Source organism: Stegodyphus dumicola, chromosome X1, assembly GCF_044657685.1.
Source record: "Stegodyphus dumicola isolate Sdum_Otavi_A_Nest chromosome X1, ASM4465768v1".
In the NCBI taxonomy this organism is placed as follows: domain Eukaryota; kingdom Metazoa; phylum Arthropoda; class Arachnida; order Araneae; family Eresidae; genus Stegodyphus; species Stegodyphus dumicola.
Genome location: NC_140780.1, coordinates 178,628,238 through 178,700,326, shown reverse-complemented (window position 1 = coordinate 178,700,326; position 72,089 = coordinate 178,628,238). Strand labels below are relative to the sequence as shown.

Below are 72,089 nucleotides of genomic sequence, written 5' to 3'. Positions count from 1 at the left end.
TTGTAATACTAGTGCCCATCTCATAAGTCGTGGATTTAGACTCACATTATTTTTGAGCCAAACGAGGGATTATGATCGGTCGCGATGAGAAATTTAATATACCGTCTAAATATTGCAGTTTCTTTACAGCGAATATTATGGTGGCGAATTCCTTTTCTGTGGTAGAGTACCTTTTTTCAGTTTCTGTAAACTTCTTACTGAGGTATAATACTAGATGTTCATTGTCTCGTTCGTCTTACTGAGCTAAAATAATACCCATACCATAGTTTGAAGCGTCAGTTTTCAAAATAAACTCCTTGTTGAAATCAGGTGCATGTAGTATAGGCTTTTGACACAGTTTTTCCTTTAGCTCTCCAAATGCCTTTGTCCACTCTTCTGCCCAATTTATTTTTCCTTTCTTAAGGTTTCCTTTTAAAGTTTCGGTTAAAGGTGCTGCTATTGGATGAGAATATTGGAATACAATGATTATAATATCGTGCTAATCCTGGAAAAAAAATCCTTCAAATTGTGGATGGCACAGGAGGTTTAATGGTCAAACCCGCGTCCTTTATTTTTGTCAAAACGGCTTTCAGGTGAATTAGATGTTCTTCCCAGGTGTTTGAAAAGATTGCCACGTCATCTAAATATAACAGCAAAGTGTTCACAACAGTGAACGTGGTAGAATTATCGGCCGTCTGGAATGCGGGCGTACCCAACTGGAAGTATCAGACGAACTTGGAATTGCCCAGAGTGTCATCTCCAGGCTTTGGCAACGATTCCAAGATGATGGTAATGTGAGTAGACGTTACAGCACAGGTCGCCCCAGGGTTACAACGCCGAATGAGGACCGGTATTTGGCAGTTACTGTCAAAAGAAACAAGTGGAGCACAGCCTCAGACCTCTCTCGTCAGCTCTCTTCAGCCACTGGTACGACAATTTCAAGGCAGACCGTGTACAGACGCTTAGGGCAGATTGGTCTATATGCTCGTAGACCTGTCAGATGCGTTCCACTTACTGCAACTCACTGTCGCCTGCGGTTAGCCTGGAGTTGAGAGCATGCATTGTAGACACCGCAACAGTGGGCTTGTGTGATGTTTTCCGACGAGTCCAGGTTTAGCTTGCAGTCTGATTCTCGCCGGACTTTCATATGGAGAGCTCCAGGTACCCGTTACCACCAAGAAAACATCATTGAACGACACCGTTACGGTGGTGCAAGTGTGCTCGTTTGGGATGGAATTATTCTGGGTTCTAGAACTCACCTGCATGTTCAAATTGGAACCATGACAAGCCAAATCTCTCGGGATGTCATTCTGGAACAACATGTACGTTTGTTTCGGGGCCCCATGGGCGCACAATTTGTGTTTATATGGATGACAACGCCCGTCCTCACCGCGCAAACATCGTAAGCGAATGCCTTCAATCGGAGGATATCACCCGTATAGACTGGCCAGCATTCTCACCGGACTTGAATCCAGTAGAACATGTGTGGGACATGCTTGGCCGACGAGTTGCAGCCCGTCAACCTCCTCCTACATGTCTACTGGAACTTCGGAGAGCATTGCTTTTTGAGTGGTGTAATATCCCCCAAGATCAGATCTATAATTTGATACTCAGCATGCCTAGGCGTTGTACGGACTATATTGCATCGTCTGGGAGACATACAATGTATTAACAATCATACCAACCATGTAATATTGGTTTTTTGTAAATAGTTTTTTTTTTTTTTTTTTTTTTTTTTTTTTTTTTTTTTTTGCTCCAGGGAGAAAAAATCTCTAATTTTTTTAATAATATGAAACATATAGCAACTTTTTTTTGCTCTTTACCTTTTGTTTAATAAATAAGCTTTAGAAATAAGTCAAATTTGTTTAGCTTCTAACTCTTCCTTTGCCTGATTTTGCATTTTCCTTAATTTATGGACACGAGTGTATTTTCTTTAATTTCCTCAAAGTCGAACAATGTTGGTTCAAAGTCAGTTGTTGGGAAATTTTTCTCCATATCAGTTTCAGATTCATCTTCTGTAAGCATAAAGTTAACCGATTCTGCTCGCCTATGACCTATGACTACAAGGACTATAAGCACTCTCCTATGACTATAAGGACTTGATTATGGTCTTTTTTTCCTTCGAAACTCAAAACGTAATTAGTTTAGGATAATTTCTTCTCAACCTTCCCAGGACCTTTCCATTCAACTGCTACTCTATTTGGTTTACTCGTTGATACAACTAATACTAAATCTCCTTCAAAGAATTATTTATCTATTGATAGCTTTACGATCGTACCATACTTTTCTTTTGGTTTGCATTTCTAGTATTTTATCTGTAGTCAGCTCTTTGGATCTTTTTAACCGATTTATCAATTGGAAAAAGTATTCAACAACATTATTTCCTTCGTCTTCAGGATTCATCCATTGTTCATACAATAATGTTACAAGCGTTCTAAGATTTCGGCCACATACTAATTCTGCAGGTGTAAATACCGTATTCTCGTGCGTTATTGTTCTTAAAGCAAATATAGCTGCGGGAACTTGCTTCTCCCACTCAGGGACTGCTTCAATACACAAGACTTAAAATTCGTTTGATTGTTCGCTGAAATCTTTCAACAGGGTTGCTTTGCGGACGGTGTTCTGAGCTTCTAGTTACTTTTGTTCCAAATTTTTCTACAAATTCAAAGGCTAGATTACTCATGAAGTAAGTACCTTGATCAGTTTGTATTTCTTTCAGGAAACCCATTCTACTAAATATTTGTAACATGGCTTCAATTACTGACGTTATGCCAATATTAGGAACAGGTACAGCATCCGGATATTTTGAAGCTAAACAAATAGCTGTAATTAAATATCTATTGCCATTTGGTGTTATCGGTAAAAGGGCCGCATGCGTCGAAGTTAATTTTTGAAAATACTTCTGTAATAATTGGGACTAAAGTCAAAGGTGCTTTGGCTTTATCATTAGATTTTCCCCCTCTTTGACATGGATGGCAAGTTTTAACATACTCTTCTATTTCTTTATAGCAATTAGGCCAGTAAAAGTATCTTGTTAATCTATCTTTAGTTTTGACGACGCCTAAATATCCAGATGTGCTATCATGACATAATGGTTTTATTTGATCCCTATATTTTTTAGGAATAACAATTAATTTCCTTTCATTTCCATTTTTATCTATTTTCCTTTTCACCAACAACCCTTTTTTCTTTTACTTTGATATCATCTGTCTTGCTGGAATTTTCATTTTTAGCTTCGTTAAGCAATGGGGCTAGATCTCTGCTTTGATGTTGAGATTCAATTAATTCCTTTGAATTAACATTAATTAATTTCTTAATTTCCTTGTCTTCCGCATCAGCTTGCGGTAAAAATATCTTCGTCAGTCTCAGTAAACGTCAGTTCTTCTAGTTTCTCCATTTCGGCGTCTCTACTTCGATCTTCATCACAAGATCTTTTTACTTGAGATCGTGTCAAAACCGCATTTATCCTTTATAAATTTAAGAATGGTTTATCTTTGAACAATTGAGCAGTTTTGTTACCCAATATGTATCTGCCAGGATCATTTGTAAAAACAGCTGCCTTTGTCTTTATATGACCTCATCTGTAAAAACAGCTGCCTTTGTCTTTATATGACCAAGTTCACAGTTAATTTCAACTTCAGCTAACGGTAGACATGCTAAAGATATTGTACTCTGACATGTTCTCCAGTCATTTTTGCGTTATCTGTGTACTTTCGAGAAATAACATCTACTGTGGCTCCTGTCTCTCAAAGAATAGACATTTTATACCCATTAACTAAACCGTTAATTGTATACGTCTCTAACAAATCATCATTCGAAGATACGCAATTTGCCTTTTCATTTGGTTTTAAGCGAAGGCATTGAGTCTTAAAATGTTCGTGTACCCACACTCGAAACAACGTGGTCGATATGTTTTGTCATATAAATTTTCTTGGTTTTTGTTTTGGAATTGATTTTGTTGTCGATGATCTTTCTGGTATTTTGAATCACCCCACTTATCAGAATGCTTAAAATGAGGTGGATGCTCTACTTTTTCACAAAATTTTCGTAACAAGGTTTAAATGATCCTTCGTTAATTCTCTCAGTTGATTGGCAGAAAATTTCGGTTTTATTGTTTTTCTCACATCTTCAAAATTTTCAATTTTCTTAACCATCTAAGTAGGTGAAATGATGGTAGTCCATTCAATCATCCATAAAATTTTCTTTGAAATCAAGAGAAGTACGCTTTTTAATTTGATCAACCAGCATGAGATCTTTTAGCTGTTCAAAAGTTTTAATGTTTAATCCGTTAAGCCATCCTTCTAAATAATTCTTTAATTCACAGTAGGAAGCATACAAAGTACTTTCAGCAGATTTTTAGTGTTTATTAAATAGTTGTCGAAATTTTTCCGCACTCAATTTAAATCGCTGTAACAATATAGCTTTTACATATTCATACTTTTTCGCGTCCTCTTCTGGTTCCTTAGTAATAAGCTGAACAATTTCAGGAAGCAGCAACGAAATAAGTTGAGTCACTTGATTTTCAGCAGGTATATTCATGATGTTAGCTTGACGCTCAAATAACACCAGAAATAAACTTATTTCATCTTCTTTAGGGTTAAAACGGGGCATGACATCGTAAATTCTGATTTTTAAAGGCTGCTCAGGTAACTGCGTAGTTTCTACCGGCTGTGCTCTGGCAGCCATTGCTTCCAATTCAAGTTTCTGTAGCTTAAAAGCTCTAATTCGCTCTTCTCCCTTCGCGTTCTTTTCCCCTTTCTTCTCTTTCGCGTTCTTTTTCTCTTTCTTCTCTTTCGCGTTCCTTTTCCCTTTCTTCTCTAATTGCAACTAGTAATTCTCGAGTAAATTCCTCATCATAACCGGGACTTTATAATCAATTTATGCAAGTGAGCAATCTTAAATTCAGGTTTCAAGGTTAAACCCAACTCTTCTGCCAGTACTTTTAAATCCTGTTTTTTTTACTCCTAACTAAGCATGACATGTTTAACAAGTTACCTTTAATGGGCCTTTCTTTTATAATTGAATTTTACAAATCGTACTTGTATTAAAAATATATAATTTTTGTTGAGACTTAAATTGTCAAATACGAAATTAACACTAAGTAATTGAAGAGAATTATTTAAACAACTTTCCCAGGATGGCACAAAATAAAATAATACTACGCCGGGTTGACGTTTCAGCTCACTATTCACAAGCCTTATTCGCGATAACAATATAAAAACACCTTTGCCAGTTAGTCAATACAATGAACTTTACCCACGTCAGTTTGACGATTTCACTATCTATCTCCACGCCTGGTTGGCGATAACAAAAACAATTTTTTTTGACAGTTTGGCAATACAATTTCGCTGTAATAAGTCGGGATTACATTACTATCTACCACACGCCTGGATTGTGAGAACTAAGAAAAGACTTTTTCCAGTTTGGGAGAACAATTATGTAGTAACGTCAATATTTCCCCGTGCCTGCTTGGCAACAAATTCAAAAAACAGTTAGCAGTTCTTTTTATATATATATATATATATATAAATGCCGGGATGGCTTACGCATATCAATTATCAACATGAAAATTCAATACAAATAACAATAAAGACTAAATAATAATTTTTAAATACTTCTTTACCACAAATATCAATTATAATTTACGCCTAATATTTTTAACATCAGTAATTTTAAACAAAAACTTGCACTATTTAAATATAATTTTGGTGTGAAATACTAAAACTGAATAAACTTTTTTATTATTATTTTTTTATGAAAACCAAAAGTTAATATTATCTTTGGAGATCAGCAATATCCTGCTCTGACAATTCTTTGCTCGGATAAATGTTGTAGAAACACAGACGACAACCTTAGAGTAATCAGCTTCAAAAACTGGCTTTAAAACGGCAGATTTCTCATATATACGTTCTTCCTTGAAAAAAACCAACTCAGCAGTTGGTACTATCAAACTTGTTCACAAAATTTCAGCAACTTTCTGGGATTAGGAGACCAGCACCATCGCAATTGAAAATTTCACTCCTAATTTCCAGGATCTCGGTAGAACCTCTAATTTTATATGACTGTAACGTATTTTGCAGTATTTAACAAAATAGCAGATGATCTTCTTAGTAAAACATACATTTTATTTTCAGTTTACGGAGATAGATAATATGAATTCAACTCTATACTTTACAACTTTACACTCCAGCTTACTATTACAATTTCTTTCTCTAAAAATTTTTCATACATCTACTAGTGGTCAAACTTTCAAAATAAAATAATCAATCGTTTAACATTTTCTGACGTTGCTTAGCAACGATTACAAAATATAGACGATATCAAATGTGGTGTTACCACTCCAATAACAAGGATAATAAATATAATTATTTGCTAAATAATGAAATATTACAATATCTTTAGAATTTCCGATACAGAGTTTGGCGCGCTGGAGATAAAAATGTGTGGGTTTTTTTTTTTTTTTTTTTTTTTTTTCGTACAGTTTTGCCATTGCTGGCTTTGAAATCGTTAGTTTTTTAATCAAAAATTCGTTGAAGTGTTACAAAATCTGAAATATATAATAAGAAAAATTTTAAATTCAAATTAGGGCTTCCACATGCTTATATTCTGCGGAAATTATGTTATTCAAATTTGATGTATCTAGGTATCATTGTTTTATCACGATGCGAGAAACATGCATACATTTATGCAGATTCTTCATTATTTAATTTCTTTAAATATAAGACAGGGCGATAATATATAGTGGCAACGATTTGAAAAGTGATACGGCCTTTTAAAGTTTTCAACGCAAAATTCCAAAACGAAATTAATAGTCCTTTAGGGGAAACTGCCCCTTTGGACTAATAAATTAAAAAAATTAAAATTAAATAAAATATATACATGTACTAAATGATGATGTTATATTCATTAATATAAATAACTGATAATGCATCTATTAACATAGTGAATGCTGATTCCTATGGAGTCGTATTGTATTCTGGAAAGCCGCCCCTTCCGTGCCACCAATTCCGGTTCTTGTAGTGGCGCATGGCTAAATGGTTATAAAATAAAGCGCCTGGCCATTAAAAAAAACATACTGGAAATATCATTCATAAAACTTTTAAATTGATTATATTTGATATGTTTACGAAATTAACAGTATCTAAAGTTGTTCGTAGTAAGAGGCTAATTCTAAAAGCATTAGTGTTTAATTGTTTCATTAGATATGTAATACAAATAAGTGCTTTTTTCTCAGTAAGCTATCCCTGAAGGCTAATACATTCGTAATTAGAGCAGAAAAGGGTTGTTAAATAATAATTGTATATTCAGGGCGCCTTAAAATGTAAAAATAACGGTATGACTGCAATAAATTAGCAAAATATACTGAACTAAAAGTTATTGTATGTTAAAGATAATAGGAAAGATTCCTGGGTAAATACATAAAATAGTGAATATGTCCTAAAATTACAGATGAAAGTTGGTACTTCATTCTAAAAATACAGAATATATCAAGCTGGCTTAAAGACAATCGGGACCCAAAAGTAAGCACGAACATAAAAGTACTTAAAAACATGCATTGAAATATAAATGATATTAAAAATTATATGAAAATATCCGACTATACAGGAAATAGTAAAGGTTAAAAATGGGAATAAAATTAATAATGTTACCTAAAATGAAGTAAAATAGTAGAATTTGTCGTGGAAAGATTATTATAGAACAAGAAACTGTACAACATGAAATTAAAATACTAGAAGAAAATGTAGATTAAGTAAGGGCTATTCAATGAATTGTAAATGAATAATGATTATTTGCCATAAAGTTAAAATGCTTAATTAAAAACTATAGGTTCTCAGTATGTTTGAAAAATTTAACCCTACAAAACCACGTGAAAAAAGTATGTAAAATTAATTGAAATGATAAAATAAATGCGATACTCTAAACAAAAAATATAGTAAATAAGTAAAAATTAAGATTATATAGGCAACTATGAAGTAAAAAATGGTTAAAAAGTAAGAAATTTGCATCTAAAATTAAAAAAATATGTTAAATAAAGTTCATGTATATAGTATGAGAATATAGGAAATAAGTTAAAATTAAGAGTACGTTGGAAATTATGAAAGTTAACATGTGCTAAAGATTCTAAAAATTACATCTAAAATAAAGGCCATGTGTATGGTCAGAAAATACACAAATTAAGTTAAAATTAAGAGTATGTTCGGAATTACGAAGGTTAATATGTATGAAATAAATTTAAAATAAAAAAAAAGAATGTATGAAATAAATTTAAAATTAAACAAAAGTCATGTGTATGATATGAAAATGTAACAAATTAATTAAAAGTTAGAGTACAGTAAAAAGAATAAGTTAAAGTTAGAATGTACGAAAGAAGTTAAAAATCAGATCTAAAATTCAATAATATAATGAACTAAAACGCGAATCTGAATAATTGTGCTCATGAAAATAAGTCCGCGCAAAGTGAAATAAATAATAAAAATTAGTAATGCAATTAAGATTACGAAAAGTAAACATGGTATTCTAAACAGAAGATTTAAGAAATAATGTCAAATTCAGAGTATATAGAAATTACAAGGCTTAAAATATAACTCAAAATTTTAAAAAATTACATCTAAAATTAAGGCCTTCTGAAATAATCCTTAAATTCGAAAACAAGCGCAGTGAAGGTTACATAGGAAACAACCATTATATACGTAGTAAAAATAACTGGAATACGAGGAAAAATGCCAAGGTTAAAAATTGATTAACAAAGGAAATAAATAAATAAAAGATAATATCTTATCAATTTGTGACATCATCTTATCAACTAAATTAAGAAGCGGCACGTCCCGCGTGCGCGTTTCGGCTACGGGTTTGCTTCGCGTTCCGCCTGTGAGCTTACACCGCACACAGTCTATTGTTGGTGAACCGGCTGTTTCTTACCATTTACGGATCGTGCTACAAGCACTTGTGGCATGCAAATTAAATAGGAACAGTATGAAATGTGTTGTAGTGTGTTAAAGTTTTCACCAGTAGTCTAAAACTACACAATTAAATACTAAGCTACCCGCTGACTCAAATAATCTATGGCGCGTTAGTTTAAAGCATCGGCTGCTAGAACATGCAAATTCGAGATAACTGCATTTAGCTAGTGCTGGCAGAATCTAACCACGCATGCCAGAACCAAACTCTTTCTCGAGATACGGATTATGAAGTTGTTTATGGGGCCTCAGAAGAGCCCTTAGATAAGAAAATTAAACTTCCGAGGGCACATGACTTTAATAAGCTAGCAGGGTGAAACTCAAAGAAAGGTCAAGAAAGTGACGTAAAAGTGTAGGGATCATTGTCTTCTGTACTGCATGTGTGCTAATGGAACTAAAAGTGATGAGAGACAAAAGTGTGCAAGAAACAAGTAAACATCGGCTGTCAAAGCTAGGTTAAGAAGTTATTGTCCCTAAGCATGTGACAAGCAAATGGTCTGATCAAATTATCTTCTGGAGTGATACATTAACAAAAAACTTCTAAAAAATTTGCAGCATCACAGATTAGTACAGTTTGAAGAAGCGCTTATTTAGTAATGTGGTGCAATGTAGGGTTGATTTGAATGAAGTCACCATGGGTCAGTTTGTTTCTTATCACATCACGTTTAGAATTCTTCTCAAAGTCTTATTCAACCTGAATCTGATCCAGCCTGAACAATTCTACCTGAAGTTTGTAAACGTCCGCCTTTGAGACTAACCAGAAGGCTACAGATACGTATCCTACAATTAGCTTTATAATGCATAGGTATATTCTTCTCTTTTTGTTAATAGGTAGTCCAGAGTGCTTCCCTAGGAGTACAGAAAGTCGGTTGACGATGCCACAGGTTTTGTTATGACGTGCCTAATAGCGCAAGTCCACGTGAGCCTTTGGTTTACCAACTTATTATATATATACATACGGTTCACAATTTCCTCCAAAGTAGGGGTTGTTCAATGATATTTTTCGAAACTTGCTCCTCCTTACCAATAGGAGCTTAGACTTCGTTGCATTTTCACCGATTCTCCATCATTTTTTACACCAGTCTTCGAAATCTAAAGGAAAATCCTAGAGTTTGGAAATAGAAATATTGGGTTGGATAGAGCTCACGGCTACCGCCGTCTGTCTCAAGATGATTGTAATACTGATTATGAAGTTGCCTATGTTACTCCAGAAGGGGCCTAATTAAAGCTAGATAAGAAAAGTAAACCACTGAGGGCATATGAGCTAGCAGGTGAAAATTCAAGAACGGTAAAAAAAGTGAGTCTTACTACTACATGTAGGCCAGTCTAAATAAAAGCGACAAAAGTCACGCAGCGCAAGAAAAAGTTAAACGTTGGCAGTCATAGCTAGGTTACGTAGTTGTGATTTTCAAGCATGTGAGTAGCAAACGGTTTGATAAAATTATCTTCTGGAATGATTATCTGGATCTTCTAGAACTAAGAACTTCTGAAAAATGTGCAGCATCACGGCTGTCCCGTTTTGAAGGAAACGCTTAATAAGTTTAGTAATGGGGTTCACTATAGGGTCGATTTTCAGGTCGTCATTTATCAATTTGTTTCTAATCAGGTAATGTGCAATTACAATCTTCTCAGAATCTTATTTTCTACTACTTGAAGTTTGTGGAAGTCTGACGCTCAGGCTGCAGATGCATAGCATAGAAATTGGCCTTCTTTGGTAACCCCTAGATAACTTACATTATTTACACGGTTCACAATTTCCTCGAATAAGTAGAAGTTGTTCATTGCTATATTCCGAATCTTGCGCTCCCTTAGCAATAGGAGCTTAGACTTTGAGCCATTTATACTGATACTTCATTTATATAATTTCATTCTTCATTTATCAATATCAGATTCTAATTTTTATTTCGGGAGGTTATTTTTATACTTTCTTATTATATCACTTTACGTTCAATAACGGCAAAAATATTGTGAAAGTCGACTAAATATTTATCAAATTTTCTTAAACAAAATTATACCTCTCACTACCAACTGAAAACAGTAAATCTCTACTATCAAATGCAATAAAAACTCAATCTAAAATAATTTTGAAAAATACTGCTTCTTGTCTTTCTTTTCTGAATTCAAATTAGTAGAAATAGAGAAAAGAGAAAATATTTATATCAAAATGTAGGAAAATGTGAAAACTCCACATCCCTAAACAAACTAAAGAAATCAGACTTTTACGATTGTATATGGATGACTTGTTCGGCGTTTTCATTATGATACTGGAGTAACGTTTATCTGATTTTTGGTGACCTTCCACATCGGTGGCGGCAATGAAAGTCGTTTATGGAGACACATCTGTCGGACAATTGCGTATGAAGCAAGGAACTTGAAAGTGAGTTTTAAATCCTTTGGCAATGGCGCAACGTCGATTCGATTGCAAAATTCTAAACATTCTGACCAAAAAATTACAACTGTGATTCTTGCGGTTTTATTTTTGAGTTGCTGACCTAGGATTTTAGTGCAAACAAGATTTCAAAAATTAAAAATACAGAACTATCGTTTAAGCGAGAAGTTCCGCCTAGTTTTATTAATATTTTCTCATGGCATTGACTCCGCTCAAGCTCGAAGCCCCTGCAAGTCCGGGCATTGCGAATACTCTAAACCACTCCTGCGAGGATACGAGCTAGTTTCCCTTAAACTGTCCTCCACAATTGTGGAATAAAAATACATATATTTCCATACTCACATCGATGGTTCTTGATGTCATATTGTAATAAATAAAAACACTTCTTTGAACTAAATCTACTTTATGGATCAGATAACTATGTACAAGTATTATATACAGATTACATGATAGCTAGTTTTATACCACACTCAACCACTCTCTACACTCTCTCAACTCTCTCTGCCAAATCTCTTTAATTAGCTAAACATATGGGCGGCGCAACGCCCTCTATCTCTTTTTCGACATCACTCCCCACCTGTACTCTTTAATAAGAGTACACAAACTTAAAAGTGGTTTTACTCTAATTATCGAAGCACTCGAAATAAAAACCATATGTTCCAATGCATTACCAAGGCCAACTAGAGAGATCATAAATAAGTTGCGCGGAAGGATTTGATTTATCTGACAGCTGTGAAAGTGAAGTGGTAGAGGTATAGATTTTAATTGGGAATGATTATTTGAACTCATTTTAACGAGGAAAACACATCGTTTGACAGATTGTTTAGTATTGCATGAAAGCATATTCGGATGGACGTTGAGTGGTAGAGTGGGGGAGGGAATAAGAAGCTAAGTTCAGGGCCAGACTCAACTGGTTTGTTTATATAAATCGATTCGGAAGAGAAATTAAAAATATCGGAACAGATCTGTCTGCTTTGCGAAGTGGAAAGTTTGGGCATTTCTGATTGCGCGTCGTAAAGGAGTGATGGCGACAAGCGAATAATTAAACAGTTTGAAGATGATTTGAAATATGTAGAAGGGACGTATGAGGCTCGCTTGTTGTGGAATAGAAGTCCAGAGAATTTGGAAAATAATTTTAGTTTAGCGAAAAGGCAGTTCGAAAGGGTGAAGCGAGAGTTAAAAAGTAACAGCTTTGTGAGGGAACAGTTTATGGTAATAATTAAATTTCAGGCACAAAATAACATTATTCAAGAGTGGGAGGATTCGAGAGAGGACTATTTTATGCCATTCCGAGCAGTGATCCGTAAAGATAAAAAAGCACTCAAGTTCGAATGGTATTTAATCGCAGCAGTTGCGAAAGAGGAAAGCTATCGTTAAACGATTGCTTAGAAAAAGGCCCAAACCTAAATCCGAATATTTTGGATATTATTCTTGCTTTTCGAAAATTTAAAATTGGATTCCGCGGTGGCATATAGAAAAGGCGTCTTTGATGATTGAGATAGCAAAGGGAGATCGGCAATATTTATAATTTTTATGGTATCCTGATAATGACAGTGAGGACTTTAAAATTATGTAAATGAACAGAGTATTATTTGGATGTAACTGTTCACCGTTTTTATTGAATGCAACGATCAAATGTCATGTAAAGAAATACACAGAAACAAATAAAAACTTTGTCGAGATGTTAAATAGCTCATTGTATGCAGATGCTTTGTGTTGTGGAGGGGAAAGTGTAGAGTCAGCTTTCAGTCTTTCTTCAGTGGCGGTATCTATTTTGAGAGACGAGAGTTTTAATTTGAGAAAGCTAAACATTAATTCCAAAGAGTTGTATGACTTGTGGCTTCAGAAAGGGTTGTGTGAAGAAATTAGGTTTGAGAGAGATAGTAAGTTGAAAGTGTTAGGCTTGGTGTGGAACTTATAAGAGGATGGTTTGAAAGTAGACCTTACATCATTGTTGAGTAGTTTAGAATCGTTGAGAAATAGTAAAAGATCGGTGTTAAGCATAGCAGTTAAGTTGTTTGTCACAGTCGGATTTATTTCTCCATTTGTGGTGCGAATTAAGAGACTTATGCAGGAAATATGGGAGAGAGGTTTCCAAAAGAGGATTCAGAATTTCCAAAAGAGTTACGGTGCAAATGGATAAGGTGGTGCACTGAAATTTAGGAATTAAACGCTTTGAAAATAGAGAGGTACTACTTTACGAAGTTCTAAGTAAAGGTCATTTGGTTGAAATTCATATTTTCAACGATGCGTCAGTAGTGGCATATGGAGCGGTGGCATATTTTAGATATAAGAATGACAGAGAAGAGGTATGTGTACTCGTTTATAATGTCAAAGAGTAGGATAGCTCCGTTAAAAAAGTTGTTCCTCCCTAGGTTGGAATTGATGGGAGCTTGTAGTTGCAGCTAGGTTAGGGAAATATTTATTGAAAGTGTTTCAGGATTTGGTAGGTAGGTTAGTTCTGTGGACGGACTCAGAAATTTGCTTGTTTTGCTTGTGATGGGTAAAAGGGTCTGGGCGTGAGTGGAAGCAGTTCGTGTAGATTAGAGTTGCAGAAATACAAGACTGTACTTCGCCTGATAAGTTGAAATATTGTCTAGGGCCGGAAAACCCAGCTGATAAGTTAACTCGTGGTGAAACAGCAAATGCATTGTTGAAGGATAATAATTGGTGGCATGGGCCATCATGGTTGAAAAATTCTGAAGATCAATGGTCTGAGCAGAAATTTAAAGTAGAAACTGGTACTCAAAATTTGGAACGTTTAAGCACTTTTGTTCAGGTGACTGTTCCAGAAGGAGAAATTCCGTTAAACATTACCAAATTCAGTAGTCTGGAAACATTATTGAGAGTTATAGCTTGGGTAAGGCGGTTTGTCGCCAAGCTAAGAAAACATGCCTGTGAAGAAGGTCCTCTTACTGTATTGGAGATCCAAGAAGCTGAGGAGTACTAGATAAAACAAGTACAGAGAGAGAATTATTTTTCGGATATTCAACAACTAGAGAGGAATAATCTAATAACACCAGATTCGAAGCTTTACAGTTTAGCCCCATGTCTGGACAGTAGAGGTATTTTACGAGTCAGCGGTCGTTTAGGACAAGCAGAATTAACAGATGACGAAACACATCCTATTATACTGCCAAAGTCGAAGTTCACCAAACTAGTGATATTTAGTGAACGCATAAAAGTATTCCTTTCAGGAGTTATGGCAACATTGCCCAAAGTCAGGAATACATTTTGGATACCTAAAGGAAGACAAGTAGTAAAGAAAATTATCAACGCTTGTCTGGTGTGTAAAAGGTTCGCAGTGAAGCCCGCCAAGCGGATATCCACAAAAAGGTGTACATAGCCGTCACTCGTGCTGTACACATTGAGGTGGTTTCAGATATGTCAGAAAAAAGTTTAATTTTTTCATTACGACGTTTTTTTAGCAAGAAGAGGGAACTGCAAGGTGATTTATTCAGATAATGTCAAGAATTTCCGCAGCACATGTGAAATAATTAAGGGATTTAAAAGAATCAGCGTAGAGCCAAGTGTAAGAGATTTTTTAGACATCTGAAAAAATAACACAGAAATTCATACCTGAGCGTTCCCCATGGCGGGGAGAGTTCTGGGAGCGTTTGATGAGAAGCATCAAGGAACCTCTGAAGAAAATCTTAGGGAGAGCATTACTGACTTTCGAAGAGCTCTCTACAATATTAACTGAACTCTCGTGTGTGTTAAACAATAAGCCTTTAACGTATGAGAGCAACGAGCTGGGTGAACCTCGCCCGCTCACACCGTCACTGCTTTTACTGCCAAAAACTGATACATTTAACTTCCCCGAGTATTTTTTGGAAATTTTTAACAGTGTGTCAGACAAAGAGACTTTAACTAGACGGAAGCTTTACCAATCTAGGCTCTTAAAATTAACATGTATCAAGTGGAAAGAGCAATATTTACTCGATCTTAGAAATACGCCTAACTTTGCTAATCCTACAACTGAGCGGAACCTTAAGACTGAAGACTTTGTGTTGGTATAAGGACCAAAACAATCCGTACTACTTTGGGACATGGAAGTAATTGGAAACGTAATTATAGGACGAGTTGGACATGTTCGAGCGTGCCTCGTTCGCACGCCAAAATGAAAATTCAGAAGATCGATCAAGATGTTATATCCTTTCGAAATTTAATTTAGAATTTTTAATATTATTTGAGTTTTATTATTATATTATTAATTATTGTGCGAAGGTGTTGCGGAGACTCTAAACCACTCCTGCGTGATTACGAGCCAGTTTGCCTTAAAATGTACTCCACGTGTCATCTCTGTCTTAGGTGGATACTATTCTGTGCGTCGCCGTAATGAAATAAAAATAAAAAAGGCCTTAAGCTCAAGTTTAAGATGATCCCGCAGAAGCCCCTGAAGCGGGTGATAACGACACCCTCTTGATTGATTTGTAGAGACTTCTTGACCGTAGTTGGCTCAATGAAAAAGATGCGCGTAGTTACTGATTACGAGCTTAAAAATAAGTTCTTATTAGTCCACAGGGGCTTTGTGCCTGATGGACTATTGTTAATGTTTCGCGATTTTGCGTCGAATCACTCTGAATGTCCGTTTCACTTTTCAAACTGTTGCCACAAAATATTATCGCCCTGTATTATATTTGAGGAAATTAAATAATAAAGAATTTGCATAAATGTATGTATGTTTCTCGCATGGTGATAAAACAACGTTATCTAGCGCCATCAAATTTTGAATGCGTAATCCTGCTGCGAATATTGGCATCTGGAAGCCCAAATTTGAAATTTAGAATTTGTTTTGTTATCGATTTCATATTTTGTAAAACTTTAACGAATTTTTGATTAACAAACTCAACAAGCAGTTTTTGGTGAAGCTGGACGATGAAGAAATCGTTCAAAAAGATTAAGCTGGGCGGAAGCAAAAGCAGCGGATACACTAGAATTGGTACTGAGAAAGCAGAAAGAATCACTGCAACTAATACGATGCACATGAAGAAATGGGTGATTTCTCTTTAAAAAAAATAATGTACGCTAAAAAAGCAAAAGAAAAGTATTTATTTCCCTTAGAACATAATGTTTTCTTTCTTTAAATATGTATTTTCAAAGGGTACTCTGCACAGTTGCGTAACCAGAGGGAAACGGAAGGGGTGGTCCGCTCCGGGAAGCACACTTTTTACGTGAAACAGTATTTTACAAGGGTTTGTCAGGTGGATCACCGAAACAGGTGACGAATAATTAAATTCTAATTGCCATACGGATTTAAATTGAAAAGAGAAAGAGTTTTTTTATTTTAAATAAGGTATTCAAAGAAATCAAGGCCCACCAGCGGCCGAGCGGTAAAGTCGCTGAACACTGGTAGTTCTATCCGAGGTTCGAATCCCGCAAACGGGCTGGCTGCATGTGCGTTTTTGTGGTTTTCTACATATGTAACGTGTATACGAACCAGTCTTCCTTAGGAAGTCCTCCACGAAGGCATTCCTTCCCTTGGGCAGATAGCCTTCGAGTCTACTATAATTAACCAAACCACTCCAAAGAAATCACATGATTTTAGCAGCTACGTATATTTGTTACACCTTTTCTATTCCGTCGAAACTTTTGAATGCAAATTAGGAATATCAACTAAATTATGATCATGGCTAATAGTAACAAAAAAGAAGTATTTCTGAGTTTTATACCCGTTACTTATAAGGAAATCAAAATAGGAACGTGAAAGGACAGCCCTTTTAAATTTCAGCAGTTTATTCTAAAATACGATCTCCAGAACAAAGTTCCAAATATTGTGATCAGAGCTTAAATTGCCCCGACGTTCGGCTCCGGTACTTCTCAGTTTTTTAGATAAATTATAATTTCAGTCGGAGCGCACCTGCAGCAACCGCCTTCGCCGGGAATCGAACCACGGACCTCTGGAATACCGGGCCAGCGTGCAGAATCACTACACCACGAACGCTAAGAAGGCGGGAGAAATACCTTATAACTGAAACACAATTTTAGTTGAATTGAACTGTACGGTTTAAGTGCAAAGACCATGATATTTAACAAATAAAGGTAACACACAAAATGTTAAAAAAAAACGCCCCTTTGGGCGTAATGTAATAAAAGTTTTTTCTTTCCTTTCCATAATTTTGATAACAAATAAACAAGCAAAATAAGAAAATAATTTTGAAATGTTGGTGTTGGTTTGAAAGTTTTCCTCCGAAAATAAACGTAGGATTTTATTTAATTTCTCTACACGCAGTTTTGATATTTTGTGTATATCAGCAGGGGCTTAAAGTTATGCATCGCCAGTGAATCTGCAATTTTTTAGTTTAAAATTTGCAGTGAAACAGTAAACAGCTGTGTGTTAATATTTCTGTAATTTTTCTCGGTCTGTCTTGCATTTCTTCTTACAATGTAACTGAACATAAGTAAAGTGTTTCATATAAATTAGTTTAACCGGCTAAGGGTTTGGTCCCAAGATGCATGGTTAAGAAAACGCCTATTGTACATGTATTTCACTTAAATTTTTTTTTTTTTTTAAGTAAGAACTTTCCTTAACCATGCTTTTATTTAGTTCCTTAAAAGTTCGGAAAAATGTAATGACATTTTAAAATTTTAAGAAGGCTGTGTTGTTATTTGATGAATTTATTCGAGATATTTTACATGAGAAAATTACACCAATGTGCAACAAAATTGTCAAATTTTCATTGTGAAGAACAAGCGGCGCATTAGCACCTTTCAGCGCTGAACCTGTCGGTTTTAAGAATGCGCTTAAAAGCTCACGCACTTTCCTTGACGCTCACAGCGGGTTCTCTAGCCCTAGTTGCATTTTAGCGTTCTTGTAACCGCCAAAAAAAGTTAACGCCAAATATCGCCAAGAGAGTTAAAACTTTTCCTGGTGCGTGAATGTAACTTTCGTGAGCAGCAAGTGAGCAGTGACGTTGCATCTTGCTAGGACGAATTGTATACAAAGGTTTGGGAAACCAATGTCCATTTACTTATCAAAACTTTGTATATCATGTTGCGTAGCAACTTCTAACGTGTTACTGAAGTCCTCTAGTGAAGGGATGTGAAATTTAACCGAGCTTATCGAATCGCATCTTTATTAAGGATCGCATCTACAAGTTTAAATTTTCTGCATATAATGGGGAAAAGGTAAACTGCTTTATTAATAGTTGTTTTAATGTAAAACGCATTTCTAATACTTGATTCATCATTTGTAAAAGTGTATAAAAAGGTAATACTATTGTATAATACGTTTAGAATACTTTTCAACTGTTTGATTTTCAGTGTAAATGATTTTGAGACTGTCCTCTTATGAAACATTTTCTGTAAATAATTTTAAAAATTCGCCGTAATGTTTTTTTGCGTCGTAACTATACATTTAAAAGTACGTCAATACGAGCTCAAAATTCTGTTTTTGAAGGCTTAGTTGTTCTTATCATCTGTGTTGTAGTAGTTGCTTATTTGAACTATATATGTACTATATTATGTATCACTGTACAAGTTATTTATGTATTTGGAGTTTAGTTAGTTGCAGCTTCATAAGTTAGAATTTTATGTATCACTGTACAAGTTATTTATGTATTTGGAGTTTAGTTAGTTGCAGCTTCATAAGTTAGAATTTTTTCTTCGGTCGTAAAAATTATTTTGTGCCTACTTCGTAAATTGTTTGACCCAAACTAAATTTCTTTGAACCATTAAATTTTTTCCCAGAAAAGAGGGAAGTTTCTATATTTTTAAATTAACTTGCTGAGCAGTTGAAAATAAAGCAAAAATATTGTATATTCTAAATGCAAGAGTGATAAATAAAAAAAAATAAAAAATTGTGTCTCTTTGGAGGAGACGCTGATTTTTTTTAATAATTAGGAAAGAACCAAATTAGAAAACTTTATATAGCTGAGTTAAAATGTCCAAGACTTTTCTAAATACTTACCGCTAGCGGTCCTTAAATCTCGCAGTGATTGTCATTTACTTTGATTAATAATGTTAATATGATTTATACTTTTCTAGTATAAGTTTGGCTTTATTGATTCATTTATTCTTATAAACACATAAAAATATAGTTTTATTACCATTTTTTATGTGCATAATTCTGGAGGTACTAAACTAATATATAGAGAATTAGAGAATGTACTTAATTTTTTTTTTTTTTTTTTTTACTCTTGTATCATACTTGAAGCCTTGCTGGAATATGGACATTTTATTACTTGTTACATTTACTTGTTGGTATTGCATTAATTCATTAATTAAACTCAAATTGAAGAGATCTGTTTAGTGATTGCTTCTATTTAGCTGTAATATTAAATACCATAATTAAAAAATGAAATTTTTGTTTTAAATGATCTTCTAGCTTCAGAAATGAACTCCAAATTAACCTGAAAAATGAACTGTGTATTATGTTTTTCCTTATGCTTTATTATTTCCTTTATAATTTAATTATAAAGGTACATATATGAATGAATGCTATAAAATACATATGTATATATATTAAATTCTTAACCCTTTGTTGCTCAGTGTTCCACTGCATGGAACACCCAACTTGAATCGCTTCTGAAACTGTTAAATTCAACCATAAATGAATAAAAATGCCTTTATAATATACTTTGAACTTCTCTTTTTAAATAGTCGATGGCAGCACATCACAAGGAGACCCAGAATTTTCATTTATGATATGTTATTAAAATCTACTTATTTTCTATATTTTTTTGGTGATACAAAAAAATTTGTTTGAAAACTAATTTCTGTATAATTTTGATGGCTGTACTCTATATTATTTGTTATATATTTTTTTATATTTTTCATACAAAAAGCATGCGCAGAATCATTGAATAAAACAGGGTGTTCCATTAGCAGGAACACTGCGCCTTTAGCGATCTCATGCTATTACGCCTCACAACATCTGTCTTAGGAGAAAACATCTGTTGTATATGTTTTCTATTTCCGTTGTTTTGGGGAAATGAATTCAAACAAAGCAGTCTTGAGGGATGAGGTGTGGTTTGTGCTATGAAAGCCCTAACATGCTCATCTTGAAATTTTTGCGAGTAATTTTCAGGCGGGATTTTTATCAGTAGCTCGAGTCATCTTTACTTAGAGCTGCACAAATTTTTTGCTGTTGCTTTTTTGTCTCATTCCTGTTTATTATCAATAATTTGTGTAGATTTTTTTTTTTTTTTGTGTATGTATATCTTATAGCTTATTTTTCTTTACTGTTAGTTTTAATTGTAGTTAATTTTTTATTATTAATTTTCCATAAATGGCTCGGAGAGGTCTAGCTCTTTCCGAAGTGCTAAAAGTGCTTCATGAATTACCCTCTTATTCTGAATTAGAGCATGAAGATAGCAACGATAATGAGATATATGCTCCTGAACCACTTGTGTAATCCTATTACACGGGCAGTCATAGAAAGCTGTCCGGGTGCCCTGTCCTGCTGTCACCTTAGTAATCATATTGTGATATGTTGGATGAAACTCATTTATTTGATGAGAAGGTGATGATCCATCTTACCCAGGCCCCTCTACGCAGCCTCAAGTTTTTACTTGGAATTCTAAACATATTGTTGCATGGAACAAGAAGTCGCACAAAACAAGTTTTGTGTTCAAAACCTGCAAAATTGGTTTGTGCTTCTATCAAAAAGGTGCGACATGCTTGAACAATTTCAAAGCTAAGAAATCGAAAAATTTGTAAATATCTTTGTATATAGGACTTGTGTATATACATATATTTATCTTATTTATCCATATTTATTCAAGAATGTTGTGTATATCCAGAACACCATGTATACAGTCATAATACAGTGTTTTTTCATTACTATAAAAATGCTCCTACTCATTTCCGTGCTTCACTGCAATGCTCGCTTAGTCGTACTTTTAAAATCTCTGGCGGCGCAGTGTTTCACCTAATGGAACACCCACAGAATTAAAACGGTAAGTGCAATTTATACAAAATTTTACCTGATTAATCTTTGGATTATGGTAACTTGGCGATTTGTTGGCGAAAATTTGGCGAACAACTCTGCTACAGCAACCCTCTAGTTTTTTTTTTCACCTCCATTTTGTCTTCACGAAGTAAAGACATGTTTCTTTTCTTTTTATTTACTGAACACTTTTTCCAACAATCTGCTATCCGAATTATGCTTATGCTAGAAATTTTATGGAACAAAACTGCTTAATCATGACAAATATTAACTGCCAAATTGGGAAAAAGTGCAGAATCGCAAACTCCTTGCCGCGTTTTTCAGAATTGCGTATACACATAAACCATGTACACGTCGACTTATTTTTACTTAAAAAAACATCCCAGAATTGCACAAAAATGGCATTTCACACACTCTTAACTTTATCCATCTACACTGCTATTTTCTCATAAATTACAAAAATTTGCACGAAAATGCAGGAAAATTTTGTGAATCTTTAAACTCGGTAAAAAGCACATATATGAAATTACCTGATCGCGAAAAAGTATATACCCTTTCCAAGGATTAACATTTCCACGTATAAAATAAATAAAATATCCAAAAACTTTTACCTCTAAATTATCTATTATATTATAAACGTCACCAACGAATTTATACCGCAAACATTAAAAATGGTTACAAATACTTAGTGTCAAATATTTAAATTATTTCCATGCACGTTTACTTCAACTGAAACATATACCAAATTGCTACAAACATAAAATTCACAAAATAACTATCATTTAATTAAAATATAACTAAATCATGTACACGTCGACTTGTTTTTACTTATAAAAACATCCCAGAATTGCAAAAAAAATGGCATTGCGCACACTCTTCACTATATCCATATACACTGCTTTTTTCTCATAAATTAGAAAAATTTCACGAAAATGTATGAAAATTTTGTGAATCTTTAAATCCGGTAAAAAGAACATATATGAAATTACCTGATCGCGAAAAAGTATATACCCTTTCCAAGGATGAATATTTGCACGTATAAAATAAATAAAATATCCAAAAACTTTTACCTCTAAATTATCTATTACAAACGTCACCAACAAATTCATAACGCAAACATTAAAAACGGTTGCAAATAATTAGTGTCAAATACTTAAATTATTGCCATGCATGTTTATTTCCACTGAAACGTATACTAAATTCCTACAAACATATAATTCACAAAATAACTATCATTTAATTAAAATATAATTAAATTAAAAAACACTACTTAAAATATAAATAAGCACATACATTAAATTAATAAAAATTAGCTTACAATCCTAATTACTTTAAACTAAATCATTGCTAATAACAATTTTCCAATAATACCATATTACTTTATTTACTCCTTACATTTAGAACAACGCATGAAAATAATATCCTCAAATAATTAAAAATACTAACTTACCTAATCTTCTTCAGAATCTTGATTACGTGGCAGATAAACTTTTCGGCTGATCTTTACAATATGGTAACTGGTAGTTTGGCGACATTTTGGAGGCGATAAAGGTTACTACCTGGGACTTTGGTAATAATGTGAGCAGTACTCAGTTCCGATTATGCATTATTTTGTGTGAGGGAAATGAGAGATCATGTGATATTAATGGACGAATTATGGTTCTTTAATCGGAAAAGGGGGGAAATCGGGAAAAAATCAGGAAATTTTGTATTTGCCTTTATTCTGTGTTGTGTGAAACAGCGTTCGTTAATTTTTGGATCCCATGGCCCTAACTGAAGTGAATTCGAAATGGGTATTTAGTGGGATTGAAAGGGGTATTAAGTGTTTCTTTAAGGTTGTGCGAGATAGAAGTAAAGATGTTTTATTAAGTTATTTATTTTACCTGGTACCTTGGTGTGAACTCTAAATATGATTTTAAAGATCGTGAAACAGAAATAAGAAAAGTTTATCGGACACGTAATCAAGATTCTGAAGAAGAATAGGTAAGTTAGTATTTTTAATTATTTGAGGATATTATTTTTATGCATTGTTCTAAATGTAAGGTGGAAGTAAAGTAATTTGCATAAACGTGCATGGAAATAATTTAAATATTTGACACTAAGTATTTGTAACCATTTGTAATGAAGTAAAGGTATGAATTAGTTAGTGACGTTTGTAATATAATAGATAATGTAGAGGTAAAAGTTTTTGGATATTTTATATATTTTATACGGGAAAATGTTCATATTTGGAAAGGGTATGTACTTTTTCGCGATCAGGTAATTTCATATGTGTTCTTTTTACCGGGTTTAAAGATTCAGAAAATTGTTATGCATTTTCGTGAAATTTTTCTAATTTATGAGAAAAAAGCAGTGTACATGGATATAGTGAAGAGTGTGCGCAATGCCATTTTTGTGGAATTCTGGGATGTTTTTTTAAGTAAAAATAAGTCGACGTGTACATGATTTAGTGATATTTTAATTAAATGATAGTTATTTTGTGAATTTTATGTTTGTAGGAATTTGGTATACGTTTAAGTTGAAGTAAACGTGCATGGAAATAATTTAAATATTTGACACTAAGTATTTGTAATGCTTGCGGTATGAATTCGTTGGTGACGTGTATAATATAATAGATGATTTAGAGGTAAAAGTTTTTGGATATTTTATTTATTTTATATGTGGAAATGTTCATATTTGGAAAGGGTATAAACTTTTTCGCGATCAGGTAATTTCATATATGTTCTTTTTACCGGGTTTAAAGATTCAGAAAATTGTCATGTATTTTCGTGAAATTTTTCTAATTTATGAGAAAAAAGCAGTGTACATGGATATAGTGAAGAGTGTGCGCAATGCCATTTTTGTGTAATTCTGGGATGTTTTTTTAAGTAAAAATAAGTTGGCGTGTACATGGTTTATGTGTATGTGTTATTTTGAAAAACGCGTAAGGAGTATGGTATTGTGCACTTTTTCCCAATTTTGCATTGAATATTAGTCAGGATTAAGCAGTTTTGTTAGATAAAATTTCTAGCATAAGTGTAATTCGGCTAGTAGATTGTTGGAAGAAGTGTTCAGTAGATAAAAAGAAAAGAAACATGTCTTTACTTCGTGAAGACAAAAGGGCGGCGGGAAAAAAAAAATAGAGGGTTGCAGTAGGAGAGTTGGTTGCCAAATTTTCGTCAAAAACACGCCAAGTTACCATAATGTAAAGATCAACCAACTTTTCATATAGATTAAATAATCCAGTAGTCAACTGGCATTCTATTCACCCACTAATAAGAAATTAATAAAATTTCCCCCATACTCAAACGACTTTCAGCAAACCATGTACCCTTCCTTACACTCCGTTTCACAAAATGTCCATTTTCACCAGATTTCTTGCACAGCGATTCAAACTTATCTGTAATATCTTTCCTTTCACACAATCTCATTTCATTCCCACATGTTGGACATTCATACTTATCCGCAATTAATCCTACACTCATACACCATTCAACCAATTCTTTTGAATTATCAGATAAACGCATTAAAAATTTAGAATTCACTTTAGATAGCGCCATGCAATTCAAAAATTAATCAATACTCTTTCACACAACACACAATGAAGCTTAATACAAAATAATATAGTACTACAGATATTTTTCCAAATTTACCCCCTTTTCCGATTAAAGAACTGTAATTTGTCCATTAATGTCACATGACATATCTCATGATCTCTCATTTCCCTCACACAAAATAATGCGTAATCGGAACTGTGTACTTCTCACATTATTCCCAAAGTCCTAGGTAGTAACCTTTATCGCCTCCAAAATGTCGCCAAACTACCTGTTACCATATTCCAAAGATTAGCCTTTTACCTGTATAGGCCTAGATAGACTGCATACAACTTTTTTTGTTGAAATTCGGACTTTAAAGTATAGTGCACCACAAAGGGTTAATTGCCTTTTGAAATACTGAAGTAGTAAGAACCATCTATGACTTGGTATATACATAAAGTGCAATGGAATGCCATTCTTTTGTTTCTTGATTGTGTTTCATAGTTATATGTAAATTTTCAAATCCTCAGAGTAATGCTTAATAAGTTATGTATTAATGAAAATAACATAAATTTTATTTATGTGTGTATTTCCACTTTGGAAAAAGAGAGGGAAACTTAATTTTTTTACAGATTAGCCATTATATCTGTAATGAAAGTATCTTTCTTTTCCTTCTACGAAATAAATTATTCTTGGAAAGGGTGCAATATTTCCTGAAAGCTTTTTTTTGGTCCCAGATATTGGATATTTCATCTCGTGTTTGAAATGATCAGGTCTTATTAAGAGGGGAAGATCAAAACCCATATTCCCAGAAAATATTAATAAAACATGAAAAAGCCAAGATGGTAGAGTTTTGAAAACTTTGGTAAGAAACTTATTAGAATTAATATTGTTAACTAAAGATGATAAAATTTGAATGAATATAAAAGGCTTTGAGAAGATCTAGTTCAAATGGAGAAACTTTGTGATAATTTTTGTATAGCCAAAATTAAGACCATGATAAGTGACTAGTTATGATTAGCTATCCAATATTTGTTTATTTTTGCTTTTTGAACATGTCATGCACCTTGATGTGAAATTCTAACAAAAGTTTAGTTTGATTGATAATTGTCAAACCATGCTAACAAGATATGCTTTATATTGCTCATGAACCTATCGAGAAAACTGATTGCTGAATTCCTAAAGATCTTATCTCTGATCTTTAGGAATTCAGCAATAAATTTTACTGATAAGTGAGAAAATCACCTGAAAGTTTGTGGAGATACTGAGCAAATTTTTAACTGATAGAAGAATGAAATAGGATGACAAGGTTGTAGGGATTTATTTCTAATAGTAAATTTTTTTATTAATTCCTTATTAATAGTAATGGGAGAAATCCTCTGTCAAAGCCAACCAATGTCAAATACTAGAGTTCCTGAGAAATAAAAGATTCTGAATCTTGAGAGCATGATATGCATAAAAACAAAAGGGAGCCATTTTTTTATTTAGCAGAGTGACATGATTGTACATGGGAAGGCAAGCAGACAGACAGAGAATGTTTATGGTAAACCAGAGGTGGGTAACCTTTTTACCATGAGAGGCCACATTTAAATTAGGCAGTGGTAAAGGAGGCCGCATAAGTTGATATACCTATAACATTTAACATTAAAAAAAATCATTCATTTGAAAAGTGTGAGTATTGCAGTGGAAGTGAATAAATGTTAATTCAATGGTAAATATGTTCTTTTTCCTTTGTTAAGAAGTTTCTTTTTCCTTTGTTAATCTATATTTTGTTTTCAAGAAAACAGTAACCACAATAAAGTAGCACTTATAGTTAGATTACAGTCACTGCGCATTTTAAAAGTGACCACATTTTCATCAAGACAAAGTGGGACAAATGGAATGAAATGAGAATTGTAATTTAATTATGAAAGCAGACCAATAATTCAAAAAAAGGTATTTTATTGTATACATTCATTTACTTATCTATAAATATAGAAAAATATATTTATTATTAAATATTGGTAACTATAAAATTATTTGTAAAAAAACTATAATTTTAATATTATGTTTTTTAATGAATTTAAAATTTTATTAAAAAATGTTACTATTCGGTTTCGAGGGCTGTAAAAAAATTGCAGCGAAAATGTATGAAGGTGCCAAATCTAGCAAACGCGCCCATTTAACAGCACGTCAAATCTATCGTACGCGCTGATTTCAGATTGCGTAAGTTTATATAGGTCTATATTTCTTAAGACGCCATTGAAATACTAGTTTAATTTTTAAATCCTTTTTTGATATCCTATGCATTTAACAATTTGGGAATTGCCCATGGTGAAAACTCGGCAATAGAATTTTGGGTAAAGGGCAGAATCACCCACTGCTTGACGCGTTTTTAAGAATTGCACATACTCAGTATCCATGTGCGCATCGACCTATTTTCACTTAAAAAAAATCCTAGAATTGCACACAAATGGCACTGCGCACACCCTTGACTTTATCTATGTACACATCGACCTATTTTCACTTAAAAAGTAAAAGAAAATTGACAAAAATCCAATTGTTTTTACCCTTGTAAAAAGCGGCAAACAAATAAGTGAGCGATTCTGCACTTTACCGAGAATATTTTCAAAGAAAAGACATCATTCATTATAGAAAATTACGTTTGAACAACCAATGAGATGAAATTATTCTTTAGCGATAAGTCGGTAGCGAAATAGCGATGCAGCCATCCAATCAGTTATGTTTAGAAATTTTTATATAAATTATAATGATGATCTGAAATAGTTATTTACTCTTATTCAGTCATGTTTAGCCTTTTTCATATAAATTATACTAATAAAAAAGTATTATATGAAATTAAACTTTCATCTAAATTAAAACATCAATCTTAAATGGTTATATACTATATACTTCCTTTCTTCCCGCAATTATTAGGGTTGCCGCAATTATTTTTGGCAGTATTGGCATCAACAATAGTTTGGTGATTTTTTATGGCCCTCGAAACCGAATAGTACTAAAAAAATTATGGTTTTCTTTCACGGTTATATTTTTTATCCGAGTGAATACTTTACAATAGATTTGGATCATTTATCAAAATGTCGGGAAATTTCTCACATGAATTGATCAAATTATATTTTACGCTTAATAATCAACTGCATTTTTTCAATTGTTCATATTTTATTAATACTAGAAAAAACACGTTCTATTGCTGCATTTGTTCCTGGAAGGGAGAGCGCATGTTCTACAATTTTCAAAATATTTCATAAGGAATATTAGTCTGTTTAAAATGAAGAAAGAACTCCGTCCATTTTTTTGTCTGTTTCCGCATTTGCCAACAACGAATATTTAATTTTTTCTTCAGTAACGTATATTTTTAAAAATGACACCTCATCAAAAAGATCATTTTCACAAATATTATTTTTCGGAAAATAGTTACTAATACAGTCAAAAGTTGTTAATCCAGACTCGTCGGGACTTCGGCTATTCCAGATTATCGATTTTTCCGGATTATAGATCATCAGTTTAAATCTGGTAAGATGGCATGCAGAAATTATAAAATTAAAAATATGAAACCGTAATTTATGAAATAAAGAACAATTATGATCTAAAGGGTATCAAAATTTACAAAAAAAAGTTTAATGTTTATTTGTTTACTTTATTAAACATTTCTTTCAATGTAAGTTGTTTAAGTTGCTTCATTTTATGTGATAATACTTTCTCTTTAATTCTATAAACATACATAATTTCTTCTTCAGTTACAAAGTTCCACTGTTGAAGTCCTATAATTGCTGTGTCGAGAATACCGACTAATTTGTCAGTCGACATTTTTTCGTTTTCAATAACCTCTGTCACTTTCTTGACTATCGGAAGCAAATTATAATGACGAGGAATTTGATTTAAATCATATCAAAGACGGAGTACATCGAGATGAAATACTACATTTAGTAAGGAATTATAAGCCAAATAAAATAAAAACATCTGCCCTGAAGATAAGGATAGTGCTGACAGATCAACTTCCAATTCATTATGTGCCGCTTCGTTTCCCTCCCCCCGCAGAGCAGCGTAAAATTGATAAACAGATTTCAGAATGGTTAGGTAAAGAAAGGATTATGCCTTTATCCATTTTTTTGCAGCAATTCCCCTTTTTGTTTAATGGACTTCGAAACATACTTTCGCTTTGTAGATCCTTTACATATTAGTAAATATATATCGGAAATTCTATTTGACATAATTGAAAGTTCAAGCTTACTTTTATAAAATTGCTCTAACAGTCTGCAAAAAATAAGACGGATCCAATTCGAAGATTGAGGAACAACGCAATCTGCAACATTAACTAAATTAGATAATTTTAGCTTAGCTTATACCGTCCGTTATACATTAAATGCGCATGCGCACACGCATATTCACAGACGTAAAGGTCTCGCATGCACGCGTAAACGACTATGCGTCAACGCGGCGCATGCGCAGAAAGTTTGTAGCTTTGAGGTCAGGATTGTAGATCATTCCGGAATATGGGTGTACGAATTAACAACTTTTGACTGTATATTAAAAAGATTTTTCCACATATTCCCATAAAATCTCCTTTTTTAATGTCACCCAATGAAAATTTTTAATATCCTCGAATTGGACTGTTCATTCTTCAAGATCTTCCAAGCAGTTATTATAAAAAATTCTGATTTCTTTCAAAAAATCAGGTCGTTTAATCGCACCTTATTTTTCCAACCTAGTGATGTCCTTTCGAATAACTAAAGGAACATAATCATTATCAATTCTTTCTTGCAATTTTGTTTTTAAATTATTGATTTCATTTCGTACTTCCGTAATTGAAATTTTGTCCCCTTGAATAATTTTCACAGCATTGTGAAATAATGTAGCTTGGTTGTGGATGAACTGATGCTAAATTTGTGATGTCATTTTCAATAAAGAGCTGCAATATTCTTGGACATTTATCTTGTGATAAAAATATGATTTTAATGGTTCATATATTTTTAAAATATTTTCTACAGGTGATAAAAGAGCTAGCCATCATGTTTTGCTGTAATCAATAATTCTTTTATATTCGATTTCTGCGATTTCACAAAAATCCTTCAAACTTTCAACACGCACAGTGTATATATATAAAAATACGAATAAATTTTTGAATTAATATTTTCAAGATCCACTGGAAGTAAGTCAGATGCTTTTTGAATCTGACTTACTTCCAGTGTCCGTACTGTGTAGAATGTGCGCTGCACAACCTACCTCAATAATTTATTGGTTCAAATGTTCGTTAACTTTCGTAAAAACGTTATTGATGCCTCTTCTAGCATTTCCACCAAAATTTGCGGTAGTGTTACCCTTGCAATAGGCAATACTTTTATTGTTCAAATTATTCTTTTAAAAAAAAAGTACTTATTGAATCAAAAATTATTTATGAAGTTTCACCCGGCAATAAAACAAAATCTAATATTCTAATTTTAATTCCTGTTTCTGAATCAAAAAGTCTAGCAACTGTGAGAAATAATATTAAATCTTTGTATTTGGAAGCTTCATAATATATGGATATAAATGTGCATTTATCTAATTCTTTCTGCAATTGTGAAAATGAATATAGTGAAAAACATTACAAATAATTGCTTCGGTTTTTGTCCTTGCAAATGCAAATTTTTTGTCCTACAATGTTTTGATCATTTGTAACATAGATAGTCAATTGATCTGAAACTTTAATTGTGGTTTATGGTGTGGAAAATAAATAGCCCTTCAGCTATTGCTAGCTATTCCTCCGTTAACAATACATATTCCTTGACGAGACATAACGTTAATAATCAAACACCGCTGAGTAAATCTAACTCGTTACATCGCCTAATTTAGTGTATTCTGCATGAATTTTATATATTTTTTATTTATGTATTTTTATTTCTTTATATTTACTATAATAATTAATAAATAATAGGTAATGTATTTTTACAGTACATTTAAAATAAGAAATGCGGATGTTTTCTAAAAAGCTCGACGATTTTAAAAAATCGGCTCCAAAGAGTGGGACTGTCCAGCCAAAATCGGGACGTGTGGTAACTTTTGTAAAAGTCCTCCTCTCGTAACCTATGTTTACATATGTGATTTTTATTAAATGGTTACTTGTCAACATTGTTGATATATTTCCATTAGTGATAGCTTAGCAATAAGTATCTGACTAGTCATTGTAGCCGTTCACAGCTGTTTTCCATTAAGTGTGGGCCAAATATTTTCCTGTTTGCTTTTTTTTTTTTTTTTTTTTTCATTATTTCAGTTTTATAATTATGAGATCTCTAGGATTTGCTGGGTTATGAAAACAAACTATCGCCTTTTCTCCTGGGTAATGGCTGAAGATTTAAGATTATAATAAATAATTTCCTTTCATCGAAGTTTATCACTTATGAAAGCATACTATGAAATTCGGATATTGATAAGTGAAAATAGAAAAAATAGCATAAAGGAATTGGTTTGAAGGTAGTGCATGTATTAACCATCACAGTCTGATTTGTGTACTTTTCAAGCCTTGAGGGTTTAAAGGCAGTTACAACAGGAGACTGTGTACTGGCAAATTATGATGGAAATGGCAAGTATCTTTTGTCATGATTTGGAAGTGACAAGTATATGTCTCATAAGCATAATACCCTCATAAAAATTTTTTCTTGTATTCTTCATAATGTTTTGAATTTTGTAGTCTGTAGTATTTTTTGTAGCTTCATTAACTTTGAGATTCTGAGACCATTGCTGAAGCTTAATTTTCATAGTAAGGATAAAAAATGACTGTTTGAAAGTATGAATTCAAGTGCATTCCCCCCCCATCAGTGACCATTTGAAAAAAAAAAAAATCAAGTGCATTTTTCCACCCCAGCAGTTTTAATTTATGGGCTTCTAATGAATCATGAACTTGAAATGCATATTTTATGTGTTTATAAAAATACTATATGTAAATTTGACTGCGTTAGACTCAACATAGTATTAAAACAGAAATCTGTAATAGTGGTTACAGCCTTAGCTGTGACTGTAATCATATTAATTTTTCATTTTGTGTTTGTCATATGTGTTAATGATTATTTAAATGAGAAGTATTTTATATATGGCGCTCTTTGTTACAGTATGTGTTGGTGAAACCTATTTCTTGTACAAGGTCTGTTTGTAACTTCATATCTCAAAAAGCTCCAATCAGTTGTAGACTTTTTTCAGGTGAGTAAAAAATTATCTATTTTGTGGCAAAGCTGTATACATAAAAAATTACAGAAGTTAATGAAACCGTTGATATCTTAAGACTTTGCCGAGTTCCACCCCCAATTTTGATGGAGAGCACCGCAAGTTATGGGTCCAAGGGTCTCACCCCTCTTCCCCATCCATCAGCCTCTTGATAGAACTTTCAGCTCAATGCATATTTAGAGTGCCGCCATGTCGCACGAACAGTGTACATATATAAACATCCGTGCCTTATGTGGGATTTGAACCTGGGCCATTTGGTACAGCAGTCAGTATCCTAGTTGGGTAGCCATTTTTGTCTTAAACTCAATTTTAAAAGTTAATGCTTTTAGGATTTTCTAATAATAGAAGTAAGAGAGGCGAAGTTTCTGCAGAAATGCATTATTTTGTCACAAAATTGCTAAAGGAACAATGCTTCAGGTTCTTTTTCAAAACGATTGCTGTGAAATTTCCTTCACAACGAAAACAAAAACTCATTGCAATTAGTTTACTCATTGTCTTTTACAGTAAATATATAGTTAAAACTTAGAACATGTATGTAATAATATGTATGTTTGCAGTATATAGTTTTTTACTGTAAAAGTAATTGTTGTTTTTCTTGCATAAAATTTGTGAAACTGCGGTATGGTGATTGTGATAATACGCAAGTATCATGTAGTATTCCCTTAAAACCTCTTTTGTGAAGCATCCTTTTCCTTAGGCAGCTAGCCCTCAAGTGTTTTGCCATGTTCAAATAACATCAACCCAGATTCAAATCTAAATAAATGGGTAGGCAGCATGGGAGATTTTGGGGTTTTCTCCATGGACAATAGGAATATGAGACAGAATATTAATGCTGTTTATTTTATTTATTATTATTCAGCATGCTTCACTTCTCAATGGCCACTACAGGTCAGTCATGTTATTCTAAGTGTTGCACCAGCAACCTTTTTTGGTTGTTTATCTTTTCAACCTTATTATTAATAAACAGATTTAACATTAGTATATTACTTTTGTTGGGTGTTCCAACTTACACTGTTTGGCTATGTTAGTTATAAAATTAGCAAAAAGGGTTGTTGACCTGTTAGTAACCAAGCTGATAAAATCATTGAACATTGGTAGTTTGATCACAGTTCAAATCTGGGCCAAAGGGCTGGCTGCATGAGAGTCTTTGTGGTCCCTCGCCATGAGTAATATTAGCTATTTCCTTTCAAAATTGTTTCACAAAAATATTTCTTCTGTTAGTTAACTGTCAAGTGTTTTGCGGAAAGGTTATTAATTCTAATGAGACTAGTTGATTTCAGCTATGGTTCATAAGTAATAACATATAATTAGGTTGTAGAGTCGTTAGGTTATTTTAACACTGCAAAAGTGAAAAATGAGCAATGCCCTCGCCAGGACTGGAACCTGGACCTGCTGCCCTTACACTACGAAGGTATGCAGAAAAGAGGAAGAAAATACCTTATATATTCCCCCTTTAAAAAGGTGACTAAAGATTAGAGGCCCACTCGACAGATTCCACTGGTGAAGGGTCATTATCCACCACCTTTTAGTTCGGACATCACATTAGAGTCATTAGGTTATTTTTGATGCTGGAGACGTGAAAAACGAGCAATGCCCTCTCCACGACTCAATCCTGGACCTCTTAAATGTATGCTGAGTGTGCTACCTTTACATTATGAATGCATGCAGGAATGAGGGAGAAAATACCTTGTAATATAAATTACTACAGTCAAAAGTCGTTAATCCGGACTCGTCGGGACTTCGGCAGTTCCGGATTATCGATTTTTCCGGATTATAGATCATCAGTTTAAATCTGGTAAGATGGCATGCAAAAATTATAAAATTAAAAATATGAAACCGTAATTTATAAAATAAAGAACAATTATGATCTAAAGGGTATCAAAATTTAAAAAGAAAAAGCTTAATATTTATTTGTTTACTTTATTAAACATTTCTTTCAATGTAAGTTGTTTTAAGTTGCTTCGTTTCATGTGATAATACTTTCTCTTTAATTCTATTAAACAGACATAATTTCTTGTTTAGTTATAAAGTTCCACTGTTCAAGTCCTATAATTGCTGTGTCGAGAATACCGACTAATTTGTCAATCGAAATATTTTCGTTTTCAATAACCTCTGTGTCACTTTCTTCACTATCGGAAGCGAATTATAATGACGAGGAACTTGATTTAAATCATATCGAAGATGGAGTACATCGAGATAAAAAAACTACGTTTAGTAAGGAATTATAAGCCAAATAAAATAAAAACATCTGCCCTGATTATAAGGATAGTGCTGACAGATCAACTTCCAATTCATTGCGTGCCGCTTCGTTTCCCTCGCCCCGAAGAGCAGCGTGAAATTGATAAACATATTTTGGAATGATTATATAATCAAAGGGTATGCCTTTATCCATTTTTTGCAGCAATTCCACCTTCTGTTTAATGGACTTCGAAATATGCTTTCGCTTTGTAGATCCTTTACATATTAGTAAGTATATATCGGAAATTCTATTTGACATAATCGAATGTTCAAGCTTACTTTTATAAAATTGCTCTAACAGTCTGCAAAAAATAATAAGCCGGATCCAATTCGAAGATTAAGGAACAACGCAATCTGCAACATTAACTGAATTAGATAATTTTAGCTTAGCTTATACCATCCGTTACACATTAAATGCGCATGCGTAAACGTATTATGCGCATGTGCACACGCATATTCGCAGCCGTAAAGGTCTTATGCGCACACGTAAACGCCGTTGACACATGCGCAAAAAGTTTGTAGCTTTGAGGTCCGGATTATAGATCATTCCGGATTATGGGTGTCCGAATTAACGACTTTTGACTGTAATAGTACTAATGAAGGTAATGTAAATTTATAATAGTTACTAATGAATTTCACCATGCCAGTTGTAACATAATTTGATAATGTAATAAATTAATAATTTTTTAGAGAAAGTTTTGATGAAAATTCTATTTATTCTACATTATTTCCAAATACTGTCACCAAATTCAATAAAAGGGCTTTCTGATTATCCGCTCCCATACTGAAATGTTGCAAAAGTATTCATGAGACCAAGCAGTGTGTGGATAAAATAATTATGTAGCAACCCAATGACGTCAAAAATATTTGTATGGCAACCCAGGTATGCGCTTAGGACACAGTTGTTTTGTCATCCACAGTGCCGATGTTGTATGATGCCGAGTTGTGCTATTCTCTGATTTTAAAGTAGTTTATTACCAGTTTTCTTACTTATCCAATTTTTTTGATTGATTGTGCTTATGTGCATTAAGCATTAGACCAGGGATGGGCAAACTTTTTTGATCGTGGGCCAAAAATTGGAAAAAAAAAAGTTTGGTGGGCCAAGATAAATTTTTCTAAACTTTAAAAAAGAATATACAGGTATTACAATTTAAATATTTAATGAGATAAATGAAATTGCGATTTCATTTTTAAAAGAGTCTTATATTGAGGTTCAAAGTGAGATGTACCGATTCTATGGGACAAGGCTAAATGCTCATTTGTCAGTCTACTTCTGAAATAATTCTTTCTAAGGTTCATAGTTGAAAACACTTGTTCATGTATATAAGATGAAGCAAACTTTTCGCTGATTTTCTGGGCATGAGCTATTAAATTTGAGAAACTTACTTTCAATAATAATTTGTAAAACTCTAACTTTGGCATATTTAGAAACAACTGCTTGCGACGATTGTTAGATTGCAAATCTGACCTCACTGCTTCACAATTTACGTTGAAAGGCATGGTAAAAATATCCTGTTCTGTTTGAAGGGCACTGAAATCTTGAAATCTGGCATTTGAACTCAAAATGAAGTTTTTGGAAACCATCTTCATAATTCTTAAGCTTCTCTTCATTTACTGAGGGTGTTAATTTAACCACGGGAAATAAGACAATTCGTTCTTAGCTAGCTGCACAGCAAACAGACTAAGTCTTAATTTAAAAGCTTTGAGATGGGCCTAGATTTTATCGATAAACTTATTTTTCCCTTGCATCTTGACATTCAAGTTGCTCATATGACAAAGAAGACCTGTGAAAAATGCAATGCCCGAAAGCCACTCTGTATCTTCTAACATTTCACACTCCGTAGAACACTGTTTCTCATGGAAGTCATTTGACACAATGTCCTCTCTCGGTTGCTTCTCTGAAGACTGCTGCAGCTTCACTGCAGATGAGACACACTGGTTTATCTTTTACAACTGTAAAAAAATATTTCCAGGTCCATTCACTTCATTAAACGCACGACACTCTGAATCAACTTTACGTTTTTTAGTAGCAATTTTGGGGTTGAAATATTTTACGAATAACCCAAACAAGCACTAGCTAAGCTATACTTTTAATAATTTCAACTCTGTTCACAGTGATGCTATATGTCTGCTATCTTTTTATACGCAATCAATAATATTAGAACTCGTGCCAAAATAAAAAGCTGCTGGCTGGAGTTTAAAATGCGTGGTCTGCCACATGTGAGGTCTTAGTTCACTCATATTGGATTTATCCCATATGTCTGCTGCCCGAGAAAGAGATAACGCTTGTTGGTGCCAATCTACAGCTATAACTAACAAAGAACTTCCGCTTTTAACACTTTACCGATTGAAAACTGTCTGTGCTTGCTGTTTCTGTTGATTTATGTTTTGTAGAACAAAAATAGAGGAAGTAAAAAGATCATCAGTCCTTTGTAAAAAAGGAAGGGAAAAATAATGTTCGCAACTTTTCAGTGGGGTTGTGGATTATCAGAAAGTACCAGAATGAATGTACAGGTACATTTGCCAATGACGAGTGTTTGTTTTATAGCAGTTCAATATATTATATTACATTTCCTTCCTACCTTTATATTATCAAATTTTATTGTCATATTTGAAGTTGCACTGTTTGTTTTCTTTAAACCAGCCAGTGTTTATGTTCTTAAGCATGTACGTTGGTTTATTTTGCATGGTGTCATTATTGAAAATATTTGTTATAAATGTAAATTCTGCTTATTTTCTAGTACTTTAGATGAATTATTAGTATGTAGTAGTGTTCTCAGTGTTCAAGTTATACTTGAAAGACTGTGCGAGTGATGTTTAATGAACTAATGGTCTGCAAGTTTGAAGAAAGTGTGATAAACTTTCAAACTTAGACTCCTTAGCAAAACTTACAGATCCTTTAGCAGACCCCTCAACCCCTTAGCAAACATTAAATTTATTTTGAATATAATTTACATGAAACATGAATTTAAGCACAGGCATATTTTCCCCTTGAAATTGCAAAGCTATTCATTTGGCTCAAAATGTTGTATTCCCCATATGATTGATTTTATATATATTACTTGCCAAGTACCTCACTGAAAATGTATGTATTTATTTTTGAGTATTTTAGGTTCATTACTAGGATGCAATAGTGTTCCCAATGATCAAGTTATATTGAATGAATGGTGAACTAGGAAACATTCTTAAGCACATTTGTACAGTTAATTCCCAATGAATGTCATGCATTTAATATTTCACACATCTAAATGTAATGGACAGTACAAGGCTAAACACAATTAAAAACTACAAAATCTTGAAAAGGGAGATCTTGTTAAAAACCAGTGGTTATGTCAGTAAACAAAAATACTAAAATGGATTTATTTTGTGCTGTTTTATTTCCATTTTAGAATAATATAACCCAGAGTAAACTGAAATACAATCAGCTATACAGAAATTCCTCTGACTTAAAAATTAGACTTATGGCCTTCAATGTCATATCCCATACACATAGATTGAATTCATTTTGTTCACTTATGATAGAATACTTCCATAGCTTAGAAGTAGTTGCATCTTTTGTATGTCTTCTGGTATATCATTTGAGATTTTGAAATTAGACTTAAAGTGTGAAAACACAAGAACATTAAAGCCAGCTGATTATTGAAAAATCAAAGAAAAAGATCTTAAGTTTATATTTTATCACTTTCTTCTTCCATTTCAAAATATGTATGGAGGATAAAGTAAGAGAGATTTTCATTTAATCTTTTGTTATTTTTCTTTCTAAGCATTCTTATTAGAGTATTCTAAAACAATAATTCTGTTATTAATTCTGCATTCTGAAAGATTAAAATTTGAGATAAAAGTGATTATGGTAGCAATAGGTATATTGGAAGAATTTGTTATAGCAGTTACATTGTTTTATGAAAGGTAATCAACACCCAGGGCTTAACTTCTAAAATTAGAAATGCTGGAGTCCTGTGAAAGGCTGTCAGGGAAGTTAAACCAACAAAATAATAAATACTGAAATGAAATAACATATAAATAAAATTAAATAATTAAGTGAAATTAATGATAAGCAGTTAAATAATAAAATACCGGAGCTCATCTAATTTGGGGCTGCAGCTGTAATTGCTGTTTTACTTAAAAACTGGACATTTCTGTAAATGGCTGCAGCATCTTACACTTGTAAGAACAGGATGGCTTATCAGGCAACCTGCTTTAATGATAATCTCTGAATGCGGCTGACCTTGCCTGTAAAGCAGCTTGGAGACTGAATGGTAGAAAACTGAATTTATGCAAATATCTATTTGATAGTTTTGTTGTTTCTTGTGAGCAGCATGTAGCTGTGAATTTATCTTTTAGACTTGTTAAAAAAATAGTATAAGAAGTAATGTCTATATGGTAGAAATTGTAGCCAGTGTTACATAGTGAATATCTCAAGCATAATTGAAGTTTTTGCTGACTAGTGCATTTTCTGTTGTACCTGTGAAGGCCTGTGTCTTTAGACTGCTGTGTTGTCAAAATGTTTTGAACATAATACTTTTATAAACGAGTAGATTCATGAAGAGTTGAAAAGGCCTAGTCACCCCTCCTAATAATAGCTAAAGAGGTTAAAGAATAACGACAGTTCATACTACACTGTATGATGAGCAGACAGTATTGAAGGTGGTAGAATGAGTTATTACCACTAGCGAGGAGGAGCCGTTCATACATTATTGTGTAGTCAAGGTGAAAGCTTATGCCTCAAGCAAAAAGAAGGTAAAGAAAAATAATATTTTGATTGATAAGCAATGTAATAGAAACATACTAGTTGGAACTTTTAAAATTAGATAAAACTAAGTCTTAAATTACAGTTAATTACCAGTAATATCAGTTTCCTAAAATGTATATAAAATTTTAAACAAATTTTATGTAACTTTTAGAAAACTGATATTGATCTCTGTCCATCACTGAGAAAATATATTTATGCTGAATTTTGTATAGGCTAGTAATACAGTATAATATTGCTTGCCATTTAACCAATTGGAATATTGTGTCTTGACGAAAACAAATCTCAAATATATGGAGTTTTTGCTAGTCTTAGGTTACATTTTGCCTAATTTTTTAAGTATTGCGTTGGTGGCATAATTATTAAGAAGCAAGTGGATCATAATCAGTGATATTTCAAAGTTTATGTTTCTGTATTGTTTGAAGTTGGCTGAAAGTTCTTGATTACGAGTTATAAATAGAAACATACCTTTTAAAAGGGGAAATGTCTGCTATTGCTGAATGTTGAAGGCTGCAAGAGCATGAAAATATTATTAAAAGGCTGCATATATTATTATTCAATTGCTTATATTATTGTAAAAATATTATTAACAAAACAGAAGCTCATGTACTATGCTTTTGATTAAATGCTTAATGCGGTAAAAGTATATTTTAGGGTACCCCTTGGCGATTTTTGGCGGTACATGGATACCGAGTTTGTGCAATTCTTTGACTTATTATTTTGGCTTACATAACGGCGATTTTCGCCCAAAAATACCCACTACACAAAACGAAAATAACAAGACAAAGAATTGCACAAACTCGGTATCCATGTACACATCGACCTGTTTTCACTTAAAAAAAAATACAAGAATTGCACAAAAATAGCATTGCGCACTCCCTTGACTATATCCATATACACGTCAACCTATTTTCACTTAAAAAAAAAATCCAAGAATTGCACAAACTTGCATTGTGCACTCCCTTCACTTTGTCCATGTACACATCAATCTATTTTCACATAAAAAGTCAGAGGAGCACCCAATTCTACAATACAGGCAAACAAAAAATACATAATCTCAATAAACTACATTTTAAACTAAACAATAAAATAACATAAAAAAGGGAAAACATGTAATACATTTAAGCGCTACAAAAAGCAAATATCCACTTACCCTATTGCCCACCAGCGGCCGAGCGGTAAAGTCGCTAAACACTGGTAGTTCGGTCCGAGGTTCGAATCCCGTGAACGGGCTGGCTGCGTGGGCGTTTTCGTGGTTTTCCCCATGTGTAACATGTATACGAGCCAGTTTCCCTTGATAAAGTCCTCCACGAAGGCATCCCTCCCCTTAGGCAGATAGCCCTTGTGTGCTTTGCCATAACTCAACACACAAACACCAACACCACTTACCCTGTTTAGAAGTTCCTTTGTCTTTAGTTTCCGGCACACAAAATTCCTTAACAGCATCCAAACACTTCCTAAAATTTTCTGAACACGAATCCGTTTCTGACTCAAATCCATCTAAACGATTTTTACGTTCGACTAGACGCATATCCTTCCTACGTACAGGACATTTATAATGGCTACTAAGTAAACCTTCATTTACACACCAGTCAATTAATGCTCTTTTTCCCTTTCATTCCAAATTGTACAGAAACTTCAAATTAATCTTACTACATTCAGCTATTCTACCATCTAAACAATAAAACCAACGCACACCACAAAAGTGCTTACAAAACATCCCATGATTCAAAATTTCCCAGAATCATGCACCCGACTACCTCACTTAGGGTTTGCACAGCATTCAACTACTCGGGCTACCATAAATGAAACAACAACTTCGTCATAAATGAAACAACAACTTCGCCATAAATGAAACAACTTCGCCCTAATAAGGGGTACCTTAAAGTCTACTTTAACTCTATGCTTTTCATGATGTAATATATACTATTTCCTTATTAAAGGATAACTGAAAATAGATAATATATTACAGTACAGTCAAATACCGAAAACCTGCGTTGCCTCTCAAAATATAAACATTCAGTTTATAGGTTCCAGAAACCGCAGCATTGAGTACGAAATATCAAAGAAAAAATACTTACTTAATAATGACATCATGATTATCGAATAATAATGAGTCAGAATGGAAATACCAAATTGTTGACATCGCGATAAAAGTTTTTCCCCCTCTAATCTGCATCGAGGTAAAAAAGCAGATGATTCATTCAACTCTTCTTTCAAGTTTACGATTCACATTGCTGTATTTTCTGAGCTTTGTTACTTAACGAGATTATTTAGTGCTGCCTTCTTTTTTTATCTGGATATTTTGTGAATAAATTAAGAATATTTTTAATTTCAGCCCTTTTTAATACAGTTACAGATAAGAAACCCACTCATTATTTTACTGCATGCAATGTTGAAAACGTAAACACGTTGCATTGCTGGTAATGCAAAAAGTGCAAATTTTGCAAAAGATGGAGGCAGGTTCTACTCCTTGGTTTATAGCAGAATCGTATGGAATCGTGACACGATTGTGTATGATACAGTCAAAAGTCGTTTATCCGGACACCCATAATCCAGACCTCAAAGCTACAAACTTTCTGCGCATGTGTCAACACATGCATAAAGGTATCATATGCGCATGCGCTACACATGCGCGTTTACGTTTGCGCATGCACGTTTAATGTATAATGGACGGTATAAGCTAAGCTAAAATTATCTAATTATCTATTTCAGTTAATGTTGCAGATTGCGTTGTTCCTTAATCTTCGAATTGGATCCGGCTTATTATTTTTTGCAGACTGTTAGTGCAATTTTATAAAAGTAAGCTTGAACTTTTGATTATGTCAAATAGAATTTCCGATTCTGGAGCTGCCAAAGGATCTATCTACAAAGCGAAAGCATGTTTCGATGTCCATCAAACAAAAAGTGGAATTGCTGCAAAAAATGGATAAAGGCATATCCTTTGTTTTTCTAACCATTTCGAAATCTGTTTATCAATTTCACGCTGCTCTCCGGGGGAAGGGGGACATCACGGCGCGCATTGAACTGGAAGTTGATGTATGAGCACTATCCTTATCTTCAGGGCAGATGTTTTTATTTTATTCGGCTTATTATTATTTACTAAATGTAGTATTTCATCTCGATGTACACCGTCTTTGATATGATTTAAATCAAATTCCTCGTCATTATAAATATTACGAATGCACATCAAATAGTTTTCTGGTTGCTATTTTCTAATTTCGACTATGCTTAATGTATGCTTTACGCATGCATGCGTTGAAAGAAATGTTTAATAAAGTAAACAAATAAATATTAAGCTTTTTTTTTTGTAAATTTTGATACCCTTTAGATCATAATTGCTCTTTATTTCATAAATTACGGTTTCATATTTTTAATTTTATAATTTTTGCATGCCATCTTACCAGATTTAAATTGATGATCTATAATCTGGAAAAACCAATAATCTGGAATCGCCGAAGTCCCAACGAGTCTGGATTAACAACTTTTGACTGTATTAGTAACTATTTTCCGAAAAATAATATTTGTGAAAATGATCTTTTTGATGAGGATTAAAGACTTGTGACTGTATACGGATTAAAGATTAAAGACTTGTGACTGTATACGGAAATATAAAGAAAAGCTATTGAAATTTTACAGCAACAGTGATTCTAACACCGGAATCCGAAACCGGAAATCTTTGCATGAGGTGAAATTGGGAAACCTCGATGCTGTATACATATAATACAATGAATAATATAATCAATTTATATTTATAAATTGAATTTATAAATTATTTATATAATATAATCAATTTATATATGTAATAATAATTTAATGCATATAATAAATTATTGCAATAATGTATATAATAATTTAATTAAATGTATCTAATATGCTTTATTTATTTTGCACTTTTAGTCTGAATATTATGATTTATCTTTTCTGTCCTGAAATCTGCAAAATCCTAAAATCCGCACAACCTCTGGTCCCAAACTTTGTGGATTTCTGGACTTCTACTGTATTAATTTTTTAGGGCATCATTAACCAAGTATGAGTTTGATGCTTTTTGTCTGTTATTGTTATTTTCAGGTTTAGTAAAATTGTGCAAATTTTGGATATATTTTTGATATTTATGTATTAGCACAACTACTTTCATAGAAGTCAGCAACCATGGGCATAAACATTTTATTGTTCAGAGGCCAATATTTAGAGTAAAGAAGCCATCGTAGGACAAGACACTTTATTTACATGAATAATGAATAAAAAGATCACACAAGAAATCATACTGAACATCACATAGCAAATAACATCTCACCATCTCCATACGCTCGAAGCTCCAATGACGAATGTGTCGGTAGAAGAGACAGCTGCGCCATCATAATTAATACGCATGCGCATAAGAAAAAACGTTCGCTTGCCTCTACCCAACACACCCCTCCTGCAAGCAACATTTTTTCAATACAAACAATATATAACACATTACATTAAGAAATCAAGGAAATTACTTTCAATGTATACATTAATTTTTCTTCACTGACACTCTTAGTAAGAAAATCTTCAATCATATTATCAGTTTGTGAATATTCCAACTTAATGACATTGTCCTTTGTTAAGTCCTTCATAAAATGGAAACGTAAGTTCATGTGTCTGGATTTCGTAGAAGATCTGGCACAGTTGATCCACTGGATGGCAGCTTGACTGTCTGTATTCAAGACCACTGCACCATTCAAAAATTGTTTACATTTTAATTCTGATAATAAATTTACAGTTCAAATAATATCCTTACAAATTTCAGAAATAGAAAATAATTCTGCTTCACAAGTAGACAGACTAACACTTCTCTGCTTACGACATTTCCAAGAAATCAATGAATCACCTAGTAAAATAGTACCACCAGAAAATGACTTACCATTTTCTGCATTTCCCCAGCTAGCATCAGCATATGCATTTAAAACTCCAAAATCATTGCTATAAAAAAGTTTATTTTGTGTACCTTTCAAATACCTTAATACCCTTTTAGCCAAAAGATAATGCCTTTTTTCTGGTACGTGATTAAATTGTGACAAATAAGTTGTTACAAATGATATATCAGGACACGTTCTATTCGCTAAATATAAAAGTTCCCCAATTAATTCCCGATACAAAATTGCATCAATTTTTTCATTTGTACAAGGTAAACCTTTATCTGCCCCTTTAACGATTGACGTTTTTACTGCTCTACAATTTTCCATATTGTGTTTAGTCAATAAAGATTCAATATATTCTGTTTGAGACAAACATATACCATTTTCAAGTTTTTCTATTTGCATTCCCAAAAATTTTGAATTAGTATTTTCATGTAACTCAAATACATTTTTAATTTTAGAAACAATATTTTCAAGCATTTCCTTATTACACAATACAGCTAAATCATCAACATACAAACACAATATAAAAATGTTTTTAGTATCGTTATAAATGAATATACAATTATCAGATGCTAACTGTTCCAGTCCAAGTTTTTCTAATTCAGTTTTTATTTTCATATACCAATTTCTACCCGATTGAGGCAACCCATAAATACTTTTCTTCAATTTACATACTTTTCCTTCTCCAATCAGTTTTTCATAACCAGGTGGAGGAGTCATATACACATCCTCGTTTAAGTCACTGTACAAGTATGCTGTTTTTACATCATAAAATTTAACAGTCAAGTTTAATTTAGCTGAAAGTGCAAGCAATAATCTAAAACATTCAATGTTAACTACTGGTGAATATGATTCGGTATAATCCTTATTTTTTATTTGATTAAACCCAGCCGCTATTTATCTCGCTTTATATTTTACTTCCCCAGAGTCTCCTTCCTTCAAAGTATACATCCACTTACTTTTTACTAATTTTGTTTTTTCAGGCCTATCTACTATTTCCCACACTTTGTGTTTATGTAATGAATCTAATTCAGTTTCCATTGCGGATTTCCAGTCATACCAATTAGCACTTTGTTTTGCTTCTGAAAAATCATTCGGAACATTACTGATTATACTTCACGCTAGTTGTTTTGATTTGAGCCTCTCGGATCGTCTTAATGGTATTTCATTTCCATATTTATTACTTTTTTCATAGCTACCAGATGTTTGGACTTTATTCCCCCTGTCATCACCCCCGCTACAACGGCTCATGTTGGTGATTTCGAAATTCGATGAGTCATCATATTCGCTTGCTTGAGTATTTTCCGTAACAACCAATTCGAGGTGTGGTTTTTTGATCTACTTCGTTTCCCTTTCCTTTTAATTCTTCAATATCCCAAGTTTCTAAGGCTTTATTTTCCCCCATATAATTACTACCCTTTAAAGATTCGTTAAATTTAACTGATCGTTCTTCAATTATTTTATTACTTGCTATATCATAAATACGATATCTTTTCTTTCTCTAGCATATCCTAACATTATCCCTCTTTTCCCTGGTATGTCAAATTTGTTTCGCATTACTTTCGGAATGTGAAAGTACGTCACACATCCAAACTTTTTTAGATAGTTTAATTTGGGTTTTTTACCGGTCCAAATTTCTAAAGGAATTTTTTCTTTTTCTTTCCGGGGTGTTAAATTTGATACTTGAGTACTAAAATTAATTGCTTCTGCCCAGAATTTTACCGGAAGCTCACTCTCATGTAGTAATGTTTACCTGAATGTTTACCTGCCTGGTAAATTTCCCTCACCTCTGGTGTAATATTCTGAAACCAAAAGAAGTCTTTTGCCATGTGTCCAGTTGCACCACTATCAAACAACCAAATTTTATCACATTCATCATTTTTTCCACGCGTAAGTTGAAAAGCAAAATCACTTTCTCTTTTATCAGAACGAGATGAAACGTTCACACTTGTAGGTTGTGACTTCTTTCTTTCTTGTTACCTTTGGATAACTCACTTTTGGGATTCTTGTATCTGTAATAGCAGTCTTTTGCGATGTGACCAGGCCGTCGGCAAATGTAACAAATTCTTGGCTTATAGTTTTTATTCCTTCTTGATATGAATGCCTCTGTGTTGTTTCCATCAGGTCGTTTCCCCGTTCGTTGAATTGTGAGTGGACTCTTCCTCATGGAGTATTTTAAGTCATCAATTGTTTTTTCATGCTGAGTTTTTACAATTTCCCTAATTCGAGACAATTTTCCACGAAGTCCACGGACTATGTAAAACACCAGTTCCCGAGGAGATACATCTAATCCTAATGATTGGCACTTAGTTGCTATTCCTCTCGCTCTTGCAATATAATCGTTAGACGACTCATGCAACTTCATTTCTAAATTTTTTAACTCATTACTAGCATCTATTTTTCGATCTTCGGTTTGTCCCGTAAATGTTGACTTTATTTTTTCTCAAAGAATTTTTGCATTCTCTTCTGTGGAGAACTGAAGCACTTGTTGATCCGATAGTGAAAGTTTTATATATGCTACGGTGTCAGCGTTTTTCTCATTCCACAATCTTTCTCATCTAAATTTTCTGGTTTCCCTGTCGAAATTACCGAGTCAAGTCTTTTCAATGATAAGGCAGCTTTAATTTTCAATGCCCAAATAAAATAGTTCTCTCCAGTTAATTCCGGAACGTTCCACTTCTCCATTTTTGGCTTCCACTAAGACAGTTTCGGTTTCAACTTAGTATTTTATATCCAATTCTTCTTGACAAAACCACAGAGCTGCTACCATTTGTTGTTCAGAGGCCAATATTTAGAGTAAAGAAGCCATCGTAGGACAACACACTTTATTTACATGAATAATGAATAAAAAGATCACACAGGAAATCATACTGAACATCACACAGCAAATAACATCTCACCATCTCCATATGCTCGAAGCTCGAATGACGAATGTGTCGGTAGAAGAGACAGCTGCGCCATCATAATTAATACGCATGCGCATAAGAAAAAAACGTTCGCTCGCCTCTACCCAACACATTTTTTGGGCAGCCATGCTCTTAATAATTCCTTAGTCAAGCAAAATTGCCATTTTCATATGGCTTCCTTTTGCATTATTACAAGCTCTAATAGTTTTTGTAGACAAGTTTGATGTTTAAGTCTTGAATTCAGTTTAAAAGTAATGTTTGTGCAATTTGCCCCAAATGGAAGAAACTCTATAAAAATATCTACAGGAACACAATATTTTGCTTCAAAAGGCCTAAAGGGGGCAATAATGAGATGCATTTAGTAGATAACTAATGTGCAGTGTAAATTTCATGCAATGTAGTTTTAGTTTCGTGCAGACTTTTTTGCAGACTTTAGACTTATAGGGATTTCCCTCAAAAATGTGATTTTTTTTTAATGTGCCATACAATTCTTATTAATAATTATAATTTGTGTTTTAACTTTTCAAAAAATTTTCTTTTGATATGTTGATAATGCTCACCAAATTGTGATAAATATCGATAGTGCGGGAATGATTTTAAAAATTTGCAAAAATTGCCCAACTTGCGGATGATAAGTTATCTTTACCTTTTTGTCTGTAAAAATTCACTGGATAGCACCATGGTCGTTGCATTAATATGCAAAAACCATATTATATTTTATGATTTTAAAGTATTCAGTTTTAGCTTGTATTGCAGTAACAAGTTAAGCTTATGTTCTTAGATGTTCAGATTTAAATATGTAAATTTTTTTATCACGTAAATATTGTTTTTCCATTTGCAGATCTTAGTTTTTACTAGGCTGTTTCTCAAGATGTCTAAGAAAGAAGTAGTGGTAGTAACTGGTTCCAGTGGCTGTTTAGGGCAGCATATAGTAAAGTTGTTGCAAGAGAAAGATGATAATGTTGAAGAAATACGACTCTTTGATCGAAAACCGTATCAAAATAAATTAGGTATGTGTGAATTACAATAATTTTTACCTATGATTGCAGTGCTGTACTGAAGTGAAGTAAAGGTTTTAAAGCTTTTATTGAATTATTATTATTTTACTATTCCCTATTCTGTAACTAAGCAAATAAAATACTTTGAGCTATTTCATTTCTGTTGTTATAAAGTAAAGAGTCTGTGAGTATGTTAGCATATCACATGCCACATGGGGTAAATGATGGGCCGTTTCACCACATTATTTTTTTGTTATTGAACCAATGTTTATCCCTCCCAACAAAGGTTTGCATAGAGACTTCAAATTACCAAAAGCTGCCCTGAGAAATAGGTATTTTCTGTTTTTTCTTGCCAAAATGCCCTTGGTACTTTATACAGGTTTATGTGCTTTTAATATGTGCCTTAATTTATTGGACATATTTCAAAATCCACATCCATATACTGTCTTAAAGACATTGCAAAAAAATATTCTAGGCTATGAATTTACAGCCTGCCTTGTCAAAGGCTTAATAGCTGTCGTACAAGTTTTTACATGCAATATTTGAAAAATTTGTTAGGTAACTCTCAGTCTTTAAAGTATTTTCTTGCTGAATCTTCTACTTTTCTCTCTACTATATCTTTCAAAATGATCCATTTAAAATTGTGCGACTATTTAATTGCTTTTCTATGCATGAAATGATATTGTATGTGGTACATTAAAATATTTCTATACGTAGCAAATTTCACATTGATTGTCACAGTACTTTGGTATTTTTACATAATCTAAGACACATTACACTGCATGTCAGAGTGGGATGCTGCATTAAAATTTGGCTATATAATCAGTTCAAGTATAAGGTAGTTTATTGTGGTAATTTTGAGATATATTTGTCATGTAAATATCCTGCAAGAATATTTACAGTAAAGTGTGAGGTACTTGTATGCAATATTAAAAAAATATTTGATAAATACAAGATTCCAGTTTTAGAAACCTTCATCTAGAATATCATTAACATCTGTGGTGGCCACTGAGAAGTGTAGCAAAAATTCGCTTAAGATATATGGCAAAAAGTGGTTTCATAATTTACTGAAACTTGTGATGCATCCACTTGTGATACTTTATCACTTTCAGAGAATTCTTAATGCTGAACAAATTATTATTTTTAATTTTAAAATTTCTACATGCCATCTTACTAGATTTAAACTGATGATCTATTATCCGGAAAAATCTTAAGTCGCCGAAGTCCCGACGAGTCTGGATTTCAGACTTTGTACTGTATATGCTTACATATATCAGTTCTTAGACAAGTTGGTACTTGCGTATTTATGCAACCACCTTGGTGCAGTCTGGTTATTTTTTGCAGATGAAAAGGTATAAGCTACTTATTGGGTGAAAGTTGGTGATCTTCACACCTTTTTTTAGAAAGATTCCCAATCTATCGATATTTATCGTAAATCTATAAACATTATCAATATATGAAAAGGAAAGACTTTAACAATTTAAAATACAGATTTAAATAAGGATTATATGATACATTAAAAAAAATAAAACACATTCTTCTTCAGAATCTCTCTATAATTTTTTGGGGTTATTCCTCTTCCGAAAAAATAAAACACTTGCATTCTTCTTCAAATCTCTGTAATTTTTTGTGTCCTATTATTCTTAAGTACACAGTGATCTGTTTTTGCTTAAAAAACGTTGGAGAATTGTGGAGACTCAGCTACATATAGCCCTTCACAACAGTGGCTATCTAGGAAACACATTTCCTTGTTCTCTTTAGAAAATATTTAGCAAAATTTTGTATTCCTTCAGAAATTTTACCACCGTTTCTTCCATTGTTGACAGATTCTGCAAGCTCCTATTTTAAATCTAAGGCAAAATATATCATGATTTATTCATAAAAAAACATCAGAACTTGAAATACAAAAAAGAAAACTTATGAAAATAGCATCATTGTTTGATAAGCATGGTTGCTGGAAGAATGATGATATGCGTTGTTGAAAGAGTTTGGCACATTCTGAAATTTTGACTGCTTCTACTAAGGTTAATATAAGCATTAATATGTAAGTACCAACAAGTTGCGTCTCATGAGTGCTGGATGGTTAAGACTGCTGAATCTGGAAGTTTGACCTGGGTTCAGTCGTGAGTAAATGGGTTGGTTGCATGGTTTGTTAAGATTTTCTGCATGTGTAATTTGAATACAAAACGGTTTGCCTTAGAAAGTCCTCCACAAAGTCATGTATCTCTCTAGGCTGATAGTCATCATGTGTTTTGCCTTATTCAGGCAGCCTGACTGTAGCCAAAATGCAGATCTGCTGCAAAAGGAAGATCTATAAAGTAGAGAGTTTAGAAATCTTGGTACATATAGCCTTCTGCATTTTATAGATTTTGGGATCAATGTCTATGCTGATTTTGTTTTTGTGAACCCTAGCTGAAGTGAAATATTTTGTTCATTGAAAGCAATTTCTTGCTAATTCAGAGTTGTCTTTTGTCAGCGCTTATAACAAAGGAAAATGAAATGCATGTAAATTCTCCGTCATAAGGAATGTGTTTTTACTTGATTAGAGTTTTAGGAAGTTTCTCTACCAGATGGCTCTAAAAATATTTATTCAGTGCCTTTTATTTTTTTATGTTTAAAATCTATATAAGGAATAAAAAGGCACTACATGACATCCCATCTGCCACAGTGTGCTGCATATGGCATTATTTCATAACAAAATATTTTTAGCATTTCCAAATTAGAATATTTTTGGACTTTTGATTTCAGTTTTTGTTGTTTTAATGTTATGTAGAAGTTTTCTTGGGAAAATCTAGTTATTATAAATGCATATTTACTCTATTATAATATAGTAAATGTTTACATTCATAACATTATATTTTGTAAGTTTAGTATGGAGTAGAATGTTATAAAGCAAAAACGTTGAGAGTTAATTTATGTTTTGATTTAAATGGATCTTTGTGTCAAAAAGCTTGCATTTATTCAGTTTTTGTATTGCCATTTTAGATGTATGTATTGGATTTGAAGATATTTTTAATTTTCATTTTGAACCTAATGTAAAAACATTAAACAATTAAGCAATAGCTTACATTAAACAATAGCTAATGAAGTATTATAATAAATTTCTAACATTTTCATTAGGGCACAGTGAAAAGAAACCTATGAAACAGTTTGTTGCAGATGTGCGAGATATGAAGTCAGTACTAGAAGTGCTGTCAGGTGCAGATTGCGTTATTCATGCTGCATGTGTTATAGACGTTCGCCTGTATCCTGATATCAAAGAAATGACATCTACTAACATTGATGGTGAGTTTAACTAGTTTTCTCATTGGAAACCACATAATATATTTATTTATCGATTTATTCAGAATAATGTGGAGTTTCATTTCAATAAAATTAGTAACTAAGTTTAATAAAACTACTAAATGACAAAACATTATTAAAAACCAGCGTCATCAAATTTTACTTTTAAAAGCGTGGAAGTTTATACAAGTGACTGTTCTTATTCTTTTTTGGTAAAGAATATGTGTAATTTATGGTAATATTTGTATGATTTCCCCCCCCACACACACACACGCAAAGTCTAGGTACCTTGCCTAAATGTGTTATAGAAGTGCAGTGTTTTGAAGTTTTAAATGGTCATTTTGTTTTCTTCCATTTTTGTTATTTTTTGTGACAAATATTATTTTTTAGATTTTAAATGTCATTTTATTGCATAAATGTTGCTCAGTATTTTATTTCTGTTTTTCTGAAGTTGACACTGATCATATTTTAACATCTAAATTTAAATACATAAAATTTTTTCTGAATTTTTTAAGTTATTTCAGTTTAGATTTTAAAAAATAATCTAGAACATATTCTCTCTTGAAATAATTATTTTTTACAAAATTTATTAGACCATTATATATATTTATTTATCTTATTTATTCAGAATTTCCGTTTTTGCTGTAATTTTGTTTGATTTATTAACATTAATATGTATTTTAAGTCTCTGTTGTTCATTATTTGATAAATATTGAATTCCATTCAAGTAATCAGTTGATATTCTATTTAATATTCTTTTTCACATCTCTTATGCATATTACTTTAACACTTTAACCCTGCTGGTGGTTGCAAGATTAAGCAGTTCTTTCTTCCCAAATACGTATGATATCTGTCAGTTGCAAATTTGTAGTGGGAGTTGTGTTCATCAGTTGATGGGATAATACGTAAATATCGTAAGATTTAACAACATTGTTTCTGGAATTCTTCATGTTGCTGATAATGCATCTAATGTTACATGTTGCCAGAAAGGCCTTAAATTCAGAACAAATGTAATCTTATGTAAAAGAATACAATAGAATGTAGATCATACTATAATTTATGCATAATAAATGTTTCATTTCTGGGAGGAAAATTAGATTAATACTGATTATACTGTTGATGTCGTGTTGATATTGATATCTGCTAAAACAATTACTGCATGTACTGAGTTAATAGAATTTTTAAAATCTTACCTCTGTACCATAAGTGCAACATATGTGGGTTTGTTATACTTAATGCACATAAAATAAGACAAAAGGTGAATTAGAGTAAAGTTGACTATATGTGTGGGTTAATCTTATGTTTTTAGTTATTGATGCATGTGAAACTGGTAGCGGGTCATGTTTGTAATCTAATCCATCCTTGTGTCCTGTAACTCAGACAAACTTAGCTGTTTCGTCCCAGATTCAATACCTAGCTGAACACTTGGCTGTATATTAATGATTTAAGAGTTTTCTTTGTAAATTAACATATATCTATATTTTAAAACTTAAAATGGGCATTTCAAGGTCATTGCTTCTGTGTTTCTGGTCCACTAGTTGCTTAGTGATTAAAGATGTGAAACACTGGTAATTCATCCCACTGATTAGCTGGAGTGGATGCGTAAGTTGCATGATCTTTTGAGAGGTTGATGGTTTGAGGTGAAAGGGACAAGTTATAACTGCAATTATAGCTCATTCAGAGTTGAAGAAGCTCATACATAACTGTTGGCTGTATAACTTTAAGGCAGGCCACCTGTCAGCAATCATATGCTGTCATAAAATATATTAGGTAGGATGCTGTGAACAAACACACCACTACACATTGGTTCCAGAAGTTCAGGTGCAAAGGTTTCTCATTCCATCTCCTGAATATCCTTCTATCAAGGTTGGAGGAAGCTTTGGGAGATTGTTCTCGTATGGTGTGCATTAATTAATCCATTCTCATAGAAGTTTCTCTGTATCATGTTAAACAGATTAGTCCTTAGTTTCTTTACCATTAGTTAAAAGTAAATCCAAATCCTTACTGCCATGCATAACCATGACCATTAAAGAAGTTACGTTAATTGTGCAGGAAAAGTAAAATCCATTTTTTAATGAAATAGAAACCTAGTAAACTGGCATGGTTTTTTTTTTTTTTAAATCATTTTCGTGTCTCAAGCTTAATTTCTTCCTGGAGTGCTGTATCCCGTTTCTTTGAAATCATTCTTTTCAGAGATTTGCGTGTAGCAAAGTTGGTTAGTTCTGTTTTTATAATTATTGCAGTTAACAGACTTTTACTTTTTTTTTAACTTGTTTACACAAGACTTTTACATCAATGCGGAAATAACTACATCTGCTTTTCTTTAAAATCGCATTGACATTTGCAGTGGAGTTGAGGGATTAGAGACCAAAAGTAAATGCTGGTTTGATGATATCTGGAGAAAGTTCCTCCTCCCTCCCCAAATAGACATATAGTTTTCAAGCTGGAGAGAGAATGTAGTATACAGCAGATAAAAATTTTTGCATTGTAAGGACATATTTTTCTGTATGCAGAGCAACAGTATCAATAATTATTTGTGTTTATTAACAACCACATTGAAAATAATACGGAATCCTTATTAATTTGCTTCAAATAATTCTTTGTAACAATTGTACTGTTTTGCTATAAATATCTAATTGAATTTTGAAAACTTCTGTTGAATATTCTTGAGTTCTAATATGTGGCTTCTGTTGACATAAAGTTTAGGAACCCCTAAACTAATGATAGAGCATTTAATACAGAATACAATATTTTATACAATAATGAAATAGAATTGATTTTTTTAGCCAATTTTAGTTTTCATTGTCTTTTTAGTTACTTTTGTGTTTGGAATTTAGTTGTGTTTAGTTGTTTCATTTATTTATTAACATTTCATGATTTATTACTAATATTTCATATGCTTATATTTTATTATACATTTAAGTACTCTGTTCTGTTTCTTAGGTACAAAAAATATTATTGAAGGCTGTGTGAAGCAGAATGTTTCACGTTTAGTGTTCGCCAGCACTACTGATTTGGTGTGTGGTAGCGAGCATGTTTTTTATGGTACCGAGTCTACAACCCCAATCCCTACTACATTTATGATTGGGAAATATGGTGAAACAAAGTGTGAAAGTGAAAGACTTGTAGTGAATGCAAGTGGTAAATTATTAGCTGATGGTAAACATTCTTTTATTTATTTATTTTTCAAGAAATATGTTGTTAGTGTTCTAATTAAATTAACGTTGTTAACTTTACAATTCATCTATTTTACAAAGTAACCAAAATAGTTTGTCCTATTTGTGATTGTCAGAAGCAGACATTGAGCAGGATACCCAGCATTAGATCTTGAAGTAATCTCTGTCAGCTCCAGCACATTCTGCCAGTCTTTCTACATCTCTGCCCTAATGATAAAACTCAGAGGTCTTGGATGCAAAGAAGTCTGTGATTGCATTCTATAGGCCTGCCCTATTATCAAAGGATTTTCCACAGAGATGGTTGTTCAGGTTATCGAACAGATGGTAATTTGTGGATGCTAGGTCAAGTGAGCACTATATCTGTCAACCAAGTTGTTCAATGGTATCCTTGGTCATCCTTACCACACATGGTCTTGCATTGTTATGGAGGTATAGCACATCTGTGCAATTAACCAACATTGGCTCCTATTGCAATGCATGTTGTACCCATTGCAACTGCTGTGTGCATAGGTCCTAAGTGAGGGTGTGACCTGGTAGTAGTAGCTCATGTAACTTGTGTCGACTGGCTCATCTGACATTTTGTTTGGTTGCAGAGATGGTCTTGAGATATCAGGTATAGGGTCATGGAGTGACAAGTAACGTCTGGTACCCTTGGGAATGTCATATTGGACCCACCTTCCATCTCTCATGAGTGCTCAATCAAATATGGGTGTGTTGCATTGCTGAGACTGTAGCAACAAATAGGTTGTCATTTGCTGTTTCTTGGCTCCTGATAGTGCATGGAATGCCTATTTACTCACTCTATGCAGTGCTGATGAAGTCTGTTTTTTTTTTCCAGAAACCTGAAAGCAATTGATAGTTCACATGTTTCACTGCTGTCGTTCTTTGTTGCTACCTTCAAGGTCTCGTCTTACAACACCTATCTGCCTACTGCAGGATTCATCATGGAGGCTCAAATCTCATGACCTGAACTTCTGGAACCAATATGTAGTAATGTGTTTGTTCACAGCATCTTGCCTAATACCTAATATATTTTATAACTACATATGGCTGGCTGCTGACAGGTGGCCCGCCTTAAAGTTATACAGCCAACAGCTATGTATGAGCTTCTTCAAGTCTGAACGAGCTATAATTGTAGTTGCACTAAACCTTCATCATTTTGCTGGCATGTGACTCACTTTGTTTGCTTTTTGTGAGCACTTGTTCAAATGGAATATCAAAAATGTTTTGGGATTTTCTTGTAGTACACTCAGTCTGAATGAATGTCTCTCTTTCATAGTTCAATAAAGTGAATGAAATGTCTAGTGTAAAATTTAGTGTAATTGTTGCTGTTGTAATGGAACTTGTGTGAAGTGATTTAAATCTTGCTAATTTTTTGGTATGAGGAAGTTTAAGCTAATAACTTGAATGCAAGAGCACCAGATTATTTTTTGATGTATTCACCTGTCATTGCAATATATTTGTTTTCAGCAATCAAGAAGTTGATTAATTCCGGTTAAGAATAGAAGTCATTTGACTGCATGTTGATCCATTTGTCTGGAGAGTCAATAACATACTCGGTAGAGTGAAAAGTTAAAAAATTTGTTTAGCAGACTGAAAAGATAAGTCTGATGGTACTAAACCTTGACTATTTGGTGTTTGAGATAGAACTTTCCTTTTGAGTTCTGTGGCTGCAATCAGTCATTTTTCTTTGTATTCAGTCATCAAAAAATGGGAAACCCACATCATGGTCACCTTGCTAGATTTAAGACGATCCGTAACTAATATTTCCATCCTACTCACACTTATTTATGTTCCCTTACTGCCTACTCATTTAATTTCGATAGTGATCTGTGATGGTAATTTTCAAATTGGCGCAAAGCAGTGTACTAGTGGCAGTCTTCTTGCCATCATCAGCTTAAATTTGCAATTTATGAGTATATGGTTCATTTCCAGCTGGCCTTCTTTAAAAGATTTGCAAACATATGAAGATACCTCCAAACTGATTTTTTAATCTTGTATTAGTCTGAGATGGAACGGCACCTTTGTGTCTCAAAAACTTAAAGATCATTGTTGAATGTAAATGACCTACCTTCCTCCTACACTTCCATGTTGGTTTCGGCTAATCACCCTGGTGGAAAAAGGGAATGCCCTGCTCTTTAAAAATTTAAACGTGTATATGTTTACTTAGTCATGATTACTTTGAACTCTTTCCTAGAAGAAAACATGAAAACTAGAATATTTGTTGTACTTTTGGAAATAATTTTATGACTGAGAGTGTCTGATAATTAAACTGTAGAGATAATATTTATTTTATAATTTTATAACTGAAAGTATTTGATCATTATTTTATTGCATTCAGATACTGTAATGTTTTTTAATGTAGATTAATAACAGTTTTGATGAAATTTTAATTTTTGCATTGGGTTATAATGGTGCTTTTTGGAAACCTCATAGTTTTTACATAAATCTTGGGGCTTAGGTTATAAAATGCGTGGAATCCTATTGCAGTAAATTAAAAACAGTAAATACTCTTTAAGTTTGAAATTTAATGGATTGTGGTTTAACAATGACAAAAAACTGATTTTCAGAACCAAGTTAAAAATTGCAGCTCGCAGTTAAATGCTGTGCTATTGCAGATATCAGTATTAACAATTCAGAAGCAGTGGCTATATTTTGTATCTTTGCAAAAAATATAAATAAAGTATATGTACCATATATTTTACTTCCTTGTGCCAAGTAAGGGAGGAGGCGTAATCGCAAAAAAACTCCGAGTATCATAATACTCGAGTGCACTCTCGAATCTGAATGATGTTTTTGAACGATACCTGTATGTACAGATGTAATAAAGTACTTCCCCCCAAATTGATTTAAAATGGATTTAGAAGAGATTTTTTCATGATGTCTCGGCATATGTATCTCGCATAACTCAAAAGCAAGTAGCCATAGAGCATTCAAATTTTGTATATGGGATTGCTTGTAATTAGCTGCACCAAACATGTGTATATGTAGATATATATCCAGTGTGTTACATGGCTCTGTGAGCTTAGTTTTTTTTACTCTTATGTATTGGTAAATTGTGTATTTTTTGCTTTAAAAGTGACTGAATTATGTTATTATATTCCAGTTTAGGTCTTTATATAGTTGTAGAGTTATGAACAATTTAAAAGTTGTTTAAATGGTACTAATGAAACTGCCGTTAGGTTATATTTGAAACTCTTAGTATTGATGTGCACCAACATCTGTGCCTTTTAGACCAGTGGAAGCAAAAATTAGCTTTCAATTGTGCACCAAAAATTTGTCTTCCTGCCTCCTTGAAAAGTTATTTATGTACGGACTAAAAAAAGTCCCCTCTTTTTTTTTTTTTTTTTTTTTACTGCATTTGGTGTTTTTTTATGTGTTTTTCTATAATTTATAATTCTTAATGAAGATGTTAAGTTTTTATCTGTTTTTCTTTGCCGTGAAGTGAGAACTGAATTAATTAAATGAGAAATATATCTCTAATCAAATATGGGGAAATAAGTTTAAATGAAGTACAGCAAAAATGTCTGTAATTTAATAGTCTGTACAAGGAAGTCCTGCATTGTCATCATTAGATACTATCAGTATCTGGCTTGATTCTTCAACTAATGCAGGGCAGTTTATTCTGAAGTTCACAGTGTAAGTTCATTTTCAGAATAGTTAGAGTAATAGAAAAGATGTCTTTTGTAATGCCTTCTGCTATGTAGCTGTATTACCAAATTAGTAATTATTTTTCATGTCATGGAAAGGTGTGTGCTAACTGCATTTTATGGACATTCAGAACTAAATGTTTGCCAGCTGTGTATTGCTAGCAGGGAAATGTATGAAGTGGACATGCCATTCTAATTTTTACGTAGGATGTTTCAATAGTTATGACTTTCCAACAATATTACAATGCAGTTTTTAAACATAATCTTTATTTAATTGAATATACTTATCCCAGGTGAAAAACAATTTTCTTAATTCTTCCTCAAGAACATTTTGAGTGTCTTCTCTCTCCCTCTGTCTTATGGCATCGTTAAACTATCAATTTGTATACTCAAAAGGGTTTTTCAAATGTGGTAACAGTACTCTTCAGAGATGTCGAATAGTATGAATTTTCACACCTTTTTTTCCATGAAAAGAAATTGGTTTGCTCTTTAGATCTTCCATGGTTGCAAAATCAGAGCTGCAAAAATGTGTGTGTTTCAGTCAGACAACTAATAAGACTAAAGAGTATTGCATGGGATAGATGCATAAACATGTCAAAATATTTGTCTCTGATCTATAGTATTGCCTGTATATTCTAGAAACTCTGGAAACATCCCATGTAGATTTTATTCTTTGCGTCAGTTGTGATGAGAATAAAATTAAATAAGTTGAATAAAAGTAGAGTTCATAATCAAGAAAATGTTTGAATGATTAAGGTATGAATTTGTATCAGAAAATAGAAAGTGGTTCCTCTGCAGTTCCTGTACACATTCAGGTGCCAAATGAATTACCTAAGATTGACTTTATTGGTAGATTCCTTTGTGATGTTAAAATGAGTTTATAAAGAAATAAAACTTTTAAAAAATAAAAATTATAATGATCAGTATATATTAATTGTTAGAAATCTTTTTAAATCTTAATTTTTATTTGGTACAAACTTTTTTAAAAACCATAAAAAGTTTTTAAGAAGATTCTATCAGAAGAAGCTGTTTTACATTGTTGTCTTTAAAAAGAATACATTTGGAATTTTTGTTGCATTACATTAAAATGTATGCAGCTTCTGCCCAATTACTGTGCATTTTCTTGTTAGCTTTGCTTTTAGCATAGTTTATAGATTGTGCATTGTGTTGCAATCTTCCTGATTAAAACTGCTTTTAAATCTGTATCATTAGCATGCTAGGATATAAGAAGTTAGAATAGCTTGCTGAGTTCCATATTTCAGATGCATTCAAATTTGTAATATTTTGTAACAGATATTCTCACTTTGGAAAAATTTTTTGTGTATGTCATTCATTTAATGCTAAATAAAATTTATGGAATGCTGTGTATAGATTTTAGTGATCTGAATCACTGTTGCATGTAAAAAAAAAATTTCTCATTGTGCCTATTTTTCATACAACAAAGGCACTATTCATTTGAAAACTAGATTCTTTTGTTCAGTAGTAGATTTCCCCTTTTTTCTTTTTACCGAAGTAAAGGAAGTATTGCAATTGCAAAAAACTTCGGGTACCCCGGGGATGACTTTTTTTGTGCGACATCTTGTACATGCATGCAGAATAAAACTCTTTTTTCCAGCATGGACTGTGAAAATGATTTAAAATTGATTCAAAATTAATTTTTTTCATGATATTTTTGCTTACATATGTATCTCGCATAACTCAAAAAGGATCAATCATTGAATGTTGAAAATTTGTTATTTGGGACTGCTGCAACATCTAGTAATGTACCTCTCATTTTTATTGGAATCAGTAGTAGTACCAAACATTGTGTGTGTGCAGGGTGTCCCATAAATCTGCAGCTATTTTTAAAATTCATAAAAACTGAAGCAATTGGTAGGAACAAAGTTTGTAAAAAAGTTTCTTGTGAAGGACGATTTTCTTTGGTAAGGAAAAAAAAAATGTTAACATTTTTGTCGATAGAGGGTACTGTATGAGACAAAACCACACATTTAAAAGAAAACTATATTTGCATGCAGGCAAATGTTTATAAGCATATCACAAGAAAACTGTACTTTGCAAGCAAGTTACAACACTGTTAACTGCAGCGTGTTGCATATCCTTTTGCACAGTGCTCTTCAAAGAAAAAATTGCCCACAATAAAGGACACATTAACACCACACCAAAGAGTTAAATGCAGTGAACGTGATTGCTCTTGAGTATAGACACGTGGGTTCTCCTATGCCCAGAATTGGATTGGATTATTCAATCATGGCAAAGCACATGAGGGCTATCTGCCTAAAGGGAGGGATGCCTTCGTGGAGGACTTTCTAAGGGAAACTGGCTCATATACACATTACACATGAGGAAAACCACAAAAATGCCCATGCAGCCAGCCCATTCGCGGGATTCGAACCTCGGACTACCAGCATCTTTACCACTCGGCCGCTGGTGGGCCCACCTTTGCCCAGATTCTACAGTTATGGGTGTTGACTGCAGTGCAATGAAAAATGACCCTCATCTATCCACAAAATAATTGAGAAGCCATTGTGTATCCTTCATTGATTTTCAACAAGCCCAAACTTGTAGGAAACAGTTTTAAAGCACAGGGAAGGATGTGGAATACCAGTGTTCTGTACCACTTCTCTTGGACTACTTACCGCACTTGTTGATTTTTCTCTTAGAGCATCAGTCTGCAAAGCCATATTAGAAATACAGACCTCTGATAAACTTGGTGCACCACTATGAAGGCAATGACACAAACTTCCTGTTTCTTCGAAGCATCATACCACAGAAGTCTGTCCAGCAAAAGTGATTGGACCTGAACCTTTCTTCCATCCCTTCTGTGTCCAAAACCTTCCTAAAGCTTCAGTTGGTGATTCTTGGCTAAAACAAAACAACTTCGCTAAAAATGCTTTATCCACTAATATCAGCATCACAATTAAAATTTTATGTACAAGCAAGTAGGAGGAAAATTCGAAAATGAGCTGTTAACCATAAAACCTGCAATTTATAGGACTCTGATTTACATATTTCTTGTTACTACATCTGTGCAGCATCCTTTGTGGATGAAAATTGTAACTGTTTCTTTCTTCACTAAAAAAAAAAAAATCTTTCTTCATGAGAATAACTTTCACAAACCACGTTCCAGCTCTACCAGTTCCTTCAATTTTTATGAACTTTTAAAATATTTACAGATTTAAGGGATGCCTTGTGTCTACACACACAGATATATATGTAAGAAAAGTAAGGAATATGTAAAAGATTAAATTAGCAATGTAAATTTCCCTTCTCTATTCTAAAAAAAAAATAGTAACCCCTCTCTGCATTGCATCATTTCGAGACTATTTTATGTCATATTATTCTTGCGTTATTATGATGATGGAAATGGAACTAAAACTCAACCAGCCAATAGTAATTTTAGAGCAATATTAACTTTCCAATCAGAATGCTTTGAGAACCAAAACTAACTCAGTTTGACTTAAGATTTCATCCTGAACATATGCACTTGCTGTCCATGCTTTGGCCTAGCTAGACTGCTGTCTGTCTGCTGCTGCTTTCTTGCTACAAAGTTATCAAAAATGTAAGCCTTTTGGAACAGGCATATTTATATTCAGGAGCAGGAATTTTGATGGTGTAGAGGTGTTGATCCATAATGACTAAGAAATTGGAGGCGAAGGCAGATTAAATCCTCAGTTTTATTTTCAGCAACATGTTGCGGCCACACACACGTTTGCACATTAAATGTGCCTGTTCCAAAAGGCTTACATTTTTTATAACTTTGTAGCGAGAAAGCAGCAGCAGACAGACAGCAGTCTAGATAGGCCAAAGCATAGAAAGCAAGTGCATAATGTTCAGGATGAAATCTCAAGTCAAACTGAGTTAGTTTTGGTTCTCAAAGCATTCTGATTGGACAGCTAATATTGCTCTAAAATTACTATTGGTGGCTGGTTGAGTTTTAGTTGCATTTACATCATCATAATTACATAAGAATCATATGACATAGAATGGTCTTGAAATGATGCAATGCAGAGAGGGGTTACTAGTTTTAGAATAGAGAAGGGAAATTTATGTTGCTAAGTTAAATCTTTTACATATTCTTTATTTTTCTCACACACACACACACACATATATATAAAAGTAGCAAGACAACATGAATTAAGAGAGACCTTGGCTTGAAAGTTCTTATGCGGGCTTAATTTTCACAATTGTTGGTTGTAGTCGTATACTTCGAATTACAGAAGTGTTTTAAACAATGAAAATATTCATGTTTTCAGAATTTTTTTTTTTTTTTTTAAAATTATATTTGGCAAGTAATGAAGTCTAACTTTTTGATGCGATCTTCTGGCTCCTATACATGTTTTGGAGTTTTATGTTTGCTGTGAAAAAATAAAAATACAAGAAGTTTGACTTCTGTATAACAAAAATTGAATATGGTATTTAATTTCAAAATTTGCAGTTTTTGATGTCATTTTCAACTTGCCTTGAAGGATCAGGTATTCAGATTGGAATAATTTGAGGAAACAAATTTAAATGAAGGTGAGCAAAAAAATATGTGTATGTAATAGGCCGTACAAGGAAATTATGTGGTATCTACATCTTTTTTTTTTTTTTTTTTTTAATTTATTCCTGGAGCAGGTAAAGGAATAAAACCGTGCATGTAATTTATGGTTACCGAATATAAATTGGCCAACCAAGGGCAGAATGCTGGCAATTCTTTTCAAGTCCAGGCTGCTGAATAGGCAACTTGTATCCTCATGTACACTCATGTCCATAAATTAAGGATAATGCAAAATCAGGCAAAGGAACAGTTTGAAGCAAAACAAATTTGACTTATTTGTAAAGCTTATTTATTAAAAAAAAGGTAAAGAGCAAAAAAAGATGCTATATGTTTGATATTATTAAAAAAATTAGCGATTTTTTTTCCCTCCCTGGAGCAAATTACAAAAAAAAAACCTATTTACAAAAACCAACATTACATGGTTGGTATGACTGTTAATACATTGTATGTCTCCCAGACGATGCAATATAGTCCGTACAACGCCTAGGCATGCTGAGTATCAAATTATTGATCTGATCTTGGGGGATATTACACCACTCAAAAAGCAATGCTCTCCGAAGTTCTGGTAGACATGTAGGAGGAGGTTGACGGGCTGCAACTTGTCGGCCAAGCATGTCCCACACATACTCTACTGGATTGAAGTCCGGTGAGAATGCTGGCCAGTCCATGCGGGTGATATCCTCTGATTGAAGGCATTCGCTTACGATGTTTGCACGGTGAGGACGGGTGTTGTCATCCATAAACACAAATTGAGCACCCATGGCGCCCCGAAACAAACGTACATGTTGTTCCAGAATGACGTCCCGATAGATTTGGCTTGTCATGGTTTCAATTTGAACATTCAGGTCAATTCTGGAACCCAGAATAATTCCACCCCAAACGAACACTCCTGCACCACCGTAACGGTGTGGTTCAACTGTGTTTTCTTGGTGGTAACGGGTACCTGGAGCTCTTCATGTGAAAGTCCAGCAAGAATCAGACTGCAAGCTAAACCTGGGCTCGTCGGAAAACATCACACAAGCCCACTGTTACAGTGTCCACAATGCATGCTCTCTACTCCAGGCTAACCGCAGGTGACAGTGAGTTTCAGTAAGTGGAACGCATCTGACAGGTATTCGAGCATATAGACCAATCTGCCCTAAGCGTATGTACACGGTCTGCCTTGAAACTGCCGTACCAGTGGCTGAAGAGAGCTGACGAGACAGGTCTGAGGCTGTGCTCCGCCTGTTTCTTTTGGCAGTAACTGCCAAATACCGGTCCTCATTCGGCGTTGTAACTCTGGGGTGACCTGTGCTGTAACGTCTACTCACATTACCATCATCTTGGAATCATTGCCAAAGCCTGGAGATGACACTCTGGGTAATTCCAAGTTCGTCTTGGTACTTCCAGTTGGGTACGCCCACATTCCAGACGGCCGATAATTCTACCACGTAAAAAATCATCCAAAAGCGTCCTTTGTGTCATAACTATTCGGTTATTGCACTGAAATGCTTATAAAGTGCCTGCGAACAATTTTACTTCTTTGCCTGTATTCCTTATATATCACTCTCTTACACTCTCGTCATTCTGACGTACCATCGGTGTCATCTGGTTACTTCCTGAAATTTGCATATGATTCTTGAAGATGTCTGTAGTGATTTTACAGGTGATATATTTATTTTAGAGTTCGATTTCCGCGTGACTCCAAATTATCCTTAATTTATGGACATGAGTGTATTATGAAAGCCATCTATGAAAGTAATCTTAAGGCTTATAGCTTATAATTTTTTTTTCATATTTTATTCAAAATAATAGGAACAACAAAAGGATATAGAATAAAATGCTAGACACTCTAACTAGTCGCCAATTATAATTTTGTATTATAGCCCACTTTTGTTTAAGAATATCTTTTTAGAGTGCATCATACCACTTTTTGAATTAGTACACCTCAGTCATTGAGAGAAAAAACTGAGGTTCCATGTTATCTGAGCCCTATGTAGTAAATAAAATTTGTTAAAATAACCTCACTGAAATAGTAAATCTGTAAAAATATTGCAACATCTGTGCAATATGGAGGCAGGAAAATCGGGTGCACAATGAAGGCTAGTACTTTTTTTTTTAAATGTACAACATATCCACTGCACCGCACCTCATTTGTTTTGCAGGTACATGTGTCCAAGTATATGGTACATGTCATATTTAGTACTACATGTATATCAGTACATTTGAATGGACACATGTTTCGCACTATGTACTTGCGTGAAACCTGTATGTTCATAAATTCCATGTAGTGTGTACAATAAGAATATAGTATTAAAACTTTCTTTGTATCAGTCTGTGTTATGAGTTTTTGCTCTCTGAGTTGGTTGGCTCCGATTGACATGAGCTTGGATAACTGGGAATCTACTGTGATTGATTTATAATAAAGTTTTATCCTTAATTTTATTTCTAAGTCACTTAGCTCTGGAGTCAATTACCTCATGTTCTGAAGAAAGTGCAAATGAATAAAAACAAAGTTAGTAAATATTATTGCAACAGTGCTTGTCTTCAGTGAATGAACTTTTTATTGCTTGAAGCATATTTAGCTGCTACTCAATTTGAGCCTAGATGTGGTCCAAAACTGACTGCAAAATGATCTCAGTTGTATGTATTACGACTGCTGTGTATTCTGCAATATTTACTGTATATAATACACATATTTTGTATTTGACATATTCTCGCAAAATGAAGCGTAGTGAGGACCATGTGTCCTCATTCAGATTGATTCATTCAACTTTTACCCAGATGTAAGTGGTTTTCTATTTTGCAGATAAATAACATTTAGATTTATATAATTAATTTGAGGACTAGAAAAATTTCACAACCAAGTAAACATTTTATAATATTTCCACGAAAAAGAAAAAGCCAGTGATGTAATAAGCTAGTAAACAGCATCACGAACCATTTAACAGAAAAGGAAATTTCCCCCCTTGATGTTATAAAACACTTGTAGCTAAGTTACTCCTTTTCTTCACAGTGCTTATGGTTTTATTACCAAGATATATATCATCCGCACAGCCACGCAAGTGTTGTCATTCCATTAAATGTGAATCCTCTCATTTAACGTTCACATGACTTGACAAATTCCCAGTTGTAAAAATAGTTGCTATTCAGTGCTTCATTAAGTTTTTAATAAACCTTTGAGGTTAAGACAATGCTTTGCTTATATTCTAATAATTTATCTTTTCTCTGATTTCTGATTAATGATATATGTTTGATAATTTTTATAAACCTTTGTAGTGCTGTAATTGATAAATTATATTTCTAACACCATGTATTATGAACCTTGGTACAGAATAACTTTTGCATGCTACTTATAATGAATTTTATTATTATGGTAGCAGAATCTTCTCACTTTTGTTTTCTAATCATTTATATTTTCTTCAAAATAAGTTCTTGTATGTCAGGCATTTTGACTGTCTTTTGTTTTAATGATCCTTTATGTTCCAAGGCTTTAGAATGCATTTCTGTTAATTCCAAGATTCTTTTTCCTTCACATTCCTGCAACTTAGTACCATTCATCAAAGCAGCTGATAACACCTGAGAAGCTAAAATCCACTAAATACTAGCAGTTCCCTTAGGAATCAGTTCTGTAATCTTTATTTTTTTAACTGGGCACTTGAAAGTCATTGAAAATAAAATAGGTGCTTGAAGGCCAGCCTCCTCCATTTGCAATCATCATGTGTGTTGCCATCACTGTCCTGCACTTGTTTTTTTTTTTTTTTTTTTTTTTTTTCGTTTTGAGACTGTAGTTCATATTAGGCTTCATTCATGGGCCTTTCTTGAAACAAAACACATTGAACAGAAATGGATTGGAGGCAAAAATATGTGACTTGAACTGTCTGCTCCAGCTGTTGTTCATGAGGTATCAGGTGGTGAAAAATTACTTTGAAGTTTCTATTTTAAAGTAACAGACCATAGTGATATATTGAGCAACATTTGCATGTTATCATAGCATATATGGAGCTATGAGAGTAGAATATTTATTTCTGTGCAAAATGACACAAGTGGAGTAAGATATAAATTCTGAAAAGCATTCATATTCTGCTGAGTATAAAAATTATTAATCTTTAAAGACAAAAAGTGCCTAAATTTTGTGACATTTTAGAGGACAGCATCTTATTTTATATCTAGATAATGATAAAATAAGCACAAATTAATAAGTTTGGTCAATTACACTACATTAATTTTAGAAATTTTTGATTATCATGACTTTGTAAAGAAGTTTTAAAAATGAAGATAATTTTAAGGTTATTTTGCTTTTAAAATTGCCACTTAAAGACAGTCGATAATGGTGTACAGTTTTTCTTGTCTTAACACACAGACTTTATCTTTCACAGGGAAGACAACATTACGTACTGCTGCTATTCGCCCAACTCCTTTTTATGGTGAAGAAGATAAAAAATTTTTCTATGATGTTTTGAAGTATACTAAGAAAAACAAGGGTTATTATCGCAGAATTAGAAGTTTAGATGAACGTCTACAAATTTGCTATGTAGGTAATGCTGCATGGGCTCATATTAAAGCAAAAGATAGACTTGCAATTGATGAAACCATTTCTGGGGAAGCTTTTTTTGTTACTGATGATACACCCATTATTGACATTCATGAGCACCTCCAACCATATTTAGAAGCTCGAAATTTTAAAGTCAGTGATTATGTCTTTCCTTACTGGCTTGCTTGGATAATTCTTTCATGTATTTGCCTTTTGATACATATTGTTAATTTGTTTGTAAAATTTGAAGTAGACATACCTCCTGTTTCCGTTCTTAACTACATGTGTTCCACATTTTTCTACAATCGTAGTAAAGCTACCCTTCGCCTTGATTACCAACCTATATTTACTTATGAAGAAGCAAAAGAGCGTTCCATGAAATATTATTCTGATGTGCCACTATAATTGAATAAATTAATTTTTGTTCAGACCATTGGTATGTGCATTAAATTCTATGTATTAAAACAAATTCCATTGTATTTCTGTATTTTTATAACATATATTTTGAAATTTTTTTATATATTTTTTTGATAAAACCATACTGAGTATTTTTGATTGTTTTACATTATATTATTAAAGAAATTATTATATTCTGATTAATAAAACTTACAATTTTTGCATGATTGTTAGAAAATAAATTGACTGTGTTAAAAATTCATTTTTTGTGAAGTAAAAAAAATGTTTTTTAAATACTTGATTGGTTGGTTACCTTTGAATTGTAGAAAACAAGTGAGAAAATCATACTTGTTATGCAATGGTGCTGTCATCAATTTGTTTGTATTATTTTTTATTTGTTAGATCTGATATTTAAAAATATGTATTATAAATATATAAATTGTCCTGTGTGTATACTGCAAGGCAAAATATTGTAAGGATTTGGGGGGGGGGAATTTTCTTCTGTAAATAAAATAGAATGATACAATTGAATGGTGGTCTGATTATTTAATCTATAAATTTTAGTATGTGTGAGGGAACTTCATTTTTGCATAACCTTTTTGATGCTGAAAAAGGTGTCACTTGGATTATAACAAAAGCAAGTCAAAAAATGCATTACGAAATTTAGCTCATTATAATAAAAACCTTTTTAAATATATGTCTTTTTATTACACCAAAAGCATAACAGGTGTATCACTCACTCTTTTTATGGAGTAAATATCAAAATGAGTTTGTGTTACCAGTATTAAAGCGAAGGTAGCTGTAAGTTTGTTTTTCTGATATACTTACTTTGCAGTATTACAGAAGTACAGTTCTGCTGCAGCTGTTGATTTTGAGCCAGGCCTTTAAATTATAGTTATATATTTATGGCCACACTTCATGATTCTATAATGATTATATGAATTTTTATCTTTTTTCTGTAACATTAATTTATTCCACTCTGTTGCAATGTTGTTTAAGAAGTGTGCTGATCTGTTGATAAGATTATAATTTCACAGATGAGATTTATATGCTGTCAGTGTTTGTTTCATTGTTTTAATGTGCATTGGAAATGCATTGTTGTAATATCAGAATGATCCTTTGAGAGTCTATATTTAACGTACGTAAAGTTTAATTATGTGTAATTTTGTAATATTTCTTTGCCTAAATGCTTCTTGGATGTTTCCATGTGCGCTGTAATTGTTCATACATTGTTGTAGGCTATTATGCATTCAGTTTAAAAATAATGTATTCATTTCTGGTGCTTTGCAAATTCGTATTTTAAGTAAAAAGTGTGATTACATTTTCCTTTTATGGCAAACTTAATTGTACCAGTATGAAATATTATTGTGAAGATTGAATTCCACCCCCTCCAAATAATACATTATGTTTACAGAATGCGTAAAGAGCTAAAATCTTTCTAACATTTAATAATTCATATTATTTTAACAATAAAATGTAAGTAGTAACTTATTTAAAATATGAACAGTAAATTTTTTTCATTTTACAGAGGCTTTAAAACGAGTTATTACAAGTATGTGACTGGTTATTAATGTAATTTTACTTTTGATAATTATGCATTATTATCATTTGTTTTCCTTCCTTTTGTATAATTCATGCTTTAGATATTTTTTTAATGATAAATCCTTACAAATTTCTATAAACAGAATTATGTACATTTGATATTTTATCATGAAAAGGCTCAATTTTGCTTTGCATTTTAAATGTCATTGTTTTAAAAATCATGCAATGTTATTTGAATTCAAATTATTTATTTTCCATGTAAATTTATTAACATGGCATCTCATGTTGAGCTAATTCCGAAAATAAATAATGTGTTTCTATTTTCAAGTATAAATACTTCATGCTATCATACTTCAATAATGTCATTTGTTTTATTGTTTCAGAAATTCCATTAAATCGAGTCATATTAATATGAATATGTTTTTAAATAAAATTTATCTTGTAATTAAATCCAGGTAATTAGTAAAATTAATGTTTGGTGGAAGAGTAATTTTTGTGGTAGTGAAGATAATTTTTAATAGTTTTGTAGCACTTTTCAAATATATATAAATGAACTTTTCTGTCTAACTGCAACTTTTTTATTTATTCTGTTTGAACTGAATTGAATAAAGAAATGAATAAAAATTTTCTGTTCAGTTTATCATGTACTGCTTGAATTCAGCACCACATGTCCTTCCAGTTTTGTTTTCAGCCACACAGCTGTTGTGTTTTTAAAAGGTCATAAATCATATTAGTAGCATTGCAATTTTTGTGCCTAAAATAACTCATTAAGGTGGAAATTGTAAAAATTGCTGTGAGTGTTAATCAAATGTTAGATTTGTTTTTGAGTAGCAGAGATAGATTTTGAGGGAGTAATGAAATTTGTCATGTGAATGTATTTTGTTATATAATTTATGTGCAGTTGCCAGGCAAATTGAATGAATTTTGTATTATGAAACTAAACATTTTTATCTTCCAGTTCTTTATAATTTAATCTATTTTTATATTGCATAGTTTATTATATGTATTCATGTCAGTTGTTCATTGTTTGTATGAAATATGTAGGCCTTTTCTATGTCATAATACATGTATATTTTTGAATCAATAAATAATTGACAACGTTTTTTGTAAGACAATGTTTAAAGGGGCTTGTTTACAATCTTTTTGTCTTGGTCATCAGTATTTGTGGTACTTTGTGACTTCAGTGTATAAGTGCACTTGAATGGTAGAACAAATTAAAATCATAGATTCATAAATGACCCAAGTAATTAATAACTGAAGAATAGCATTTTATGTAAAAATTGTGAATATGCCTTAAATTAAATTAATTGAATTTTTGCATCTGTTCATGCAAAAGTTACTCAACATGAAATTCATGCAGATTCATTTTCAAGTTGTAGCTAAGCATGCTGAGGTACAGTTTTTAAATCCACATTGTAGGGGATGGTTTTGACTTAAATGGATGTGTTTTCTGTACTATTTACTTATTTTTCTCAGTCAGTGCAGCATTTAACCCCTTGACATAAATTACGTCTGGGAGACATCATTGATTTCATGCGCCACTGTAGACTGACATCTCCGAGACATCAAGAATTGTCTTTGGCAAATGACACTCAGTATATTATTATTGTTATATAGTAATGTGAATTTGAAAAGAAAAATTTGTTTCTAAGCTTGCACATTAGTGTCCAAATTAAGTGTTCTGATGCATATTTTATTTGTATGTCAAGAGGTTAAGAATTTTTTTGGTTGTATTACATATAAAAGTGTAAAATCTTGAAATTCATGCAACGTAAGTTATAAATGTGTTAACGACTCTTGACTGTAATAGCAATAAAGCATCATCTTCTAAAGGTATTGTCCAAATTTCTTCATTGTTCAAAACTGCCTCTGCTTCCGTGCACTTTTTAATATGGCGCGTAACATGGATTTATCCACAAATAACCTCCAAGCACTCGACATATTGCCCCCGAAATTTCTTTTTGCGTAAAATGTATCTGGCAATTCTTTTAGCACATTTTGAGAAATGCAAGAATTGTTGCTGCCCCGGACAAATAAACAGGACACCAGGAATCTTCGAGAGGGTGCTCTAGTTGTTCCTTTGCCGACATCAGCTGTGTAATGATATGCATGGTCGGCATTTCGAGCACTTTCTACGAGTTTTTCACTAAACAATAAATCTGATTGTGCAACTTTTGATCTTGTTCATTCACTTTCCCAACACTGTTATAAATTCAGGTTGAAATTTTAATATTCCTTTTTTCTGTCTTTCAGAGTGGAATGTGACCCTATGTTGTATGGTAATTAATGCTCGTTTGGATGGGTACTATCACCCCTTTTAATTTGTAAAAACAATTTAGAATCATCCTGTATATCACTTTGCCCCAGTGTTATGGCCAGAATTCCATTCTGTATAATAATATATGCACTTGACATTATTAGGTATTGTTAATTAAATTATCATTTAAATACTTCAGTTAAATATAAAAAAATTACGAATACTTACTGTATGACATGAATTTTTTTTTAATGTGAGCTAATTCATAAACAAAGACCAAAATATAATGTTCCATATTCCTTATGCTGAAGTCTACTCCACGCTATTATATCATCATAAGTTGTAAGGGCAGAACATTTGTGGTCTTCACCTTGTAAAATGCATGAGCAACATTTTAATAATATAGGAAAATTTCATATAATGGCTAGTAGCTGAGCAGAATAAAATGAGTCTATTTTAAATTTATAATTAAACATATTTTAAATTAACTAGAAACTTAGGGACATATAATGTTTAAATAATTCAAGTCTCGGGGGAAACTATTTAAAATATCTTCTATTTTTTGCTTTACCTTTTTATGGGTTACAGATTTCAACCAAATAATTGCATTTAAAGAATAATTCTGTAACCCAGGCAGATCATATTTTCTCAAATGAAATTATTGTTCAAAATGTATTCACTATATATTCGTTACATGCACACATATTCAAATACTAATTAAATCCTTAAATTATTTTCCTCTATTAAAAGGAAGAACATTCTAAAATGTCCATTTGAGTGGGATTGTTTTACCTCAAAATATATCACTATTGTATTATTTTTCAAATTTGTTACTAATACATGAATAAAGTAAACTCGAGTATTATTTGGAATCTGGGGAGTTAGTGATATGGGCATTTGAATGTTTAGGGTTTTATGGAAAAGTACTACTGAATGGTAAAAAAGGTTTATTAAAATTCAAATACAGTACTTCAGTGATGTAATATACACATATAATTAATATGTACAACAAACAGTTATTGTGTGAAATGC

The 72,089-nt window shown here is 32.9% G+C and overlaps 1 protein-coding gene and 1 long non-coding RNA gene across 3 annotated transcripts in view; one reads left to right on the top strand and one right to left on the bottom strand.

Moving 5' to 3' along the window:
- The first annotated feature begins 18,168 nt into the window (after positions 1 to 18,168).
- LOC118201694 (3 beta-hydroxysteroid dehydrogenase type 7-like) lies at positions 18,169 to 69,902 on the top strand. Of its 2 annotated transcripts, XM_085808429.1 has the most exons (6): positions 18,171 to 18,453; positions 31,815 to 31,902; positions 47,548 to 47,716; positions 50,825 to 50,989; positions 53,930 to 54,145; positions 66,708 to 69,902. In XM_085808429.1, exons 3-6 carry the CDS (start codon positions 47,578 to 47,580, stop codon positions 67,265 to 67,267), a joined length of 1,080 nt encoding a protein of 359 aa, XP_085664555.1. In that variant the 5' UTR covers positions 18,171 to 18,453; positions 31,815 to 31,902; positions 47,548 to 47,577; the 3' UTR covers positions 67,268 to 69,902. The 2 variants fall into 2 exon arrangements, with proteins under 2 accessions (XP_085664556.1, XP_085664555.1); XM_085808430.1 differs by lacking the exon at positions 31,815 to 31,902 and having other exon boundaries at positions 18,169 to 18,453.
- A 2,089-nt stretch (positions 69,903 to 71,991) lies between these two features.
- LOC146993361 (uncharacterized) overlaps positions 71,992 to 72,089 on the bottom strand; it is a 25,641-nt gene continuing 25,543 nt past the window's right edge. The window contains exon 4 of the long non-coding RNA XR_015038508.1: positions 71,992 to 72,089. This exon is cut by the window's right edge and continues 244 nt beyond it. This is a non-coding gene — a long non-coding RNA (uncharacterized LOC146993361).

What these genes read in the sequence shown, in the direction of transcription:
- LOC118201694 (XM_085808430.1), top strand. Translation starts at nt 47,578, where the DNA reads ATGTCTAAGAAAGAAGTAGTGGTAGTAACTGGTTCCAGTGGCTGTTTA. An exon ending in ACCGTATCAAAATAAATTAG is followed by an intron (nt 47,717 to 50,824) that starts GTATGTGTGAAT and finishes CATTTTCATTAG; the next exon opens with GGCACAGTGAAAAGAAACCT. An exon ending in TGGTAAATTATTAGCTGATG is followed by an intron (nt 54,146 to 66,707) that starts GTAAACATTCTT and finishes TATCTTTCACAG; the next exon opens with GGAAGACAACATTACGTACT.